At 44.2% G+C, this 72089-nt stretch overlaps 1 protein-coding gene across 1 annotated transcript; it reads left to right on the top strand.

Moving 5' to 3' along the window:
• The first annotated feature begins 18630 nt into the window (after nucleotides 1-18630).
• trmt44 (tRNA methyltransferase 44 homolog) lies at nucleotides 18631-49913 on the top strand. The gene is made up of 11 exons (XM_033018893.1): nucleotides 18631-19041; nucleotides 24592-24715; nucleotides 26772-26991; nucleotides 29211-29279; nucleotides 32585-32692; nucleotides 34373-34444; nucleotides 35771-35877; nucleotides 40273-40456; nucleotides 44376-44793; nucleotides 47944-48060; nucleotides 49624-49913. Exons 1-11 carry the CDS (start codon nucleotides 18663-18665, stop codon nucleotides 49830-49832), a joined length of 2007 nt encoding a protein of 668 aa, XP_032874784.1. The 5' UTR covers nucleotides 18631-18662; the 3' UTR covers nucleotides 49833-49913.
• The last annotated feature ends 22176 nt before the right edge of the window (nucleotides 49914-72089 follow it).

Genomic DNA, 72089 nt, shown 5'->3' on the forward strand with positions numbered 1-72089 from the left:
CCCTTCTCTTTCAAACTACCATATACAAATAACACTGTATAGATACTTGGAATGATAAAACAAAACTGGTCACAGGATTGACCTGATCTCCCGGTGGCTCAGCACTACCACTCCCCTCCCATTCCGAATCTGGCCTTTCTGTCCTGGGCTCCTCCATGGCCAGTGAGTCCCACCACAAATTGGAGGCGCAGCACCTCATATTTCGCTTGGGTAACTTACACCTCAGCGGTATGAACATTGACTTCTCCAATTTCAGATAGTCTTTGCTTTCTCCCTCCTTCCCCCCTCCCCAGCTCTCCCACAGCCTACTGTCTTCGCCTCTTCCTTTCTTCTTCCCGCCCCCCCACCCCCACATCAGTCTGAAGAAGGGTCTCAACCCAAAATGTCACCTATTCCTTCGCTCCATAGATGCTGCCTCACCCACTGAGTTTCTCCAGCATTTTTGTCTACCACAGAATTGGCAGCATATGTAATAAAAAATAAAATTGTTGCCTGTTTTCTCCCATATAAATGGGACGGGTATTGCAAATCATCACTCTCAATCACAACTCTCCATTTTTCTCCTAAACCTTTCAAGCCTCTTTCCTTCATTCTATCATTGAGCCTTAGCCTCGATCTTCACTCATCTTTTGTCTTTCTCAACATCCACTATTTGATGTATCCTTTGGCAATTTCCTTTCTCACCAACTCTGCCCGTCTCCTCAAAACAAATCCAGCCAGTGTTTCTTCTCCTACTTTCATGGAAGGGAAAATCAAATGGAAACCAATCAAGAACAAGTTAAGCCTACATCAACATTTCCTAATTATTCAGCATTTTACTGAGTATTTCTGAGGGGTTTTCTACCAAAAGAATGGTATCACATAATTTACATTGTAATCCATTTCCCAACGTTGCTCACTCAGTTTGCCTTGAAGTCTCACCACCAATACATGCATTCTTACTTAGTTTTGTGTCATCAGCAAACTTAGAAATGCTACATTTGGTCTCCTTAGGTAAATCATTGATTTTGATTGAGAATTATTGGGGCCTAGGCATCAATTCATATGATAATCTACCAGTCACTATCTGCTTGTTTGAAACAAAACTGCTTATTTATAAAGTATTCATTCATTCATTCATTCATTCATTCTTCTCCTTGTTCCATATCTGTTAAACATCTGTGTATGAACATAAATTGTTAATGTAAGGGAAATAATTTAACTGCTGTATTAAACCTGTAACTTATCAACAACACTAGCAATACTTCACAGATTACTGCAACACCTAATGGCTGAACATATGTTTTTATGCTCAAGTGGAGGACTTTACTGGAAGATACTTTATTAAAAGGTTTATTACAGGTATTTTATTCAAATTACCAAGAAAATAATTATGTTAAAATTGTATTTACCTGTATATGTTTTGTAACATAGAATGAATAAATCATCAGGAGAATGATTTGTCGGCTTGCATATCAACTTTTTTGTTGTTTATATATGCTGCACAATAAAGTCAACAGAGCTGAATATATACAGAGGGTGCAACCAGTTGGGGATTCTTACACATGTTTAACACCATTTACCAAAGCCATATTTATACCTTATGGACTCAACCACACATTAATTCTTCCAGTGTCAATGACTATATTAGCGCCTTGTGCAGTACTCTATCCAATTAAGAGGCAAAACTAAGCACAGCACGTTTTTTAGACAACAAATATATCCAGTTACTTCTCCTGACCAGGTTAAATATGATTTAAAAAAAGTAATGCATTTATACCAGAGACAACGATCTAGAAATTGCTCTGTATCATTGGTTGGCATTGAAATTGCATTGCAGGTCATCCAAATCCAGATTTTGGAAGTCTAGTTTAGCTTGGAGATACAACATGGAAACAGGGCCTTCGGCCCAACGTGTCCGCACTGACCTGCGATCCCCGCACATTAACACAAGCCCACACACACTAGGGGCAATTTACACTTATACCAAGTATACAAACCCAAGCTAATTAACCTACAAACTTGTCGGTCTTTGGATTGTGGGAGGAAACCGAAGACCTCGGAGAAAACCCACGCAGGTCACGGGGAGAACATATAAACTGCGTACAGACAGCACCCATAGTCGGAGTCGAACCCGGGTCTCCGGCACTGCAAGCGCTGTAAGGCAGCAATTCTACCGCTGCATAAAGACCAGAACTACAACAGATTTACATAACCATTCTGTTGGTCTCTTTGTGTTATGCTGCAGTGGCGTCAAGATAGATACATAATGTCATTGAACATTTGCCACATTACAACTCTGTTATGCTTTATCTCCTCAGCATGCAAAGGTATTCAATGGAATGTGAACATGGTTCAGTGACATTGCATCATGATAGGTATCAACTGAGAATAAATGACTGGAGACGTGTGTGTTTGATCGATTTGTTCTATGATCTGTGCCGTGATTTATGGAGGAAAGGTGCAGTGGTGTTGAGAAGAATTACTGGACAAATCCTGCCTATATAGAACATTGAACATAGAACAGTACAACACAGGGTCAGGCTCTTTTGCCTACAATGTCCACGAAGAGCATGATGCCAAGCTAAACTGAACTCTTTTGGCTGCACATTATCCATATCCCTCCATTCTCTGCATATCCATGTGACTATCTAAAAACCACTTAAACGTCACTATTTTGTCAGCCTTCACCACCAGCCCTGGCAGCACAGTTGAGACACTCATCACCCTCAGTGTAAAACACTTGCCCCACACATCTCCCTTAAACTTTCCCACTCTCACCTTAAAACTATGCTCTCTAGTCTTTGACATTTCAGCCCTGGCAAAAAGTTTCCGACAGTCTACCTTTTCTGCACATTCAGAGAGGGTTTCCCACCTATCTTCTTCATCTTCCTCATTTTCTTCCATCTCCATCTTCTCCTGCTCCTCTCACCGTTTTGGTTCCTAAACCAATATCCAAGCTCTGCTATCAGTTACAGTTATGTTATATAGAATGACAATGCATTAAGTCTTGCAACTGTAGTGAAGCCTGGATGTGGTGTATTTGGAGGACGCCAATGGCAGTCGCTGTAAGGGTTCTGATGCTCCCATCATGGGTATTAATGTTGAAAAAATCACCTCATATTCTCTCCTAAAGGTAAAATAGGCAAATCCATTCTTTCCCAGAATCCAGATAATTAGCTTACGGTGTTGAACAGTAAAACTCTTATGAAGAGTGAAAGCCTGGACTAATTCAGAAGCAAGAAGCTGGGAATGAGACTGTGAACAGTCCATGCACATGTCATATATCTTGATCGCAACTGATTTGGAAAACTGAAGCCTGTACAGCAACTGCTCCACAAAAATGGTGGGTTACATTCATAGGCCCCTGTAGGCCATGAGGAAATGGTATGTGAGTGGCTGACCTTCCAGGTTCCTTCGTTTGGGACTCCTGGAAAAATCTGAGGCTGCTTTCAATACCTGGCCTGAAGCCAATACTGAAAAATCCCGAAACAAGGACCAGCACTGAAGTACCCACAGACAGTAAGTTACAAGCAATCAAATGAGTGAAGTTTAATTTAGATGTTTGAAGACAATAGTAGCAGGTTTTTCAAGTAGTGAGCCTCTGGGGTGTTTTATATGAAATACTGAATGATGCAAATGTTTACAATCAAGTTCCATAAGAATATAAGGGAAAAAAACAAGAATATTCTACTTGGTCCTTTGTGCCTACTTTGACTTTCAAAATGATCTTTTACCACATCGTTATTTTTCTGCATCAACCTCACATTCTACGATTCCCTTAATATCTAAAAATATCAATCTCTGTCTTGAATAAATTCAATGACTGAGTCTCTTGGTTGGAAAATTCCAAGAATTCACGACGCTCAGGATGAAAATAATTATTATCATCCGAGCACAGAATGGTTAATTCCTTATTTTGACACTAAGACTTCTGAGGCCAGGGGAGAAATACACCCTGCCTATCTACCATGTCAAGTATGAGTTTGATATATTTCAAGGACATCACTACTCATTCTACTAAACGTAAAGGAAAGCATTGGCCCAACCTGCTCAATCACTCCTCGCACTTCAAACCTATAGTCTGAGGAATCAAACTCATGAACATTTGCTGCACTATTTCTGTTGCAAATATATCCTGAGGTTGGATATCAGTTCTACACACAATATGCTAGATGTGGTCTCATCAGGTTCCAATGACTGCTGCAGGACATCTCTGCCCTTGTACTCAAATTGTCTTGTTATAAAAGCCACACACTATTCCCTTTCTAACTGGTTGCTTTACCTGCATTCTAACCTACATTAAGTTGTGTACGAGGAAACTGAACTCGCTGAAGACCAACGCTTTCAATATCTCATAATTTACGAGGTTGTTGCCAGGACTCCAGGGACTGAGTTATTGACAAACATTAAGCAGGCTAGGACTTTATTCGTTGGAGTGTAGGAGATAGAGGGGTGATCTCATAGAAGTATATAAAATCATGAGGGGTGTAGATTAGGTGAAAGCACAGAATCTTACACCAAGGGTTGGGGAATCACGAATCACAGGCAATATGTTTAAGGTAAGAGGGAAAATATTTGATAGGAACCCGAGCAGCAACTTTTTCGCACAGAGGGTGGTCGTATATGGAACAAGCTGCCAGACAAAGTGGTTGAGGCAGGTACAATATCAACATTTAGGGGATATTTGGACAGTTACATGGATAAGAAAGATTTGGAGGAATATGGGTCAAACACAGGCAAATGGGACTTGCTTAGATGGGCATTTGGCCAGTATGGACTAGTTGGGCCGAAAGGGCCTGTTTCCATGCTGTTTGACCCTCTGGCTTTTAAAACTCAGTTTAAATTTAAAAAATGTTTTTCTAATTTCTAAGAAAAATGTTTCTAATTCTGAAAATAACTGATATTTTTGCACAAAGCACTGAAATGCAAAAGTGCCATGTAGCTGAATTTCTAGGCAACTGCATTAAGGTAAATGTTGCCATCTCATGGTGAAGACAAAAAACTTGTTCTCTGCTTCACTTGAGTAACGTTAGTAATCAAATTAATCAATTCTTCAATATTAATTTATTCATTAAATTTCTGACATCTTATACTGATGCCCAATATTGCTTGTACAGGAATTTAGGGATGCATCAGTATATTATTACAAATATAATTTATATTTGAGAAAGACAATTATGCTTATTTTTAGCAAGCAATGTTTAAGGAATACCAACATTTAAAAATTGAGTTATTAAAGAAAAGGTAGCAGGCATATTTGAAGGTATACCTCTTTGTAAGTCTATTATTAGAAAACAGTTTTGTATTTAATTTTGAGTAATATATATATATATATATATATACTAGACCAAGTGCAGACCCATTGGGTCTGTTCCCCCAATGCGCGGTTGTGGGGGGAGGAGGCGGCATGCAGCGTCACACACTAACTACCACCTCCCCCCCCCCAGCACTCACGCTAATGGAGGGGAGGAGGGGAGAGAGAGAGAGAGAGAGAGAGGGGAAAGGGCGAGAGAGAGGGAGTGCTGAGAGGGGGTGAGATGAGGGGCGGGGGAGAGATGGGGAGCAGGGAGGGTGGAGGGAAGGGGGTAGGGGGTGTGGAGGAGAGGGAGGGACGACTCCGGGGGGGAGAGGAGGGGAGGCACGCGGCGAGACGCCGGAGCCGGAGGGTGGAGGCGGGCCGAGGCGGAGAACGGCGAGTGGGACTGAGCAGGGGACCGCCGGGGGAGGGGGAGGAACCTAAGAACTGGTAGGAGGGGGGGAGTGCGAGCAGAAAGAGGGACGTGGGAGGTTCCACCAAGGGGGCGTAGAGGGTCGAGCAACGAAGTGGAGACCCGAGGCAGAGAGCGGGCGGACGAGGGAGAGGGGAAATACTAGCACGGCCGAGGCACCGAGGAGTGGGACGGAGAGGGAACCAGTGGGGGGAGTGGGACATGAGGAGGGGGAAAGGATGCACAGAGGGGCAGAGCGGTGGAGGATGCGGGAGGTGGGGTGGGATGAAGGGAGAGACGGGAGGCGGAGGGATGGAGAGGGAAATAGGGACGCGGGGGGGGAGTGAAGAGCTAGAGAGAGAGAGGGACGGGGGCGGGGACACCCGAGGAGGAGGGCGGGGGGGAGAGGAGAGGGAGGGGGGGGAGAGAGGAGGGAGGGGGGGAGAGACGAGAGGGAGGGGGGGGAGGAGGAGGGGGCCGCGACGGGGGAGGGGACGGCGTCGGGCAGGGAGGGAGGGGATGGGGCGGGGGACAGGGAGGGGGGGGAGGAGGGGGGGAGGAGGGACGGGGGGAGAGGAGGAGCCGTCGTGGCACGGCCGGAGGCACCTGGGGGGGCGGGAGGAGGGAGTGGGGGTGGAGGAGGGGGGGGGGAGAGGAGCGGGGGGGACGGAGGAGAGGCGGGGGAACCGGGGGGAGAGGAGAGGAGGGGGGCCGGGGAGGGAGCGGAGGGGCGCGGGAGAGCAATCGAGTCGAGACGGAGGAGGGGAGGACCGGGAGCGATAGAGGAGGGAGGGAAGGAGAGAGAGAGGGAAGGGCGGAGGAGGTGCGGGGGGCGGGGGAGGCGGGGAGGGACGGGGGAAGATCATAGGGGGGGGGGCCGGGGGGGGGGTGTGCGGGGAGGGGGGGGGGGGTGGGGGGGGAGGGGGGCGGGGGGAGGGGGGAGGGGGGGGGGGGGGGGGGTGGACCGGGGGGGGGGGGGGGGGGGGGGGGTGGTAGGGGGGGGGGGGGGGGGGGGGGGGGGGGGGGGGGGGGGGGGGGGGGGGGGGGGGGGGGTGGGGGGGGGGGGTGGGGGGGGGGGGGGGGGGGGGGGGGGGGGGGGGGGGGGGTGGGGGGGGGGGGGGGGGGGGGAGGGGGGGGGGAGGGGGGGGGGGCGGGGCGGGGGGGGGGGGGCGGGGGGGGGGGGGGGGGGGGGGGGCTGGGGGGGGGGGGGGGGGAGGGGGGGGGTGGGGGGGGGGGGGGGGGGGGGAGGGGGGGGGAGGGGGGGGGGGGGGGGCGGGGGGGGGGGGAGACAAGGGGGCGGAGAGAGGAGGGGGCGGAGAGGAGGAGGCGGGAGGGACGAGAGGAAGGGGGGGGGCGGATGGAGACAGGGAGCGAGGGGCGGAGAGGAGGGGGGAGAGAGGAGGCGAGGGGGAGAGAGGCGACTGCTTCACACACGGGGGGGGAGAGGAGGAGGGGGGGCAGAGAGGTGACGGGAGAGGGCGGGGCCGGGGAGGAGGAGAGGGGGGGAGAGGAGGAGGGGGGCGGAGAGATGGAGGGGGGGGAGAGAGGCACCTATGGGGGGGGGAGGAGGGAGGGGGGCGGACGGAGGGGGGGGGCACCTCGAGAGGAGGGGGGGGGGAGAGGAGAGGGGCCGAGGAGAGAGAGGAAGGGGGGGGAGAGGAGGAGGCGGGGGAGCAATGAGAGGAGGGGGGGGCCGAGACGGAGGGGTGGCGAGAGAGGATGGGGGGGGAAGAGGAGGGGGGGGGAGAGGAGGGGGGGGGGAGAGGGAGGGGGGGGGGAGGAGGAGGGGGGGGAGAGAGGAGGGGCGGGGAGAGAGGCGACGAGAGGACGGGGGTGAGAGAGGAGGGGGGAGAGAGGGGGGGGGAGAGAGGAGGGGGGGGAGAGAGGAGGGGGGGGGGAGAGGAGGGGGGGGGAGAGGAGGGGGGGGGGAAGAGGAGGGGGGGTTAGGAGAGGAGGGAGAGGAGGAAGGGGGGGGGAGAGGAGAGAGGAGGGCGGAGAGATCGGGGAGAGAGAGGAGGGGGGGGGAGGAGGAGGGGGGGGGAGAGAGGAGGGGGGGGAGAGGGAGGGGGAGGGGGGGGGAGAGAGGAGGGGGGGGGAGAGAGAGGGGGGGGGGGGAGAGAGGAGGGGGGGAGAGGAGGGGGGGAGGAGGGGGGGGAGAGGAGGGAGCGGGAGAGGAGGGGGGGGGGAAGGACGGGGGGGCGAGAGGAGGGGGGGAGAGGAGGGAGGGGGGAGAGAGAGGGGAGGGGGGGGGAGAGAGGAGGGGGGGAGAGGGGAGGGGGGGGGAGAGAGGAGGAGAGGGGGGGAGAGAGGAGGAGAGGGGGGGAGAGGAGGAGAGGGGAGAGAGGAGGAGAGGGGGAGAGAGGAGGAGAGGGGGAGAGAGGAGGAGAGGAGAGAGGAGGAGAGGGGGGAGAGAGAGGAGGAGAGGGGGGGGAGAGAGGAGGAGCGGGGGGGGAGAGAGGAGAGGGGGGAGAGAGGAGGAGAGAGGGGGAGAAGAGAGGGCGAAAGGGGGGGAGAGAAGGAAAGAGAGAGGGGGAGATGGGGGGAGAGAAGAGGGAGTGGGAGAGAGAGAGAGGAGGGAGAGAGGAGGCGAGGGGGGGGGGGAAAGAGGAGGCGAGGGGGGGGGGGGGGGGGGGGGAGGAGAGGGGGGGGGGGAGGAGAGGGGGGGAGAGAGAGTGCCTTTTAATTTCAACCCAAACCCAAACAACCATTTGCACGCAGTGCTTTTTTACCTCTAACCATATTTTCATTTTCAAACCAAATTAAGGGTACTCACAGTGCTGTAGACATTTGTCAGTGTCATTCAGAGCTCTGATTGAGGCACACCACTTGCAGAGACTGATTGAGGCACACCACTTGCAGAGACTGATTGAGGCACACCACTTCCTGGTTTTATAGTCCCTCCCCCTCCCTCCAGCAGGGGCAGCAGAGAGAATGGGGAATTTTGTAAAAACATTTATATCTCTGTCAATTTTCATCGACGGGAAAAATCCTCGGCACACATGCGGCAGAGGGGGGCTCTGAGCGAGGTGGCCAAAAATGACAGCCGTAGGTGGCGGCGTACTCTCGGAAATCGCAGCACAGGAAGCCAAAACCGGTCAAGAACAGACTTTTAGTAATATATAGATAGAAGATAGATAGATATGCTGATATACAATCAGCAACCTTAAGTTAAAAAAGGAAAATGCATGCACATTTTATCTTCCACTATATCTAAACTGTTTTTCCCCATAGAAGGTTAGGCTGATATATAGTTACAGGATATTAATACTATTTCCAACTCAAGTAATATTACTGCTGGTGATAATATTACTCCACAGACAGCAACAAAATTCATTAAAACCTAATTCAATGACAGTTCCAATCCTTTGTGCCTTATATGTTGCGCTGCACCTGATATAACATGTAACCTTATTTGATCTTGGTCTTGGCATTGCGTTTGACACAGATACTGAGGGCCAAAGAACCAGTTCTTATGCTGTGCTGTTCTATGTTCTATGTGCTATGTAAATTATAAAAATAATGCAGCCTCTCTCTAGATAATCATCATGCCCACTATCCTCAAATCAACGCATCCTTCTGCAGATCTCCTATGTCCAATTTCAATTTTCCACGATCCAATTTCAGAACTGGTGCGAATTGTTGGGAATAATTTGGTCATAAGCAGATAACATACAAGAAGCCAGCAAATTTGGCATTATGATTTTTCCAGCCTTATAGGAACACTGATTCTGAGAAATTGCAGTAGCTTGACATGTTTCTGGGATAAATATATTAACAGATTATGAACAGCACAGAAGTCAGTCATTTGTCCCATCTGGTCCATGCTCCAGAGCAATGCAATTGGTCCATCTCCACAACTTTACTTCTGTAGCTCTGCAAGTATATTTCCCTCAATTCTCTATACCATTTCTAATGATCATTTATCAGATCCACTTCCACCATCTTCAAAGCTAATAGCTTCCATGCTTAGACACAAACTTTCACTGCCTGACGAAGAGTATCCTCGGACACCATGGGAAGAAATATCAGGTGTTCAGCAGGTATATTTGTATTTCCCTTAGTCAAGGGTGAGGTATCAGAAGATTGCAGAAAGGCTAGTATTGTGCTTTTATTTAAGAAGGGATGCATGTTCAAGCCAGACAACTATAGTCAGTGAGCCTAATATCAGCGGTGGAAATGTTGCTGGAGGGGATTCTGATAGACAGCATCTATCTGTATTTGGAAAGGCCAAGATTGATTAGGTCTAATCAGCATGGCTTAGTGCATGGGAAATCATCTCACAAATTTGATTGATACGATTTCCCAGAGGATTAGAGGAAATCTAGAGGATTAATGAGGACAAGGTGGTAGATAATATCCAGATAGAATTTAGAAACATAGAAAATAGGTGCAGGAATAGGCCATTCAGCCATTTGAGCCATTCAATATTATCATGGCTGATTTTCCCCCATATTCCATTAGCCCTAAGAGCTATAATCGAACTCTCTCTTCAAAATAACCAGTGAATTGCCTCCACTGTCTTCAGTAGCAGATAATTCCACTGATTCACAACTCTCTGGGTGAAGAAGGGTTTTCCTCATCTTGGTCCTAAATGGTCTACCCCTTATTCTTAAACTGTGACCCCTATTTCTGGACTCCCCAACATGGGAAACATTTTTCCTGCATCTAGCCTGTCCAATCCCTTAAGAATTTTATATGTTTCTATAGGAACCCCTCTCATCCTTCTAAATTCCAGTGAATATAAGCCCAGTCGATCCATTCTTTCATCATATGTCAGTCCCGCCATCTCGGGAATTAACCTGATGAACCAGGCTGCACTCCCTCAATAGCAAAAATGTGCATCCTCAAATTATGAGACCAAAACTGCACACAATACTCCAGGTGTTGTCCCACCAGGGCCCTGTACAACTGCAGTGGGACCTCCTTGCTCCTATACTCAAATCCTTTTGCTATGAACGGCAACATGCCATTTGCTTTCTTCACTGCCTGCTTTACCTGAATGCGTACTTTCAATGACTGATGTACAAGGCCACCCAGGACTCGTTGCACCTCCCCTGTTCCTAATCTGACACCATTCAGATAATAATCTACTTTCTTGTTCTTGCCACCAAAGTGGACAAACTTACATATTTCACAAGGTTTTTGACAAGGTTCCACATGTAGGCTAGTCCAGAAGATTACTTCACATGGGATCCAGCTTGATATCGCCAATTGGATATAAAACTGGATTGGTGGTAGGAATCAGAGGATGGTATTGGTGTTGTTTTACAGATTGGTGGCCTGTGACTAATTGTATGCTGCAGATATCGGTGTTGGGCCCATAGTTGCTTGTCTTACAGTATATATTAATGATTTTGATGAGAATGTAGGTGGTATGATTAGTAAATTTGCTAATGACACCAGAATTATGGGCAAATTTGTGAGACATGTGGTGGACAATGTGGAAGGTTGTCTAAGTTACAAAAAAGATTTGGCTTAACTGTTAAAGTGGGGAAAGGAATGGAAGATGTAATTAAACATGGACCAATGTGATACAGTTGACTTTTTGAAGTTAGTTTAGTTTAATTTAGTTTAGAGATAGAGTGCGGAAACAGGTCCTTCGGCTCACCGAGTCCACACCGACCAGCGACCCCCGCACACAAACACTATCCTATACACACTAGGGACAATTTACAATTTTTCCAAGCCAATTAACCTACAAAACTTGTATGTCTGGAGTGTGGGAGTAAACTGAAGATCTCGGAGAAAACCTACGCAGATCGCAGGAAGAACATACAAACTCCGTACAGATAGCATCCGTGGTCAGGATCGAAACCGGGTCTCCGGCGCTGCAAGCACTGTTATGCAGCAACTCTACCGTTGCACCACCGTGCTGCCTACATACACGTTGGATGGCAGGGCTGTTGGTAGAACAGAGAGACATAGGGGTACCTGCACATAGTTCCCTGAAAGATGACGAGTTGAACAGGTTGGTGAAGACGTATAACAGGCTTGCCTTCAGTTGTCTACTATCACAATCGACTATTGGCAGTTAAATAAACATGCACCCCCCTTTAACAGCTGCAATGCTAGATGTTATTACTCGAGAGCCTTTCATTGGGCACTGACTCATGGTATGCAGTTTTGAACTGGCCAATGCCTTTTTCTCTATTCCAATCGCTGAAGAATCCCAAGACCAGTTTGCCTTCACTTGGGAAAGGAGACGGTACACCTTTTGTAGTTTACCACAGGTGTATATGCTCAGCCACACATTGTGTCATGGCATAGTGGCCAGAGATCTGGACAGATCTTCTCTGCCCCCTGACATTAAAGTGGTACGTTACATTGATGATATATTAATTTAGGGACCAGATTCTGGGCATTCAGTGGGTTAAAGGAGATCTCATAATACCAGACAAGATTAAAGACAAAATCCTCAATATAGCGACCCCCACGAGTAAGCAGGAGGCTCAGCCATTTGTCGAGCTACTCGGCTATTGGAAGCTTCACATACAACATTTAACAACCCTGTTCCAACCCTTGCATGCCGTTATTCAAAAGAAAACTTGTTTTGAATGGGGTCCCATATAGCAGCGGGCTTTTGAAACTGCCTAGGAAGCCGTTGCCCAGGCCCTGCCACTTGCTCCATATGTGGCACGTGCCCCATTTGAATGGCAAACCTCTGAAAATTCAGACATTGCTATCTGGAGTTTATGGCAGCAACAGAATAGTTGGACAATGCCCCTAGGATTCTGGTCATGCAAGCTGCCAAATGCAGCCACTCATTCCGCACCTTTTGAAAAACAGCTGCTGTGCTGTTACTGGGCACTGGTAGGAATGGAAACAGACAGGGGATGACAAGGTCCTCCTGCGACCGGACCTTCCTATCATGACGTGGATTCTTTCCGCGACCCCCACCAATCGAGTTGGCAGTGCACAACAAAGTTCAATTGTTAAATGGAAATGGTACATTGGTGAAGGAGCTGCCAAAGGGGTGGATGGTGTCAGCAAGTTAAATGAGCAAGTTGCTGAAAGCCCACAGTGCAGACCTGGCCACAGTCCCTAGCTTGCCTGACTCACCAATTAAATGGCTCAACAATGACATGCACGGTTGACCAACGGGTCTGCTGTATGGAAAAATGGAAAGCGATGCTGGAGGGCAGTAGCTTTTAACACTAATACACAGACTATTTTACAGCAACAAGCCAATATGCAGAATTGGTTGCAGTCTACCTGATACTGGAAGAAGAAGACAAAAAGCTCATATCTACACTGACTCCCTTGCTGTCGCTAATGGCATTACTGTTTGGTTACCAAAGTGAAAGGAGAATGACTGGAACATTGCAGGAAAGCCTCTTTGCGGCAAGACGATCTGGAAGAGATTTGGGAGAAAGCCCGCTGCATGCCCATTATTGTCTATCATGTGGATGCACACATGAAAAATGACTCCGACATGACTTTGCACAATAACACCATGGATCAGATTGTGCAAGTAAAATTGGTAGAAACCATTGAGGAAGAACAGCGTACTTTGTGTATGGGCACATGTGACCTGTACATTAGGCTTTCAAGGAACTGTAAAGTGAGCTAAACAGAGACGTGTGTCACTCTCCTTTGGCAAAGTTAGAGTATGGGTTTCAGTCGTACACACGGTTTGAGAGAGAACTGCATTGAAATGTGGACAATACCAAATATCTGATAATGCAAAGGAGGATGTAAAAGTATGTATCGATTTAGTAAAGGGGACAGTGAGAAAGTGGAAAAACGCAGGAAGAAGAATGGAAGTCAGGATACAAAATGGAGAGAGCACAGAGGCACAAAGGTGGAGAGTGTCAAGAAGCACTAAAGTAGGTACAGTGCAAGACTGAGATCTTTGTGGATTGAACATTTAGGAGACATTCACACTTCAGCTTGAGATTGTATAGAGAGAAGGAATGAAAGATTTATAGGCAGACTAAGGCACATCAGGCAGGTAATCCAGGAGTCTTCTCAGTCTCTCTCCCTCACAAAAGCTTCCCCCTTTTGGATAAAGCTGAGGGTGATAGTTCCTCAGTGACTACAGTCAGAACTGGAAACGTGCAATCGTCATAGGTTCAGCTGCACAGGAGAGGAGAAAGAAGAATGAGAGAACAATTGAATATGACATTCAATTATTGGGAGGAGAGATCAACAATTCGGTGGATGCCGCATCTGTGTCCAAGATGAGGTGTTTCATACCAGGACATCCGAGATATCCTCATTCTTTAGGGAACAGGGGTACCCCTCTCCCATCATAGATGAGGTCCTCGCACGTGTCTCCTCGGTACCCTGCAGCTCCGCTCTTGCTCCCCCTCCTCCTAGTCGCAAGAGACAGGCCCCCTCATCCTTACCTTTCTCCCCATCAGCCGTAGCATACAATACATAATCCTCCAACATTTTCGCCAGCTCCAACAGGATCCCACCCCAAGTCACATCTTCCTATCTCCACCTATTTCCGCCTTCTGCAGAGAACATTCCCTCCTCAACTCGCTGGTAAACTCATCCCTTCCCACCTAAACCACCCCTTCCCCAGTTACTTTCCACTGCAACCGCAGGAGATGCAAGACCTCTCCCTATACCTCGTCCCTCGATTCTGTCCAGGGACCCTGACAGTCCTTTCAGGTTAGGCAGAGGTTCACTTGTACCTCCTCCAACCTCATCTACTGTATCAGTTGAACAGGATGTGAACTCTAATAAGACCAAACGTAGACTGGGCGATCGTTTTGCTGAACACCGTCACTCAGTCTGCCTGAATCTACCTGATCTCCCGGGTACTAAACAGTTTAATTCTCCTTCCTATTCCCACACAGACTTTTCTGTCCTAGGCCTCCTCCATTGTCAGAGTGAGGCTAAATGCAAATTGGATGAACAGCATCTCATATTCCGCTTGGGCAGCTTACAGCCCAGCAGTATGAATATTGATTTCTCCAACTTCAAGTAACCCCGGCATTTCCTCTCTCCATCCCTCTCCCACCCAAGTCGCACCAGCTCATTTTCACCCAACAAACTTTTAACAATGGCCTGTTTACTTTATCATTGTTACTTTTTGCAAATCTTTCATTCATTGTTCTATATTTATCTTCATCATTGTCTATATAGCTCGTTTCCATATCCCGTGACTTTCAGTCTGAAGAAGGGTCTTGACCCGAAATGTCACCCATTCCCTCTCTCCAGAGATGTTGCCTGTCCCGCTGAGTTACTCCAGCATTTTGTGTCTATTTTTTGTGGGTGCGATATTTTGGGTGTACATTGCCTCCCTGTGTCAGGAGCAAGGATGTCACTGAATGGTTACAGAGCAACTCTGTGGGTGGGTGAAGAATGACGTTATAATTGAATTTGATACCATGGAATAGAATAGAATACTTCATTATCACATGTGACATGTCACAGTGAAATTCTTTGCTTGCACACCCAAGGTATACAAATAGTGGCCACTGACGGCGCTGACAAAGTATGCCGACTCCTCCTTTGTTCTCCTCCCCCTTCCCTCACAGCAGTACCCCCATGCCGGGTCCTCCATTGTTCTTCCCTTCCCCCCCTCATGACGGTTCCATCAACATAGTTCAGAGCAATGAAGGTCTGAAAACAATCCTGTTTGAAAACAGTGGAAACCAAAGCAAGGAGAATTTAAAAGTACTGGAAACAAACTCAGAGCTTAAAACATGGAACTAGCATTCAAAGAGTTTGGACACAGCGGGACAAAGTTGTAGCCATTTTAAAAAGAGTGGGGACAGAGATTCAAAGTGTTTAAACATAGCTGAAATAGTCACAGTGGAAAAGTGGGCTGGAGAGTTTAAAATGTCCAAAAATAGTATGGGGACTAGAGTAAAATAAGCACACTGTAAATAGTAGGCTTTCATTTAGTTTAATTTTCATAATTAAAGGGCAAATCATGGTAGGAGAGCTCACGCCCACTGTATGCTCCACCTGCCCTATCTCGGCAATCAGGGACACTTCTGCCACATGAGCAGAAAATGTACTGTATGCAGCAGTTACTGGTAAAATGCATGATAGAGGCAGGATAAAACTCAAACTGTGAATGAATTCATTATGGACTATCCATGATGCTGAAAAGTTCATGCATAGCACAAGTACAGATGTAGTTTCATCATGACTGCGTAGCCGGTCACAGTGCGAACTCCATCATCCAGTTCGCTGACGACACCACTGTTGTGGGACGTATCACTGATAGGGATGAGTCACAGTATAGAAGAGAGATCGAGCGACTGTGCATATGGTGCCAGCACAATAACCTGGCCCTCAACACCAGCAAAACCAAGGAACTGATTGTGGACTTTGGAAGGAGTAGGATGGGGACCCACAGCCCCGTTTATATCAATGGGTCGATGGTTGAAAGGGTCAAGAGCTTCAAATTCCTGGGCGTGCACATCTCTGAAGATCTTTCCTGGACCGAGAACACTAATGCAATCATCAAGAAAGCTCATCAGCGCCTCTACTTCCTGAGAAGACTACAGAGAGTCGGTTTGTCAAGGAGGGCTCTCTCTAACTTCTACAGGTGCACAGTAGAGAGCATGCTGACCGGTTGCATCGTGGCTTGGTACGGCAACTTGAGCGCCCTGGAGAGGAAAAGACTACAAAAAGTAGTAAACACTGCCCAGTCCATCATCGGCTTTCTTACAGTTTGGCTTTCTTCCCAACCAATTGTTCAAGCGCTTTTGATTGCAACATGCGCCTTAATTTAGTTCAACAAAGAAACTGACAAGTTACTAAACTCTGGACTTCCCAACCATTAAAAGCATCTATTCAGGTGTTGCCTCAAGATGGCAGCATGAAAGATGACCACCATCTGGGCTACGCCATTTTCTCACTGTTATTGAGCAGGAGGTTTAAAAGCCCGAAATCCCACACCATCAGATTCAGGGGCAGTTAGTTGTCTCCAACCATCGGATTCTTCAATCAATCTGCAAATCCTACGTCGGTTACACGACACAATGGTCCACCTCTTACACTACAATGGTTATATGTTTTATCGCAATTTATTTTTGGTTTTGCAGTCTTTTTAAACACTTTCAAATTTTAAATATATAATTTATGTTTCAATGTGTTGTCTGAGTCTACACACCTGTGATGCAACCAGTGTACACACCTGTGATGCCACCAGTGTACACACCTGTGATGCCACCAGTGTACACACCTGTGATGCGGCCAGTGTGCACACGTGATGCGGCCAGTGTACACACCTGTGGTGCTGCCACCAGTGTACACACCCGTGATGCCGCCAGTGTACGCACCTGTGATGCCGCCAGTGTACACACCTGTGATGCCCCCAGTGTGAAGCCCCCAGTGCACACACCTGTGATGCTGCCAGTGTACACACCTGTGATGAGGCCAGTGTACAGTGTGAAGCCCCCAGTGTACACACCAATGAAGCCCCCAGTGTACACACCTGTGTTGCCGCTATTGTAGGTATGTTGCAAAGCTTACCTGAAACGTCGCTGAAAATCTGTCCCAGCCTGTGTGCGCGATTTTGGCGCCGTTTAAAGGGGGGCGGGTTTAAAACCGCGATTTTCCCGAGGCGAAGATTCCCTCGCTTGAGCTATTATTAGTTTTAAGGGCTTTATTAAATTGTTATAGTAGGTTAAAAATTAACCTCTAAACCCCCGACCGCCGGCAACCGGCCGGATCTCATACAGGGGAAAACGGAAGGTAGGCTGTTTATTTTTACGTTAAAAAGGGCTTCTTAAGATATCTTTATACAAAGTTTAAGGTTGCGAGTAGCTAATTTTAGGCCCATTATATCCCGCAGTATTTTTCTGGGCATTTGAGGGCACAAATCTACCGCAATGTGAACGTTCTAAACCAGCGCGTTCACAGGATCCCACTAGAAAGCTGATTTAAATGGACTTTAATTTACAGCAATTAAACACTAAATTCCTTCCATTTGGCCTATAAATTGATGTAAATGAGATTTAAAAATCATGTTTTATTGTGAATTATTTGTGAATATTATTTACACACTTATGCTATTTAAAAATGTTAATCATTTATTAAGAAATGGATAGATGTTTAGATCTAGTAATTGAAGTTTGAAATTAGCTACAATTAGGTAACTAACTAACTATATGCTTTAATTTCAGGTCATCGATTATATTTGTTTCAGAATGCTTCAAACTATAATAACTGAAAATTTCATTCAGTTCTCTTAATTTTTAAGAAAGTAATGGGCTTTTGACTGTCCACGATCACAGCTTTTTTGTTATGTCCATAGAAAATCAATAGGGAACAAGGTGCTAATTTCCGAGTATGAAAATGGCCATAACTTTTTAAATACTTGAGATATGAAAGTGAATTAGGTGTCAAATTAAACTTATTTTTATGCTTTATCTGATGGGATAAATTGCAGACTTGATTTTTAAAATCTCAAAATGTTGTGACATTGCTAGCCAGTGTACACACCTGTGATGCCGTCAGTGTACAAAATGTGAAGCCCCCAGTGTACACACCTGTGATGCCTCCAGTGTACAGTGTGAAGCCTCCAGTGTACACACCTATGATGCCTCCAGTGTACACACCTGTGATGCCGTCAGTGCACACATGTGATGAGGCCAGTGTACACACCTGTGATGCCGCCAGTGTACAGTGTGAAGCCTCCAGTGTACACACCTGTGATGCCGCCAGTGCACACATGTGATGATGAGGCCAGTGTACACAGTGTGAAGCCTCCAGTGTACACACCTATGATGCAGCCAGTGTACACAGTGTGAAGCCTCCAGTGTACACAGGGTGAAGCCCCCAGTGTACACACCTATGATGCAGCCAGTGTACACACCTGTGATGCAGCCAGTGTACACAGTGTGAAGCCCCCAGTGTACACACCTGTGTTGCGGTCCAGGCGACTCTGAGCTGAGCAACCAACGTTCACACAGCGGAACTCCGCCGCCGCTCTAAGATTGTTGGAGCCAACTGTCGCCGCTGTCACGTGGCGGCGCGGGCGGAAGCGCGCGGTCCTTCCCCATGGCGGCCATGGAGCGCGAGCTGCCGTTGATCCTCGCCGCCGCTCCGTCCTGCGACACCGCCACCGCCACCGCCCCGCACTCGCCGCCCGCCGGCTTCTGGGCCGCAGTCGCCGTGTGGACGGCGAGGCCGCAGGTGGCGAACCGCCGGCTGAGCGGATGCCTGCTCCAGGCCGAGCGGGAGGTTGACTGCTCCGCCTGCGGCAGCGCTGCTGCGGGGCTGCGGGAGGTGTTGGCCGAGCTGCTGCCGGGGCTGGAGGCCGAGGCCGGCCCGGGGATGGAGCTGCTCCTTCCCCCGCGGGTCGAGCTGTTGAAGGTGTTGCTGCGGACCGTGATTCCCAAAGCCGGAGCGGCCACCTGCACTGAGATAGTCCTCCAAGGTAGAGTGCAATCGCCCCCTCTTGAGCCGGAGAGCGATTTTCATGTCATAATGTGATCAGAATTTAGGCCATTCGGCCCATCAAGTGTATGCTCCGCCATTCAATCATTGCTGATCTATCTCTCCCTCCTAACCCCATCCTTCTGCCTTCTCCCCATAACCCCTGACATCTAGCAATGTTATAACATTTTGAGATTTTAAAAATCAAGTCTGCAATTTATCCCATCATATAAAGCATAAAAAGACGTTTAATTTGACACCTAATTCACTTTCATATCTTCAGTATTAAAAAAGTTATGGCCATTTTCATACTCAGAAATTAGCATCTTGTTCCCTGTTGCTTTTCCATTGACTTAACTGTAAAGCTGTGATCGGGGACAGTCAAAAGCCCATAACTTTCTTAACAATTAAGAGAACTGAAAGAAATGTTCAGTTTTTATAGATTGAAGTATTCTGACACAAATATGAAACAATCTTACTTGGATGACCTGAAATTAAAGCATATAATTAGTTAGTTACCTAATTGTAGCTAATTACAAAATTCAATTACTAGATCTAAACATCTATCCATTTCTTAAGAAAAGGTTAACATTTTTAAATAGCCTAAATGTCCAAATAAAATTCACACAAGAATTCACAATATAACATGATTTTTAAATCTCATTGTCATGAATTTATAGGCCAAATGGAAGGAATTTAATGTTTAATTCCCGTAAATCAATGGGCATTTTTATCATCTTGCAAGTGGGTTTTTGTGGAACGCGATCAATTGGAACGTTGCGGTTGCAGTAAATTTAAACCCCATATCTGCAGGAAAAACACTGCCGTATGGTGCCAAAATCACATTTTTGCCAAGGAAATTTTGATTAAAGTCATTCCAAGAAGCAAGTTTATTGTAAAGTAAACGACTTGCCCCATGTTTTGTCCCCTACGTGAGATCCGTCCTGTTGTAGGCGTTGAGGGCGTTAGAAGTCGCTTTTTTATTTTACTCCAGCGATTAAATTGTCCCGCAAATTTTTTTTTAAACTTCCGATAACGGAAGTCGGAACGATTTTTCTGCATCAGCTGGCAGGCCGAGGAAATCCCTCGGACAGGCAGGAGAAAACGGCATTTTAATCCCGCCCCCCCTCAAAGGCGCCAAAGCCGCGACACACGGCCAATGGCAGAACTGCAGCGCCGCTGAAGGTAAGTTTTGTTACATCGCTATGACATCCCTACTAATCAAGAATCTATCTCTGCCTTAAAAATATTAATTGACAGCCTTCTGCGACAAATAATTCCACAGATTCACCACCCTCTGACTAAAGAAATTCCTCTCATCTCCTTCCAAAAGGAACATCTTTTAATTCTGAGGCTATGACCTCCAGTCCTGGGCTTTCCCGTGAGTGGAAACATCCTCTCCACATCCACTCGATCCAAGCCTTTCACTATTCTGTACGTTTCAATGAGGTTGAATGTCCCCCCCCCCCAACTCCAGCGAATGCAGGCCCAGTGCAGTCACCTTACCCAGTTGATCCGCAGCTTCCATCGTGGGAGCAACTCAGGTTGAGCTGGTTTATAGGGTCTGCTAGATTAATGCCGAGTGTTAAAATATCCATCAGATAGTAGTATCTCCCTTCTCTGAGACAAGGAGACTGCCTTTTAAAATCTGTTCCAAAGATTGACCACCAACTATCCCTTTCTGAATCACCAACACATATCTACGATCAATACTCAGGCTAGAAACATACAAACATAGAAAATAGGAGTAGGCCATTCGGCTCTTCGAGCCATTCAATATGATCATGGCTGATCATCCAAAATCAGTACCCTGTTCCTGCTTTTCCCCCTTATCCCTTGATTCCATTAGCTCAATGGGCTATATTCTAACTCTCTTGAAAACATCCAGTGAATTGGCTTCTACTGCCTTCTGTGGCAGAGAACTCCACAGATTCACAACTCTCTTGGATAAAAAGTTTTTCCTCATCTCAGTACTAAAGGCCTACCCCATATTCTTAAACGGTTCTGGACTCCCCTAACATTGGGAATTTTTTTCTGCATCTAGCCTGTCTAATCTCTTAAGAATTCATGATCCCAGAGTGAGCTAATACAGTTCATTCCTAATATCTTGTTCCAAAGATCTGTCTTGCTGTGAACATGAATTACATTCTGACCATCTGCTATTCCAATTCTCTATCTTCCTTGAATGTCTTTCTCTCCAGAATCCCTTACTCACTCTCATCTCCACCAAAAATGTCTGTTATCAAGCTGGTGGAATAATGCATTATCTGAAGACTATGTAATGTAATTTGTTATTCCTGCGTTTGACATATTGGACTCGTGAATGCACATACTTACTCATTCCACCAAACTTTATATTCACTGAAATATAAGCTAGGGGCAAAAAAAAAAAAACAGTATGCCAATCAGCTCTTGCCAGCTGTGCGTTTCACTATTTGTAGTTGATCTTCTACCTTGGTACCATTTCCTGTACATTCCCCACTTCCCTCAAGTCTTTTACTGTCAAAAATTATTTCACCATCTTTTGTGAAAAATTTACCCCTCATGTCCTTTTATATTTTTCCCCTCTCACCTTAATCTTGTGTACTCTGGTTCTTGACTGGTGAGGAACTGCCTTGAATGACCAACCCAGTATTTTAACACACATGATCCCTGGGTTCTAAATTCCTCATTCGTCTACCCTATAAAGATCTCTACAGTTCTTTGAGCTCATCTCCTAAGCACTTGGCCCAAATCTGCTTTTTGACAAAGTCACCATCCCAAAAATCAATCCGGCAAACCAACAATCTCAAGTCCTTCAATCTTAAGTTTGTCCTCCTCATGGTAAGGAAATTAGATCTGTATACAGTATCCCAGATGTGATCTTGCTAGTATTTTTAGTTTGCAGAAGCAGCATGGAAACAGCCACTGAATACATGCTGACCCGTTCACTAATTCCATCCTATGCACTAGGGACAATTTACAGAAGCCCACAAATCCGCACAACTTTGAAATCTGGGAGAATCAGAGCACGAGAGAAAACCCACATGGTCACAGGGGGAACGTATAAACCCCGTACACGCAGCCACACATAGTCAGGATCGAACCTAGGTCACTGTAAGGCAACAACTCTATTGCTGTGCCATTGTGCCGCCCAATAATTGAAGTAACACACAAATGCCAATGTATCATTTGCGTTAATTGCTTGCTGAACCTGCATGTTAACTCTCAGTAATTCATGTATAAGCCCTCCAAGGGTTTTTTTCTGAATCACAATTGATTTTGTTCTCTCATCTTTTACAAGTGTTCACTCATCTTTTACAGTGGTATTCTCTGCCACAGAAGTGAAATTCTTTGGCACAGAAGATAGTGGATGCCAATTCACTGGATGTTTTCAAGAGATAGTTAGATTTAGCTCTTAGGGCTAAAGCAATCAAGGGATATGGGGCAAAAGCAGGAACAGGGTACTGATTTTAGATGATCAGCCATGATCATATTGAATGGCAGTGCTGGCTCGAAGGGCCGAATGGCCTACTCCTGCACCTATTTTTCTATGTTTCTAAAATATGCATGTTTTCTGCCAAAATAGATTCCTTCACAAATGTTCCATCTATTTAGTTTTATATTCCAGCTGCCATAACTGTAGCCATTGATTGAGTCTGCTTAAGATTTACTACAGACTGCAGATGGTGAAATATGGAGCAACCAATCTGCTGGGGGGAGGAAGAAATTGTTGATGTTTTGAGGTGAAAACCTACATTGGGACTGAGAGTGTAAAGGGATGTATCTTGTCAGACATTTTGAAGAGGGTACTTGTACTCTCTCTACGAGTATAAGAAAAGTTGGAATACACTTAATGTAATCCGGAGGGCAAAAAGAGGACATGAAATTGAGCTGGCAAGCAAAGCAAAGGAAAATCCCAAGAGATTCTACAGGGGTATAGGGTATATTAAAAGTAAAAGAATGGCTAGGGAAAGAATAGTCCCCTTAAAGATTAGCAAGGTTCATCGTGTACAACCACAAGAGATGGAGCAATTAAATGAATACTAATCTATTTTTACTGAGGAGAAGTTGGGAATTGGGGTATAGGAGTTGTGATGTCTGTGATCATGTCTGAATTACTAAAGAGGAGATATTGCCAGTTTTAAAGCATATTAAGGTGAATAAATCCTCAGCATCTGACCGAGTAAATCCTCAGACCTTGTGGGAAGCTAGTGAGGAAATTGTGGAGGCCCTTGAAGACATAATTGCGCAGTGAATGGTAGGGCTCTGAGAAATGTAGAGCAGAGTGACCTAGGAGGAGTCCAAACACATAGCTCATTGAAAGTAGTGTCAGAGGTAGATCGGGTGGAAAAAAGGCTTTTGGCATTGACATGACCTTCATCAATCAGCGTAATAACTATGTAGGTTGGGAGGTCAGGTTGCATTATATAAGATGTTGGTAAGGCCGCATTTAAAGTATTATGTTCAGTTCTGGGAACCATGTTATAAGAAAGAAGTTGTCAAGTTCGAAAGGGTACAGAGATTTATGTGGATGTTGCCAGGAGGGTCTGAGCTGTAGGGAGAGGTTGAACCGGCTGGGACTCTATTCATTAGAGTGTGGGAGGATAAGGGGTGATCTTTTTAGAAGTGAGAAGAATAGATCAGGTAGATGCACAGATTATCTTGCCCAGAGTAGGGGAAACGAGAACCAAAGGATATAGGTTTTTATGATGAAGGAGGAAAGATTTAATAGGAATCTGAGGGGTAATTTTATCACATAAAGGGTGGTGGGTGTATGGAACGATCTGCAAGAGGAGGTAGTTGAGGCAGGGACAAACTGTCCAATTGTTTAACAAACAATTGGACAGGTACGTGGATAGGACAGGTTTCGAGGGATTTGGACCAACTGCAGGCAGATGGGACTAGTGTGGATGGGACATATTGGTCAGTGTGGGCAAGTTGGGCCAAAGGGCCGGTTTCCATGCTGTATGACTCTATCTTTAGTCACAGTTGAAGTTCCAAAAGACTAGAGGGTGGCTAAAGTTGCACTGTTTTTTAAGAAGGCCAACAAGAAAAGGCAAGTTAACCTGACATCAGTGGCGGAAAGTTGTTGCATGGGATTCTTAGGTTCAGTATCTACTGGCATTTGGATAGGCATGGACTGATTTAAGTATAGTCAGCATTATTTTATGCATGCAAAATCGTGTCTTGTAAATCTGATAAGATTGTATTGAAGAGATCGCCAAGAGGTTTGATGAGGGCAGAGCAGTGATCTGTATGCAAAAAAAAATCACTGTACCTTGGTACATGTGATAATAAAGAACCATTGAACTATATGGGCTTCAGCGAGTCCTTTGGCGCATTTTGTTTTATCAATAGCATCAGTTAATATGTTTTTATTTTTTAATTTGGTGTTCCTTTTCAATGGCTATAGGTCATTGAGAGGAAATGGCACAAACTATATTATTAAAAAAACTGAGCAGTTGATCGGAAGCGATTTGATTTAGGTCTCAGAAGCAAGCAAGTGGTTGTACATTACTGTTGCTGCACCTTTTCTTTTGAAGAAACAGTATGCTTTCGTGCGTTGCAGATTTTCTAAACAACACAGCAACATTTATACCAATAGACGGGCAGATTGCAGAAAGTTGTACATTCAGGAAGAACAATATGTACAGATTAAAACTTCGACACGATAAAGAAGATGAATCATCATGGTGAGTTCTCAATGAGACAACAGTATCAGTACTGCAGAAAAATAAGTTAAAGGCTAAAAGTACCCTTTTATTGAAAAGAACGGAAATCTTTCTTCAGTAGCAGAACCCTCATTTACATATACTAATTTTCCACAAAACCTAAATGGTGGCCTGATAGTGCAGACATTTTGTCTTGATAATAATCTGGAGAATTGCGTGTGTGCCTTTTTGTTAGAGCTGAGGCAAAAACATAAAGAACCACCTTTGGTAGATGTAACCAAACCTATTGAAATTTCTCAAAATATAAGGGTTGGCTTAATTTTATGAATTGCAGACTTGAGTTTTGCTTGCTGGTGTGATCTAGGGAGCGTTCAGCACTAGCGTTACATTTATTCATTTTGTATTTTTTGTCGGAAGATCACATTAATAACTAGACATATTTTATACATTGTACACTATACTATAAAAATGTATTAATCCCCGGAGGGAAATTGGTCTGCCGACAGTCATAACACAAGGTGCACAAAACCTTGAAATTAAAAGTGAAAACAAAATGAAAAAGGCAAGCAACTGTTGTCTGGCTGCTGTGTGCACAGCACCTTCACCAGCACAAATGAACAAACAAACGCTGACTTATCCCATGAGCAGAGAATTCTAAACGAGAGTGTCCCCCCACACCGTGTCCCCCTTTGTTCTCCCACCGTCTCACACAGCGGTCCCCCCCAAGCCGAGTCCTCCATTGTTCTTCATGGCGGTCCCCCCAAGCCGGGTGATAATTATTAAAAGAACCACAGACGAGACAGAGTGAGAGTCGGAGAATTAAAGTGGACAGCAACAGGACACTGATTCAGCTTCTGTGATTCATTAGATTCAGTGCATTCCATGTTCAGAGTGGTCCCCCTGAACATTGGTGAAACTAAATGCAAATTAGGTGACAATTTTGTTAAGCACCTGTGCTCAATCTCTCAGGACAATTCTGAGTGTTTTGTTGCTGTCTATTTCAATCATCCATCCCTCATCCACTCTGATCTATCTTATCGCCTATGACCTGTATTGTTATAAAGAGGCTTATTGCAGTCTTAAAGAAACTCATCTTCCATTTGGTCTTTTTTGTTATGGGATACAGGACGGAAACAGCCCCTACGACCCACCAAGTTCATGCGGACCATCGATCTGCCTTTCACACAAGTTCTGTTATCTCACTTTCGCCTCCACTCCCTACACACTAGGGGCAATTCACAGAGGCCAATGAACCTGTAAACACACATGTCTTTTGGATGTGAAAAAAAATGGAGCAAACCGATGTGGTCACGGGGAGAATGTGCAAACTCCACACAGACAGCGCCCGTGGTCAGGATCCAGCCTGGTTTTCCAGCAATGCGAGGCAGCAGCTCTACCAGCTGTGCCACATTATGTAGTTTTCCAGATTTGATATCGAATTATTTAAAAAAAAACATGCTTTGTAAATGCTTTCCAGCTATTTCTGCTGTAAATTATCCAAAAGTGATATTGGCTTAATTTCCCCTCTCTCCCTCTCTATTAACACTCTATTTGCAACACATACTAATTTGCAACACATACTTTGCCCCCTGCCAAAGTATCGCGCACCAACCACCAACCTGGACACACTACAGCAGAGCCACTGTCGTGCCGCTGCCGATCGGAACGCCTGTTGATGTTTAGTAGGGAGTAGAGTGTTTAATTTGTTCATGATATATGTATTTTTATTTCTATTTATTTTTTACTGCACACTGAATGGACACTGGTTGAGCAATGTTTTTTTGTTTCCTCTGGGTATGTGAGTGCTCAGGAAAATGACAATAAAGATATACTACATACTACATAATTCTCTGGCATCCTTGAATTGTCTCCATTAATAACTGATCATCACAGCGGCCCTGCCCTCAATCTATCACAAACATTTACTTTGTCTTATCTCTCACACCAATGCAACTTAAAACTTGTCTTTGTTTTTGAATACCAGCATCTATAGTATTGTTAGATTCTTGTTTGTATCTTAAAACTGCCATATTTTTCTTCAGTATTGTAACAGTTTTTTTTAACCCCTGTGTTAAAGGTTTATTTCCATTTCCATATTGTACCCTGAAGAATGGGATGCGGATGGGATTTTGTATCCCAAAACAGCATGGCTTACAGATGTTTTACTTACAAAGATTGTGAAATGGTCTGCAGAGAACAAGAAGAGTTATTTTAAGAGCACCCTTTCTCTCATTCCTGTGGAAAAATATAGTCAATATTATCATAATTTGAAAGCAAAATACAAAGAAATAGTCAAGGTACAACACTGAGAAAAATAAATCTGAATAACCTTGGTGTGTATGTGATACTTGAGTTAATTTAATGGAGCATTGTCATTGTCACTTCATCCACTATATGTATAAAATACTTTTTATAAAGCACTGATAAGATCTTCTACACATGATACCAAAACCAGAGCTGCCAAGTAGTACAGATTTTCCGTATTTTGTACGGAAATGCGATAAGAATACTGATGTACGATTTTGTGTTGTTAAATACGGATTTTAAATACGGAGTTCAGTTCAGTCTGAAGAAGGATCTCAACCAGAAACCTCACTCATTCCTTCTCTTCAGAGTCGCTGCCTGTCCCGCTCCAGGTTTAAGCAGAGCACTGTCAGTTTAACGAGTGGGAATTTTAACGAAGCGCTATGGGGTCACAGACTGTTCAGGAAAATTCTCGTATAACAATGAGTCTTTGGAATTCTCTTTCTCAGTGGATGTTGAGCCTTTGATTATTTTTCAGGCAGTGGTAGAATTCTGGATAAGCCTAGTGGTGAAAGGTTACTAGTGGGACTGCAGTTACATTGGGATTGGCCTTGATTTTAAAGAATGGTGGGTGGGCTCAAGGGGGAGAGAGGGAGGGGTGGAGATGAAGAGGGGAGGGAGAGAGGGAGGGAGGGAATAAGAGAGGGAGGGGGAAAAAAAGGAAGGGGAGAGGGAGGGAGAGAGAAGAAGAGAGGGAGGGCGAGAGGGTGAGCGAGGGAAGGAGAGGGAGGCTTCCAAAATGGCTTCTACATCATCTGGTTCTGAAAATTCTGAAAGCAAGAAGCAGCCATTCAAACAGCAGTATACAAAGAGATGACAATGAATACACTGTCAAGTAAGGTGCGTAGAAGACATGTCAATTGGTAGCAAAGTTATGTATTCTTGTACTCTTACATGGGTATGACCACATAAAAAATAACATTTTTCAGCAAAATGGCACCGTAAAAATACTGATTTCCTCAGCAAAATACTAATTTTCAGGTACTAGAATACTGAAATGCTCTGACAAAACTTGGCAGCTCTGCAAAACAAGGGCTATAAATTAAAGTAAGTTGGCACAAAAATCTTTCAAAATAACCTCTCAGTCTTTCATTAGCTTTTTGTGAAAGAGACAAATGTATATATATTTTTCTGCGATTCAAACAAAATCAGTTGTTAAGCCTTCGCTCACAGGATGTACAAACATGTTATCAAATTTATACACGAGCCTCAAGAAGACTTCCAATCTAGAAATCCCAATTCCTAATGAAGCAGTTAAAAATGTTTGGAACAGGTAGACTTTCATACTGAACACAGCTCAGTGAAAATGAGAGGGAAAGTTTCCCTGGGTAGATTTAAAATATTCAAACACTGTTCTTGTAATAAATATGATTTTAAACCACTATCCTCATGAATATCAACGTTGTTTTTCAAGAAAGGGAAAGCAAGGTATTGTATTAGCATAGTACCTATTATTTCAAAGCACATATTGTTAAAATATATCAAAACTGTGGTATAACATTAGAATTAAAGTACAGCAGGACAAATTGTGCTTTTAGTTGACTGCTTTTATGCGTCATTTTTTAATGGAGTGAATCAAAGTCATTTAAAAAAGTTAAAGTTGGAAAAAATCTTTTTTCTGGCAATTCCTTTCCTCAGGGATCCTAGAGAATGTCATTTCAATCAAGATTTTTTTAAGCGTCCTGATTATGCCAATTTGTGAGTAATGTTATGTACCTGCTTGTATTAATGAGGAGTCCAGAACCAGGGGGGTCACAGTTTAAGAATAAGGGGTAGGCCATTTAGGGCTCAGATGAGGAAAAACGTTTTCACCCAGAGAGTTGTGAATTTGTGGAATTCTTTGCCACAGCAGGCAGTAGATGCCAATTCACTGGATGTATTCAAGAGAGAGTTAGATATAGCTCTGAGAGCTAATGGAATCAAGGGATATAGGGAGAAAGCAGGAACGGGGTAATGATTCTGGATGATCAGCCATGATCATATTGAATGGTGGTGCTGGCTCGAAGGGCCGAATGGCCTACTCGAATGCACCTATTTTCTATGTTTCTAATAAGTTATTTGTAGCGCATAATTTCACATTGAAATATCAACAGAGCATCTAGTGCACCTTATACACCCCCTGGTGGAAATTCCTTGTTCTTGTCTGTTAAGTGTTTACGGCTGCTGGGTACTGGCATCTTCCTAATATCTTTTTCTTTTCAATTTTATTTAGATTTGGCCTGAAGTTACAAATCCTGAAAAATTTGTTTATGAGGATGTCGCCATTGCTACATACTTATTGGTAGGGTGATATTTCACATTTCACAAATTTGGATATCTTGGCCGAGGTCGGGAATGTGTTCCAATAATTTGTACATCTGTTTGTGCTAGTAAATAATGTTTGTTGTGATCATGAGTCAGGCAGAAAAGGATTGACCTACTTTCTACTGTTGCCCGATTTCATAAAAACCTCCAAACTGAACACAGTTTGTGAACACAGTGAATGGCAGGGCTCTGGGGGAGTGTTGTAGAGCAGAGTGCAAGTGCATGATTCCTTGAAGGTCGTCCAAGGTAGGTCAAAAAGGCTTTTGGCTCATTGGCCTTCATCAGTTTCAGTATTGAGTATAGGCTGGGAGGTTATGTTGCAGTTGTATAAGACGTTGATGAGAATGCATTTAGAGTATTGTGTTCAGTTCTGGGCACCATGTTATAGGAAAGATGAGGGTGCAGAGAAGATTTACAAGGATGTTGCCAGGACTCGAGGGCCTGAACTATAGGATAGGGAGAGATTAAGCAGGGTAGGACTCTATTCCTTGGAGTGCAGGAGGATGAGGGGTGATCTTAAGTGTATAAAATCATGAGAGGAATAGATCGGGTAGATGCATAGAGCCTCCTGCCCAGAGTAGGGGAATCAAGGACCAGAGGACATAGGTTTAAGGTAAAGGGGAGAAGATATAATAGGAATCTGAGGGGTAACGTTTCACGCAAAGGGTGGTGGGTGTATGGAACAAGCTGCCGGAGGAGGTAGTTGAGGTTGGGACTACACTAAAGTTTAAGACAGACTGTACATGGATAGGACAGGATTGGAGGGATATGGACCAAACACAGGCAGGTGGGACAAGCGCAGTTGGGACATGTTAGCCAGTGTGGTCAAGTTGGGCCGAAGGGCCAGTTTCCATGCTGGATCACTCTAGGACTATGAAAGACTTATAACTTTTGTAAGCCAGTGTAATTGCAGATGTTGTTGACCTGCTGTGGTAATTGGAAAAGTGAGTGCATCTAGGACATTTCTGAGGCAGAGTTCATTTGCGCCACAACCAACCTCATGAAGCACCTTATTACGCTGAATATGTGCTATTGGACAGCAGTCATTGAGCTAGGTCACCAAACTCTTGGTACGATCAATGTCTTTTTGAAACCATTTGGAACCTCAGACTACAGCAGTGAGAAGTTGAAGGTGTCCTCAAATACACCAGCCAGTTGGTCCATACTCCAGAATCTTTAATACTCTGCCAGGTTTATCATCAGGACCGGATGCTTTGCATGGATTCACTGTCTTGAACGGTGCTCTGATGCCAAGCTCAGAGACTTGGATCACAGGGTCGTCAGGGGCTATGGGGGCTTGTGTAATCATTCTCCCCCTCAAACCATGCATAAAAGACATTGAACTCATCCGGAAATGATGTATCATTGCCACTTATGCTATCCGGTTTGTCTTGCAGGAGGTGCAATCCCTGCCACAGCAGTTGAGCATCCATCTGTGACTTTGGCTTAGCCATCATTTTAAGCATTTCATTCCTGTCATCAATTCAGCATTTGATACTCTTTATACGAAGCAGTTAATACATTTATATATGCTGTGTGTTATGTTGAAAATGAATGAGACCACTTCCCAATTGATCCCAACTTTTCTAATTCATCAATTATTATTGCACGGGTGTTTCTCTTCAGGGCAGCTGCACTCGTCCTGCTAATTATGTGCTGTCTCTGAATGTCAGCGTAACATAATACATGTAGAAGGATCTTCGCTAAGAACACCAATGTTTATTGGATTTATGTTTTTTTTAAAATCCTTTCCCATTCATTCAGCTAAAGTGGTTAATATCATGCTTTAATCATGCTGAGGTGCAAACTGCCCAAGTGAAATTTGAGGTGCTGCTCCTCCAATTTATGGTGGTCCTCACTCTGGCCCCATATTTCAGCACCTCAGCACCTCATATTTCGCTTGGGCAGTTTGCACCCCAGCGGTATGAACAATTACCTGTAATTTCAGGTAGTCTCAGCTCTCCCTCAGCCCACTGGCTCCACCTCTTCCTTTCTTCCTCCCGCCCCCACCCTCACATCAGTCTGAAGAAGGGTTTAGACCCGAAACATTGCTTATTTCCTTCGCTCCATAGATGCTGCCTCACCCGCTGAGTTTCTCCAGCATTTTTGTCTACCTTCAATTTTCCAGCATCTGCAGTTCATTCTTAAACATCTTAACTATCACTGATATGATTGCCTCCACCAGCACTCTGGTTGCACTTTTCTGGCACCAACCGTAGTGTAAAATATAGCCTTCGGTATTTTTAGCTTACAGTAAGAAAAATAATCTTATAACTATTAAAATAACTTTTATTTTTGAAAATACTGCAGGAAAATTAACTTTGATATTGTGAGTCTGAAACTCTCTAGCGCCTAGTCCACATTCCCCATTGACACGTGTTTTTATAGTAGTTTATCTGACTGCACTAATTTCATATGGATCACCATAGATTTAAATTATTTCACATTCTAAATGCATTATATGCAGTTTAACACAATTTGAATGAGTATCATTAATGCACTGTCATGGCAAACAAAATTATGTCTTGATAAGTGACGATAAGTGTCATCAGGGACTGGACTGTTTTTACTGTTATGTGTGAAATGTTTTAAGTTTCATGTGCGATGCTCCGGTATTCCCTGGGAAACGTCTTCTCAGTTTGCACTGTACAACTGTTGCTTTGCAAGATGACAATAAAAGTTGATTGACTGATTGATTGATTGATATGATATTTCAGTGGTACTGTATGTAGCCTTGTTCAAATATCCACCTTACTTGGTGCATTAACGTTTGGGCACAGCAACATAAGAGGAAAAATATTTCTATAGTGGTAGTATACTGCACATTTCTCTCGATGGCTTAATTATGATCTAATGAAAGTTGAAAACATTTAATATAAAATAAACAAATTAAATCATGTGGCTGCAAAGGGTGTGCACATCCAGTGGGAATCATGCTTTTAGTTAGGTAACTGATTAAATGAATGAGGTACAAATGAACCATTATCTGATCACATGGAAAAATAGACTTGAAAGATGGTAACGTTGCTTTCGTTCCTGTTGTACAATATAACAATCCTGAAGTTTACTTCAATGTTTTTTTTCATGTGGCTATGGAAATATATTTTCACTTTATAAATAGAGTGAATTAGTACCATCTCCAATGATAAGATATTCTCTTCTTCCATATGTAATAGGGTTGCAATGTAAGATGTTACATCAATATTTTAATGTGTTTCTACTGAAATACAGTTTAATTTCCTGCAACAAATGAAACTGTTTTAATGCTGCTGGATATTTCAGATCCTTTGGGAAGATGAGCGAGCTGAAAAAGGCCTGACTGACAAACAATCCTTTATAGATTTGGGATGTGGAAATGGATTACTGGTTCATATCCTGACAAATGAGGGGGTAAGTGAATTTGAGCTAACTATACTTCGTATCGGTAATAGGAGGTTGTTTAAAAATATTGTCTGCTAAATGTAAGATTCATAATTGTTCTACACTTTATGTTTAAAATATTGAAAGTGGATAATTCCAGGATAAATTAATCATGATTTATTTTGTCAATTAAGAAGCTTGTGATGTCGGTGTTAAGCCACTAAGTGACGTCCATTCACATAGGTCCACTTGATATCTGTAAATTTAATAAAATACATCTCTACCTGATTTGTTAGATTGAGAAAGCAGTATAAAATTACAACAGCTGAAAATAAATGGGGTGCATTTTGCTATAAAATGATGGTGAGGAGGCTAACAATGTTAATTTTTATTTATGGGCATATATAAATGTAAAAATCTGGAAGTTTGAAAAATGTAAGCTACACTGCTTTTCTATAAGCTGCGTGAAAATAGCATCCTGTCGTCTCGTTTACTTTACAAATAATTTGAACAATGTAAATTTCCTATAGAGACTGCATGGCCTGAATTTCCCCCCAGCAGTGAGCTTTAAATGTTTTCTCGTACAAATTGCCATTGTCAGCCTGCATCCCTAAGCTGGACTGATTCTTGTGTGACAACTCATCCAATAAACAACTATAGGGGGAAAAAAAAGTCAAAGTGCTGGAGTAACTCAGCGGGTCAGCTAGCATCTCTGAAGAACATGGATAGGTGCCGATTTAGGTTTGGGACCCTTCTTCAGTCACGCACAACTATCTTTGGTTGTGTTATAGTATTACACAGCCAATGTTATTGGTTTTGTACAGTCGCATTGCCTTATACCTGTAAATGTCATTATGTGAGGGCAAGCGTAACAGGACTCTCCCATGAACAGCCAAAATAAAAGAACTGGCTAAGCCACATAATTTGTTTTGTGCCACATCTCTTGTTTTGGATCAAATAGTTACAAACACGTCCTTTTGATTCAGTAGCATTTGTCAAATCTTATACTGTTTTAGTTAAACATTTACAAGAAACTGCTCCAATTTCTTTGCACAGGCTCTCCTACTGAAAGAAAGTGTTGTATACAATAGGAAACTAGAGCCTTGACATTTACTCTATCGAACTAGAAAGTGACTGCCTGGCATTTCCAAAAACAGCACACGACAGCCAGAATATGTAGCAGTCTACTAGAACTATTGCATAGAGCTGCAAGAGAAATTAAAGCAAGAGCTCGGTCTCAATCATCCAGTGAACCTTGATACATTGGAAATGGTATGATGCCATTGACTGAGGAAACTAAATGAGAAGAAGAATAATGGGACTGAAATTCTTCCAGGGTAGTGTTTTTTACCGAATTTTGCAATCTACATATTTTTGAGAAGAAAAATAATGTGATTGAAATTATTTTAGGGTAGTGTATTTACTGAATTTTACAATCGACATATTTGTGAAACTATCCAGATATAAGAATGCCCTGAATCTGCCTTCAGGTCTGGAATCCAGACACTGACTGAAAAATGTTGGTGAATCTTAAGCTCTAAGCATTTTGATTAAGCCATGATGATCATCGTACATTTAAAACGTGTATGATCTAAAAGGCAAAAATGTAACTGGAATTTTAATATTGTTCGCAAAAATGAAAAACTAGTTGTGCAAAGAGGCTAGTGGCAATAATACTTGAATAACATTATTGCATGTTTTATCTCTTAGCACCCTGGTAGAGGTATAGATGTGCGAAAGCGGAAGATATGGGATATGTTTGGTCCACAAACACGTCTTGAGGTAAAAACAAACACTTTGCAATATCACTTACTCATATCGCCACATAAGTCAGTTTCAATATTGAATTCAATGCTGTAGTGGTTATTTTCTGCTGCAATAATAAGTGGAAACTTAAAGCTTAATTCAGTCAAATAAATGTCAAAGTGATTATAGTTATTTTGGGGTTTTGTTTTTATAATTAATCCTTTAAAATTATACTTCAAGTATTTCACCAATTATTTATAGTAGCAGGAATCCAGAAGACACCAAACACCACAGACCTTTTCCAATACATACTTACAAATCACAGATCCCTCCGTCATGGTAGTAAGGAATGTAGAAATTATGTGTAGTCTGGGAGTATACCATAAAATGTGTAGTGTGCATCCTCAACAGTAAAGTAACATTGAAAATTCTCAAGTGTAAAGAATAGGTTTGGATAGCAAAACCTCAACGCTGAAGCAGTTTGTGGAAGAACAAACACCCAATTTAGGGCTTTTTATAATCCTTGTATAACTATATATAAAACCCATACGACAGTGAATACTTAAATTTGACAGAATTATCCTATTTATCTTTATTATGCACATGATTCACCTGTCCTTTATCTATCCTCATGTTAATAGTTTCAAAGATATTTATAGATGGCCATTGAGCCAATGTCAACATAAAGAGAGCTTCAGATTCATCCTACTTCCCAACTTTCACCTACTTTCCAACTTTCAGTCCATAATCAAGTAGGTCACGGGGCATCTGACAATCATCCATGTATTTTTCAAATGCGTTGATTATTTCTTCCCGCTCCACCACTGTCTCATGCAATGAGTTTTAGAACCCCCACTGCTGATTTGAGATGTTTTGTCTTTTTCTCTATAATCACAAAATCAATATTTTAATAATTGTCTGCTTATCTAAGGAAATATGTTATTGCCATTCACCAGTCAAACTGCTCAAGTAAATTGCAGCATTGGCATTTAGCCCATCTTATAAAAAATCGCCCATCTATAGCTTTGGACTAATTATTGCCCAATTATTCTATTTTCAATTGTTAACACTGTGCTGGAAGGTCATGCAACGATGATATAATCAGTATTTAATCACTAATGCTGTCCTCGTTATCACCCAATTTAGATTTAACTAATTTCTACATATGCCACGTGACTTAATGTCAGTTTTCAAACTGACTACTAAGACTGAATATCCTGATGTTTGAAAACCAGCAGATGTTAGAATCACATATTGGTAGCTGACAGAATATCCTGTGACATATAACAGTGCAACATTCATGTAGACAATTGAGGTCGCTGATGAAATATTTAAGAAAAATAAATTGCTGCTTTTTAATAGGAATGTGCCATTACTCCAAGTGATGACTTCCTTTTTCCGGAAGTGGATTGGCTAATTGGCAACCATTCAGATGAGCTCACACCATGGATTCCCGTTGTTGCAGCAAGGTAATTAGCTTTTTTGATCCAAAAAAAATGAAATTTGTCCCTTTGCTTTTGTTATTCCTCTGCACATATTAGAAATATTCATTAAACTTGCTTTAGTTTTGAAATATCACGTATATTCCTTCAGCCCATCGAGTCTGAGCCAACCAGTGATCACCCGTACACTTGTTAGAAACATAGAAAATAGGTGCAGGAGTAGGCCATTCGGCCCTTCGAGCCTGCACCGCCTTACGATATGATCATGGCTGATCATCCAACTCAGTATCCCATCCCTGCCTTCTCTCCATACCCCCTGATCCCTTTAGCCACAAGGGCCACATCTAACTCCCTCTTAAATATAGCCAATGAACTGGCCTCAACTACCTTCTGTGGCAGAGAATTCCACAGATTCACCACTCTGTGTAAAAAATGATTTTCTCATCTCGGTCCTAAAAGACTTCCCTCTTATCCTTAAACTGTGACCCCTAGTTCTGGACTTCCCCAACATCGGGAATAATCTTCCTGCATCTAGCCTGTCCAACCCCTTAAGAATTTTGTAAGTTTCTGTAAGATCCCCCCTCAATCTTCTGAATTCCAGCGTGTACAAGCCGAGTCTATCCAGTCTTTCTTCATATGAAAGTCCCGCCATCCCAGGAATCAGTCTGGTGAACCTTCTCTATGGCAAGAATGTCTTTCCTCAGATTAGGAGACCAAAACTGTACGCAATACTCCAGGTGTGGTCTCACCAAGACCCTGTACAACTGCAGTAGAACCTCCCTGCTCTTATACTCAAATCCTTTTGCTATGAATGCTAACATACCATTTGCTTTCTTCACTGCCTGCTGCACCTGCATTCCTACTTTCAATGACTGGTGTTCCATGACACCCAGGTTTCGTTGCATCTCCCCTTTTCCTAATCGGCCACCATTCAGATAATAGTCTACTTTCCTGTTTTTGCCACCAAAGTGGATAACCTCACATTTATCCACATTATATTGCATCTGCCATGCATTTGCCCACTCACCCAGCCTATCCAAGTCACCTTGCAGCCTCCTAGCATCCTCCTCACAGCTAACACTGCCCCCCAGCTTCGTGTCATCCGCAAACTTGGAGATGTTGCATTCAATTCCCTCATCCAGATCATTAATATATATTGTAAATAGCTGAGGTCCCAGCACTGAGCCTTGCGGTACCCCACTAGTCACTGCCTGCCATTTTGAAAAGGGCCCGTTTACTCCCACTCTTTGCTTCCTGTCTGCCAGCCAGTTCTCTATCCACATCAATACTGAACCCCCAATACCATGTGCTTTAAGTTTGTATACTAATCTCTTATGTGGGACCTTGTCGAAAGCCTTCTGAAAGTCCAGATATAACACATCCACTGGTTCTCCCTTATCCACTCTACAAGTTACATCCTCGAAAAATTCTATAAGATTCGTCAGACATGATTTACCTTTCATAAATCCATGCTGACTTTGTCCAATGAATTCACCACTTTCCAAATGTGCTGCTATCCCATCTTTAATAACTGACTCCAGAATTTTCCCCACCACCGATGTTAGACTAACTGGTCCGTAATTCCCCGTTTTCTCTCTCCCTCCCTTTTTAAAAAGTGGGGTTACATTAGCTACCCTCCAGTCCTCAGGAACTTCTCCAGAATCTAAAGAGTTTTGAAAAATTATCACTAATGCATCCACTATTTCTGCGGCTACTTCCTTAAGTACTCTGGGATGCAACTTATCTGGCCCTGGGGATTTATCGGCCTTTAATCCATTCAATTTACCTAACACCACTTCCCGGCTAACCTGTATTTCACTCAGTTCCTCCATCTCATTTAACCCCCGGTCCCTTGCTATTTCCGGAAGATTGTTTATGTCTTCCTTAGTGAAGACAGAACCAAAGTAGTTATTCAATTGGTCTGCCATGTCCTTGTTCCCCATGATCAATTCGCCTGTTTCTGACTGCAAGGGACCTACATTTGTTTTAACTAATCTTTTCCTCTTCACATATCTATAAAAACGTTTGCAGTCAGTTTTTATGTTCCCTGCCAGTTTTCTTTCATAATCTATTTTCCCTTTCCTAATTAAGCCTTTTGTCCTCCTCTGCTGGACTCTGAATTTCTCCCAGTCCTCTCGTAGGCTGCTTGTTCTGGCTAATTTGTGCGCTTCATCTTTTGTTTTGATACTATCCCTGATTTCCCTTGTTATCCACGGATGCATTACCTTCCCTGATTTATTCTTTTGCCAAACTGGGATGAACACTTGTTGTAGTTCATCCATGCAGTTATTAAATGCCTTCCATTGCATATCCACCGTCAACCCTTTAAGAATCATTTGCCAGTCTATCTTGGCCAGTTCACGCCTCATACCCTCAAAGTCACCTTTCTTTAAGTTCAGGACCCTTGTTTCTGAATTAACAATGTCACTCTCCATCCTAATGAAGAACTCAACCATATTATGGTCACTCTTGCCCAAGGGGCCACGTACAACAAGACTGCTAACTAACCCTTCCTCATTACTCAATACCCAGTCTAGAATAGCCTGCTCTCTCGTTGGTTCTTCTACATGTTGGTTTAGAAAACTATCCCGTATACATTCCAAGAAATCCTCTTCCTCAGCACCCCTGCCAATTTGATTCACCCAATCTATATGTAGATTGAAGTCACCCATTATAATTGTTCTACCTTTGTTGCACGCGTTTCTAATTTCCTGTTTGATGCCATCCCCAACTCCACTACTACTGTTAGGTGGCCGGTACACCACTCCCACTAGCGTTTTCTGCCCCTTAGTGTTTCGCAGCTCTACCCATATCGATTCCACATCCTCCAAGCTAATGTCCTTCCTTTCTATTGCGTTAATCTCCTTTCTAACCAGCAACGCTACCCTGCCTCCTTTTCATTTCTGTCTATCCCTCCTGAATATTGAATATCCCTGGATGTTCAGCTCCAAGCCTTGGTCACCCTGGAGCCATGTCTCCGTGATCCCAACTATATCATATTCATTAATAACTATCTGCACATTCAACTCATCCACCTTATTACGAATGCTCCTTGCATTAAGATACAAAGCCTTCAGGCTTGTCTTTACAACACTCTTACCCCTTATACAATTATGTTGAAAAGTGGCCCTCTTTGATTTTTGCCCTGGATTTGTCTGCCTGCCACTTTTACTTTTCACCTTGCTACCTGTTGCTTCTAACCTCATTTTATACCCCTCTGCCTCTCTGCTCTTGCACTCATCCCCCTGCCACATTAGTTTAAATCCTCCCCGACAGCACTAGCAAACACTCCCCCAAGGACATTGGTTCCATTCCAGCCCAGGTGCAGACCGTCCTGTTTGTACTGGTCCCACCTCCCCCAGAACTGGTTCCAATGCCCTAAAAATTTGAATCCCTCCCCCTTGCACCATTTTTCAATCCACGTATTCATCTGCAATATCCTCCTATTTCTACTCTGACTAGCCCGTGGCACTGGTAGTAACCCAGAGATTATTACCTTTGAGGTCCTACTTTTAAGTTTATCTCCTAGCTCCCTAAATTCACCTTGTAGGACCTCATCCCTTTTTTTAACCTATATCGTTGGTGCCAATATGCACCACGACAACTGGCTGTTCACCCTCCCCCTCCAGAATGTTCTGCAGCCGTTCAGTGACATCCCTGACCCTTGCACCAAGGAGGCAACATACCATCCTGTAGTCTCGTTTGGGATGGTATGTTGCCTCCCTGGTGCAAGGGTCAGGGATGTCACTGAACGGCTGCAGAACAATCCTACACAATAGGGACAATCTACAGAAGCCAAACCTGTACGTTTTTGGAATGTGGGAGGAAACGAATACCTGGAGAAAACCCATGTGGTCACAGGTAGAACATGTAAACTGTACAGACAGGACTCGTAGAAAAGATCGAATCCAGGACCCTGACACTGTTGGGGAGCAACTCCACCACTGCGCTACTGTGTCATTTGGGGTACCTTATGTTGCAAGCACAAATAACTCTTTAAAAAGAGATATTAAATATACAGGTAGACAAAAGTGCTGGAGAAACTCAGCGGGTGAGGCAGCATCTATGGAGCGAAGGAAATAGGCAACGTTTCAGGCCGAAACCCTTCTTCAGTTTTAAACCTACAGTGCTATATTATGTTCTAATCAACTCTTTATTTTATTCATCTTAATTTGTCCAGTCTGAAGATTTTTTTTACAGAACCAAATTGCTAACATAGTATTGCTTCAACATGCATTTTTCAGCTCTGATGTTTTATGCTCTAATATTTGCTGTAATAAAATAAGTTAATGATAGAGGCTTAATAGCAAATGACTGCCAAACAATTTCAACTTTTGGTAGTTATTGGTTGTATACAAGTCACAAGTCCAAAATATTTGCAATGGTAAGAGACTCATGGATGTTTTTGACTTTGTGTCCCAGGTCATCCTATTCATGCCGCTACTTTGTCCTGCCTTGTTGCTTCTATGATTTTTATGGAAAATACTGTCGAAGGGAACCTAAAAATACACAGTACAGAGCATATCTGAATTTCATTACAGAAGTGGGATCTGTTTGTGGTTTTAAAGTTGAGGAAGATTGCCTCCGAATTCCATCTACAAAACGGGTATGAGAACAATTTTCTCTGTAAAATATTTTCTTTTGCAGCGGTGGGGGGGGGGGGGGAGGGTCAAATGTTTGTCGTGGGGGACCCTGATCCGCTGCCGAACTTCTGTCATTATCATAACAGATGTCCCCATCCCAGGTATCAACGTCCTCCCCCCGGTTCATTAGCAGACGGACTTTAATTGGGTCAATTTGCCAATCCGTGAAATTAGCCGCCTGCATTTGCTTGAGCCCGGCCAACTTACAAGCTGTGTCCACCGCCTGGTTTTCCATCTCCGTTGCCCGGTTTCTGGACGTTTCCACTGCCTCTGACAGAGTCAGTGAGCGCTCTTTTAACTTATCAATTTAGTCTTTTAGGTTTTTTACTTCTTGTTCTTTTTATTTAAGATTCTCAGCTTGGGATCTAACTTTCGACATCAACAGTTTGTGGCTTTTCTCGGGGAACCTGTCCGTGTTGTCCACCCACCTGGGGATCTGACAAGTTTCAGTCTCCACTTATTTCTTCAACTTACACATTATTACTAAGTGTCTGTTTGAATCCTGCTGACTACACCAAATGTTATGTTTGACAAATTATTTGATGATTCAGGCAACAGAGTTTGTACCACAAAATATTTTATTACACTACCAAATAAAGCACATAGACTCCCATATCCGCGTATGCATGCGCAAACCCCGAGTACACAGCAAAGCATGCTGTCGGGTAATGACCTGTTGTCAATTTCCTGGCACCGTTTGCGACACGGTCCAAGTGCGGGGTTCTCAACTGCTCTGGAAGGGCGCTCGACACATTATTTTATGGCGTTTCTCGTCCAATCAGACCGTGCCACACTTATCCTGTTGGTGCACACCGTTTCTGCACTACTTGCGGTAGGGGGGCATAGGTGGTCGGCTCAACTATTGCAGTGTTTTGTTCAGCAAACCCAGACATAACCAGACATTCCCAGAATTGTTTGAGAACATCTTCTACATGTTTGGAAACATCTACTTGTTTTTGAAGCGTTTGGAATGCTGTGCTGCTAATTTAGCTGACAACTCCATTTCAGCTAACATGGTCCTTACAATATAGCTCGTCTTGTATTGCAGTTTTGACATAGTTATAAAAGATAAGGAGGTGATCATTTAAAAAGTTGCAGAGGAATTTTTTCTTGCTGGGAGTCATGAATACCTGGAAATCTCTATACTGGAGATTTGTGAAGGCTAGATCCCTGGAACCATTTAAAAAGCAAATACATATTTTTTTAAATATCTTAAAATTGAAATGATGTGGAATTGACAGCAGAAGAGATGAAACCTGGAAAGATAAGGCAAGATCATACTGAATGGTGGGATAGGCTGCAGAGGACAGGCCTACTCCTGGTCTTATATCAATGGGACATTATTGTCACGTGTATCTAGGTACAGTGAAATTCCTTTTTCTGTATACAGCTCAGTAAATTTTTTACCATAAATAGGCACAATCATAATTGTAAGTGCGTAAGAATAGATGATTACTCTGAGGCAGTACTCAAGATTCCTAATGTATGAAGGAACTGCATAGAAACATCGAAAATAGGTGCAGGAGTAGGCCATTTGTCCCTTCGAGCCTGCACCGCCATTCAATATGATCATGGCTGATCATCCAACTCAGTATCCTGTACCTGCCTTCTCTCTATACCCCCTGATCCCTTTAGCCACAAGGGCCACATCTAACTCCCTCTTAAATATAGCCAATGAACTGGCCTCAACTACCTTCTGTGGCAGAGAGTTCCAGAGATTCACCACTCTCTGTATGAAAAATGTTTTTCTCATCTCGGTCCTAAAGGATTTCCCCTTTTTCCTTAAACTGTGACCCCTTGTCCTGGACTTCCTCAACATCGGGAACAATCTTCCTGCATCTAGCCTGTCCAACCCCTTAAGAATTTTGTAAGTTTCTATAAGATCCCCCCTCAATCTTCTAAATTCTAGTGAGTACAAACCGAGTCTATCCAGTCTTTCTTCATATGAAAGTCCTGACATCCCAGGAATCAGTCTGGTGAACCTTCTCTGTACTCCCTCTATGGCAAGAATGTCTTTCCTCAGATTTGGAGACCAAAACTGTATGCAATACTCCAGGTGTGGTCTCACCAAGACCCTGTACAACTGCAGTAGAACCTCCCTGCTCCTATACTCAAATCCTCTTGCTATGATGCAGAAGCTGGTTTAAACCAAAGATAGACACAAAATGCTGGAGTAACTCAACGGAACAGGCAGCATCTCTGGAAAGAAGGAATGGGTGACGTTTGGAGTTGAGACCCTTCTTCAGACACAAGATTACTACATGTTTCCGGCACCATCTTGCATCCTTTAAAGTTCAAAGTTGTTATAAAATATGGAGTCTTAAATTGGCCATAAAAGGCCTGTTGTCTCAGCACGGCACTGGGTTTGAGTTGCAGGGGTTGGCCTGCCCAGCCAATATTGTCAATATTCTCCTCCCACTGCTCAGTCGCACTGTACCACTGCAGGCCATGTACGGTCCCTGTGTCCCCCTCTTGGAGTGACACCTAATACAATCGAGCCTCTGGTTGCTGCAGGGCTTACAGCAGCCCACAATACCAGTACATCGGCCCATGACAAACATTGACCCACGACACACTGTCCCTCACCTGACACAGCCGCCGCTTAGTCTCCGTGCCCCAGGGCATCTGCCACAGCCGACCTCTGAACCCCCAAAGCGGCTCTGAGTGTGTGAGAGGCGAGCCCCCAACTCGCTTACTGGCACCATTCTTTTCCTCTGGCCATCAATGCCACAATCTTACTTGTGATCTCCCTTCAGTTCAACTTTCTTTCAATAATTAACTGTAAAGGTTCTGTGCAATGATTTTGTCATTTTATCTGTATAAATGTATTAGTCTGAAAGTATACCAAACACATGTATTGGGCAGACTTAATTATTTGTGAGAAATATTTTGGGTTTTTGTAAAATATGTGAGTGTAGTAAAACAGCAAACTATTGCACTGCATTTTTTTTTAATTGGAGTTATTCATAAAGGTCATGTATTTCAGACTTCAATCTTAGCTCTAATCATTAAAGTTTCTCATGTGACTTTGCAAAATCACATTACAACGCAACAACTATTTATATAATTTTGCTTTGTAGCAGGGGCATTTCGCAAAAAAAGTGATTTAGGCAAACTGTTTAAAGACGACCAGTGTTTGTTTTTAAGAGTGACGGGAGGAAGGAAAATTAGAGAAATTGAGAGGATTAAGAACAGAATGCTGGAGTTCAGGACTTCAGTTTAAGCGCAACTGTGAAGTTAAAAAATAGCACTGGCACATTGCAAATCACTTTGGCAAGATATTTGTGAGGACATTAACACACTTTGAATGTCTGCCAAAAGTGTGCAGATGGCAAAGCACACTGATCATAGTCACTCAGCGTGAAATGCTAATTTGATGACTTTTTGGACCTCAAAGCTCATCGTAACCTTGCAGAAAATGTACCTCAGAAGCCTGCGTTTTGTAAATGGACCATCAACCTCTTTCAAATTAAGTCCTTTCTTTTATTTGGGACGTGGTAAAATTCTATTTATTTAATTTTTATAGCCATTTCGGTTGAAAAGTCCACGGGGTAGTGGTATTTAATATTAATTTTTCTATTAAGCAATTGAATTAGAGGATGCTCAATACATTTATATAGTAGCCTCATCAGCCTTTCAAGCAGAAATAATTACATTAATTCAGAAATACTGAAGTAATTGATTTAAAAAAAAAATTGATGTACATTAGTAGTTACTACAAAATTATTCTCCCAAAACTGATAGCTATATATACTTCAGTTGTCAATTTGTTTTGGTCTTCATAGGTTCAAAAGCAACTTGCTTATTGTGCCTTTCAAGGTGGAAAAGCAATAATATTATGATAAATTTACTTGATTCGTATTTTCTTCCTTGTATTTGTAGGTTTGCTTGATTGGTAATCAAAGAACATATCCTCTGTCCAGTGAAGAAAGATTGGATGAAGAAAGAACACAATATATTAGCGAAAGATATTCTTGTACTCTGAGTACAAATAATCATTTTAGTGACGTGATTGCTTCCACTTCACTTCACTTAGCTCCTGATATGAAACATTGTTCCAATGCTTATGATTCTATGGTTCAAGATACCTCTGCTGAAATGAATTCACTTGCATCCAGCAAGTGGTTGGCTGGTTTCCAACCACGAGAAAAAATACAAAAAGTTAGGAACTGTGCTACGCTGCCGAGGGATTTCACAGATGATGTTGTGCTTCAAGTAGCCAAAGAACTTTTGAAAATAAATCAGGACTCCTTTCAGAACAGTAATGATGAAGACAATACAGGAAATTGGAACAAGGGAGGTAGGACTGATAAACCACTCTTTTCCACGTCATTCTGTTCTATATTATATCAATTATTTTAGATTTTCAAAATGAAGGGCTCAAATTCTGTTTGCCTGAATGACAGGGATTCCAATGTCTGATACACCAATAATTCCTCTTATTGCTTTAACTGATACATTTACCATTGTATTAACTGCCATAGAAACTGGTTATTTTGCCTTTCTTACTGGCTGGTATATTGTCTCCTAATAAAAATCATTAGATATATTGGAAGGATGTTGTGGAATTGAAAAATGTTTAATGGAAAGTAATATTTTTAATATCTATTTGCTCATATGAGTTATAAATGTAAAATATTGTTTTAAAAAGCAGCATTGGAGCAACTCTGGGTGAGGCAGCATGATAAATAGATTGTCATGTAATAAAGCATGGGTGGTGCAACGGTAGAGTTGTTACCTGCAGCACTTGTAGCGCCAGAGACCCGGGTTCGATCCCGACTATGGATGCTATCTGTACAGAGTTTGTATATTCTCCCCGTGACCGCGTTTTTCCTCCCACACTCCAAAGATGTACGTGTTTAAGTTAATTGGCTTGGTATAAGTGTAAAATTGTCCCAAGTGTGTGCAGGATTGTGTTAATGTGCGGGGATCGCTGGTTGGTGTGGATTTGGTAAGCCGAAGAGCCTGTTTCCACGATGTATCTCTAAACTAAAATGCATGATGATCAGCAGGATGAGGAAGACGCGTATATGTGACATTTCAGAACCCTTCTTCAGACTGGATAACCAGTTTTATTTTTAAAATAGCATGACATGCTGACTAGTTTTCTGACTCTAAACTTGTGAAGAGCAAAACCCTCCAATACATGAGTAATTTCACATATTGCATGATATTTGGTAAAATAAGCCACAAAAGATGAAGATGTCTGAAGATGCTGACTAATTTTCAGGCAAATGGTCCAAATTTGAGCTCAGTTATTTCAGACTGCTAATTTTGCAGGGCAATTATATAAATTTTCAGCATAATCAATCAAATAGTAGTGTAATTATAATCCTGACATCTATTTTACAAATATGAAGAGGTCATTTTAGAGTTGTATGTGAGATGACTTGTTTGGTTAAGCCTCTGATCATTTTTGCACAATTTCAGAAAATATTGATGTGGTTTAATGTACTTATAACCCACATCACAGAAACAGGTCATTCCTTCAACTCTCGCTCCTCAGTGGTGCTGTCATCCATTCATAACCATCATACCTCTCATTAAATGCATCCAGCCTATGATTTCAGGCAATGAGTTTCAAATTCTTACAAAATTAATTCTTGTTTATTTGATCTATAACTATTTTATACTTATGTTTCTACATTCAGGGCTAGACTGCAATTGATCTCTAAATCTACCGCTTTTAACTTCATAATTTTAAACGTTCTATTGAACCTCTCTAATCCCAGATATATAGAACACAGGAACAGGCCCTTTGGCCTCCAATGTCTGAGCCAAAATCTTATCTGCCTGCTTCCGACTGTCTACCCGATCTATGCTTCACATAATTTTGCATACTTCTGTCAAGTCTCCCCTCAACTGCCATTCCAGAGACAACAATCCAAGTATGTCCAACCTCTCCTTGCAGCTCATCTCCAATCCAGGCATCATTCTGGTAAACCTCCTTTACACACTTTGTAAAGCTCCACTTTCTTCCAGTATTGGGGCGACCAGAACTGTATTCAATACTCCAAATGTGGTCTGACCAAAGTCCTATGAAGCTTTAACACTTGGAGTCAATGCCTTGACCAATGAAGGCGAGCATACCATCTGCCGCCTTTACCACTCTACTTGTGTTGCAACTTTCAGGGATGTATTTGTCAGCTGTGCATCAATGCTGTTCAGGGTCCTGCCGTTAATTGTATATATTCCCCTTTCCACCTCACAAGTGCAACATCTCACACTGGCTCGAAGTGAACTCTATCTGGCATATCTCTGACAATTTCTGTAGCTGATCTATATACTGTTGTAGACTTTGATATCCTTCCTCAAAGAATGTGATCGATTGTGTTATCTGCAAATTTCCTAACCAACCTAGTCTGAAGAAGGGTCTCGACACAAAACGTCATCCATTCCTTCTCTCCAAAGATGTTGCCTGTCCCACTGAGTTACTCCAGCTTTTAGTGTCTATCTACCTACATTTACGTCCAAATCGTTTCTATATAGGGCCTTCACTGATTTTCCGACACCCTTGGTTCCAGACCCTGGCAATATTATCTGTTTTGCCAGACCAATAGAGGTCACGGCCATGGGGGGGGAGGATATTGGCCTGCAAAGGCGGCCGCGTTAATAGTCCGTGGGAACAGATTTGCTGGTTCCGGCCGGGCTGGAGTTACAGAACCCCAGCCGCAGGTGCCAAAATTTGACCTGCTGATCTGCCGCAAAATTCAGTTATGGGAAAAGATCTGCTGGCTCCGTCCAGACCAGAGTTCCAGAGCCCCGGCTGCAGGGGACAAATTCGACCCACTGTTCGGCGCAGAAGTCCCGATGAGGTTGAGATCAGCTACCTCACCTGGCCTAGGATCCACATTTTCGAGGGGGACTTCCGGGGGGGAGGGATTTCAAGTGCGCTCTTGCAATTTTGTCCGGATTAAAGGAGGTGCCAGATCACTAGTTGCCTGAAAATCGGTGGTTGACCTGTATATCACAGACCCATTGGCTGCCTTACCACTGACATGAGGTGCAGGTTTGTAGGTCAATTGGCTTGGTAAATGTAAAAATTGTCTCTAGTGGGTGTAGGATGGTGTTAGTATGCAGGGATCGCTGGTCGGTGCGGACCTGGTAGGCCGAAGAGTCTGTTTCCGTGCTGTATCTCCAAACTAAAAATGAGGCCCACCAACCTACACTCTCCAGTCCTTTGGCCCTTCGCCTGTGGCTAGAGTAGATGCAAAGATCTTTGTCAAGGCTCCTGCAATCACCTTTCTTATCTCTCTTAATAACCTGGGATAGATCCCATCAGGACCTTGGGATATATCTTGTCCTGTCCCCTTACATCACCTATCCAGAGATGCTGCCTGACCTGCTGAGTTACTCCAGTACTTTGTTTCCTTTACAGATGCAAAGTACTCATTTAGATGTGAATATCTTGGCTTTCTCACCATTTCTATTCCAATATGTTTTCCCACAGGAAGCCTGCCCCTGAAGAATGTAGCGGATCTTCTAGACAGCAGTGCATTACAGAGATTAAAAAATGAGTGTGGAGGGTTGAAGACACTCTTAAGAAACTATTGTCAGGTATTTGAAGGTATGATTTGCAACCTTTATTAATTCTATTTAGAGTCTCAGATTGTACTATTTCCTTGTGGTATTAAACAATGTCATTTAATCTTTGTTGGCTGTCATCACATCCCATTTCCTCCTATTGACACTCACAGCAGTTTTGTAGAGGGGATCCTTCAATTACATTATGGGTTCCATTCTCAAGAACTGTTAAACCTTTTGCTAAAATCAGTAGTGAATACTTTCCCCCTAAATAGTAATGTTCTCCAAACTCATTGGACTTGGAGTCAGCAATTCCCTCTGCAACTGGATCCTCAACTTCTTGATCAGTAAAGCACAATCAGTGAGGACGTGTGATAAATCATCCTCCACAATAATCCACGACACTGGTGTCCTGCAAGGATGCTTTCTCAGCCCCCTACTGCACTCCTTATACACTCATGACAGTGCAGCCAAATACCAATCCAACTCAATTTACAAGTTTGCAGGCGACACCACCCTAGTGGGCCGGACACGGGACAGAGTACAGGAAAGTGATTGAGAACCTCGTAATCTGGTGCCAAGACACCAACCATTGATTCCATCTACACTTCTCAGCAAGGCTATCAGCATAATCAAGGATTATGGAACTGCAGCACTCCCTCTTCTCCCCTCTCATCAGGCAAGAGTTTGAAGCTTGAAAATACATACTTCCAGATTCAGAGAACATTTCTTCCCGGCTGTTATCAGGCAACTGAGCTGCCCTCTCATTAGCTAGAGTGCAGTCCTGAAACTCATTTACCTCATCGGAGACCTTTGAACTATCTTTAATGGGACTTTATCTTGCACTAAATGTTGTACCCTTTATCCTTTATCTGTAAAGTGTGGAAGGCTTAATTGTAATTGTGTATAGTCTTCTTTGACTGGATAGCATGCAATAAAAAAGCTTTTCATTGTGTGTCAGAATAATAAACTAAACTAATCTAATGTAGAATCTTTAGCCTTGACAAATGTTAGGGTTGCAAAGAGTACACTAGGAAGGTCAGCGTAGTTGATTGAAGTTGTTGGCAGCAAGTGAATGGTAATATATGGTTGTAGTAATGCAGCCCGGGTGGACTGATGAGAGGTGTTTATCTGCCGATCACCAAGAGAAATATTGGTAACTTTAACAAAAGAAAGTGTGCGCTAATGAATGGTCAATCAGGGTGCACAATGTTCGCTCTTAACTGAACAAAAGTTTGGAGAAGGCATTGGCTTTATGGGTGGTCACTGCATTGTGTTGTGGTGAAAAGATTCGAGTACTATACCTGAGAGTAGAAACTGGGCAAATTTGCATAAAGCCAGATTTCCGTAAATCAGGTCTTCTGCAACATCCCCTGTATTTATTGCTTTTTTATTTCCATACATGTTTCTTTATCTAAGAAATCAGTGACTGAACTTGGATTGAATGATTAGCCTATTTAAATGGTTTTGAATTCACCATACATTTATCTGGAAGAACTTTTGATGTATAGCTGTAGGAATGTATTCACCAGGGTAACTGGATCACAAATGTATAGGCAAATGCTTTAAAATATTTGAAAACACTTTTTATTTCTCCAACATGCAGTTGCTCGTGGCCAGGTTCAGATTCGAGATTGGACAAAAGAAAAGCAAACTAAAAAACAATCACCTGGTGCAAGGAAAATGCCATTAGACACATCCAAATCACGTCTTTGCTGGTTCTTTTTAAACCATCCTGATGGTTGTCCTCGAAATGCTGAAAAATGTCCATTCGCACATGGAACAGAAGAGCTGCGGCCTCGAACTGTAAAGTAAATTATTGGCCATATTTTGTTCTTCTGGGCAATTAGAATGAAATATAGCAAACGAGAATAAAGATTTTCATTTATATCCAAATACTTGTTCCTTTGTGTTAAGTATGGAGTTTTTACGTTCTCCCCGTGACCTGCATGGGTTTTCTCCGAGATCTTCGGTTTCCTCCCACACTCCAAAGACGTACAGGTATGTAGGTGAATTGGCTTGGTAAATGTAAAAAATGGCTCTAGTGGATTTAGGATAGTGTTAATGTGCGGGGATCGCTGGTTGGCGTGGTCCCGTTGGGCTGAAAGGGCCTGTTTCCGCGCTGTATCTCTAAACTAAACTAAACTAAGGAGCCTTCTAACAGGGCTGTGGCGGAACTTCCCCTCAGATGTTTAGCTTTTAAGTTTCTTGTGTTGCAGGTTACTGAACCTGTAAGCTGAATATGATTCAGTGAATTAAACCTGTCATCTGAAACTGAGTGAACAGGCCAAGCAACCTAGCAGATTGAAATAAGAGACAAAGTGCTAGAGTAACTCAGTGGGTCAGATAACATCTCTGGAAAACATGGGTAGCTGACGTTTTTAGGTTGGGAACCATCTTCAGTCTGATTGTGTGGGGTGGGGGAGAAAGAAAGCTAGAAGAGAGGGGAGGGGGCAAGGTAAAATCTGGCAGATAATAGATACAGATGGAGGGGTGAGGGTGAGCTTGATAGGCAGATGTTTGGATAAAGGGTGGAGATGAAAAGCCAAGTGAGACAAAAGGATTGAAGAGTTGGAAATTGTGAAGGTAGAGGAAAGAGTGTAGGGGGAGGGGAAAAATAGGTGTGATTCCAGGTGGGATACTGGGGAGAGGGGGAAAAAAGGAGTGGAATTACCTAAAATTGGAGAATTCAATGTTCATACCGTTAGGTTGTGAGCTACCCAAGTGGAATATGAAGTGCTGTTCCTCTAGTTTGCATGTGAACTCACTGAGGCAATTAAAGAGGCCCAAGACAGAAAGGTCAGAATGGGAAGAGGAGTTAAAATGGTTAGCAACCGGGAGATCCAGTAGGCCTTGATAGACCAAGCGCAAATGTTTGATGAAATGGCCACTACACTACGTCTCGACGATGTACAGGAGCCCACATCGGGAACACCAGATGTTGTTGAGGTTAGATGAGAGTCACATGAACTTCTGTCCCAACTGGAAGGACTGCTGGGTCCCTGAATGGAGGTGAGGGACAAGATACAGGGATAGATGTTACAACTCCTGAGGTTGCAGAGGAAAGTACCTGGGGAGGGGGCAGTTTGGGTGTGAAGGAATGAGTGAATCAAAGATTTGTGGATAATGTGGTTTCTGCGGAAGCCGGAAAAAATGTGACTGGTGGTGGGATCACATTGGAGGTAACGGAACTGTCGGACGATGATGCACTAGATGTGGATGCTGGTGGGGTGAAAGATGAGGATGAGGGAACTCTAACCATGTTCCATTTGGGGCCGGATTGAGAGCAGAATTACGGGATAGAGATATGGGTGAGATTAGCAGGGGGGATGCTATATTTACTAAAGAAAGAGGACGAATGAAAATCTTCATCTTGTGACCAGATGTGGCGGAGATGAAGAAATTGAGAGCAGGGGTAGTATCTTTGCAATAGGCAAATGGAAGTGTAGTCCAGATAACTGGAAGTCGGTCAGTCAATAGGGGTGGAGACAGAGATCAAGAAAGAGGAGAGAGTGTCACAGATAGTCCAAGTGAATTTGAGGGTAGGATAGTAGTTAGTGGTTAATAAATCAATGAGTTCTGTACTGATGCAGGATGCAGCCTCGGTGCAGTCATCGATTTAGAGGAGAACGTTGGGGGATGGTGCCAGAGTACGTTTGAAACAAGGACTGTTCGACATAACTGACAAAAAAGCAGGCATAGCTGGGACTTATGCAAGTGCCCAAGGCTACACTTTAACTTGAAGAAAGTGAGAGGAGTCAAAAGAGTTGTTGAGGGTGGGGCCAAGTTCTGCCAGTCAGACAAGGGTGTTAGGAGAGGGAACGTGATTGGGTCTCTGTTCAAGGAAGAACTGGAGGGCATTGAGAACTTCTTGGTGGCGGATGGAGGTGTAAAGGGACTGGACGTACATGGTAACGATATGGCAATAGGGGCCTAGAAATGGACAGTTGTTGAAGGGCGTGTGAGGTATCTCGTATGTAGGTTGGAAGAACTGGACGAGAGGGGATAGGATGGAATCAAGGTTTCTAGAGATGGGATCTGTTGGGAGGGGCAGGCAGAAGCAATGGGTCTGCCAGGGCAGTCCTGTATTCAGAACATCCTCGAGAGAGAAGGTGAACTGCCGGCAGTAGTTGTGCACGTGGGCACAAACGACATCGGGAAGAAGAAGGAGGTTCTCCAACATGACCAGAGAGTTGGGAAGTAGACTGAAATGCCGGACTTCTAGGGTGGTTATCTCTGGATTGCTTCCAGTACCTCGTGCTAATGAGGACAGGAACAGGGAGATAGGGTATCTGAATGTGTGGCTGAGGGACTGGAGCAGGAAGCAAGGATTTCGATTTGTAGACCACTGGGATCTCTTCTGGGGTAGTGGGTGACCTGTACAAAAGGGACGGGTTGCACCTTAACTGGAGGGGGACTGACATTCTGGCAGGCAGGTTTGCTAGGGCTGCATGTGGGTTTAAACTAAATAGTGGGGGGGAGGGATTGGCAAATTGGGAGTATAAAGATGGAGTTGAAGGGGAAGCGACTACAGGAAAAATTGCAAAAGATTCTCAAATTAATGGGAAGGAATGGGAATGGACAACAGAGTAAGATCAGGGTCAATTGCGAGCAGTGCAAGGGGGGATGTGAATACGGAGATTAAAGTGCTGTATATAAATGCGCGAAGTATAAGGAATAAAGTGGACGAGCTTGAGGCTCAGTTCGAAACTGGCAAGTATGATGTTGTGGGAATTACTGAGACATGGCTGCAAGAGGGCCAGGGCTGGGAACTGATTATACAAGGGTATTCCTCCTATCGAAAAGACAGACAGATGGGCAGAGGGGGTGGGGTTGTCCTGTTGGTGAGGAATGAAATTCAGTCCCTTGCAAGGGGTGGCATTGAAACAGGAGATGTGGAGTCAGTATGGATAGAACTAAGGAATTGTAAGGGTAAACATACCCAAATGGGACTATTCTACAGCCCCCCAACCGTTAGCCTGGACATAGGGCGCGTTGAATCAGGAGTTAAAATTGGCATGTAGCAAAAGTAATGCTGTGGTTGTTATGGGAGATTTCAACATGCAGGTAGACTGGGAAAATCAGGTTGGTACTGGACCCCAAGAAATGGACTTTGTAGAGTGTCTTTGTGATGGATTCTTAGAACAGCTTGTATTGGAGCCTACCAGGGAGAAGGCAATTCTGGATTTAGTGTTATGTAATGAACCGGATTTGATAAAGGACCTCGAGGTTAATGAGCCATTAGGAGGCAGTGACCATAACATGGTCAGGTTTAATCTACAATTGGAGAGGGAGAAGGGTAGATTGGAGGTGTGAGTGTTGCAGTTGAATAAAGGGGACTATGGGGCCATGAGGGAGGACCTGGCCAAAGTTGACTGGAAAGATACACTAGCAGGGATGACAGTGGAACAAAAATGGCAGGTGTTTCTAGGAATAATACAGAAGGTGCAGGATCAGTTCATTCCTAGGAGGAAGAAAGATTCCAAGGGGAGAAAGGGACGACCATGGCTGACAAGGGACGTCAGGGACAGTATAAAAATTAAAGCGAAGAAGTACAACGTAGCAAAGATGACCAGGAAGCAAGAGGATTGGGTATTGTTTAAAGAACAACCGAAGATAACCAAAAAGACAATACGGGAAGAAAAGATGAGGTACGAAGGTAAGCTAGCCAAGAATATAAAGCAGGACAGTAAAAGCTTCTATAGGTATGTGAAGAGGAAAAAATTAGTTAAGACCAAAGTTGGACCATTGAAGACCGAAAAAGATGAATTTATTATGGGGAACAAGGAAATGGCAGATGAGTTGAACAGGTGCTTTGGATCGGTCTTCACTAAGGAGGACAACAACAATCTTCCTGATATAGTAGTGGCCAGAGGATCTGGGGTGACGGAGGAACTGGAGGAAATCCACATTAGGCATGAAATGGTGTTGGACAGACTGATGGGACTGAAGGCTGATAAATCCCCAGGGCCTGATGGTCTGCATCCCAGGGTACTTAAGGAAGTGACTAGAAATCGTGGATGCATTGGTGATAATTTTCGAATGTTCTACGGACTCAGGATCAGTTCCTGTGGATTGGAGGGTAGCTTATGTTATCCCACTTTTTATGAAAGGCGGGAGAGAGAAAAAAGGGAATTATAGACCAGTTAGCCTGACATCGGTGGTGGGGAAGATGCTGCAGTCAATTATAAAAGATGAAATAGCCGAACATTTGGATAGCAGTAACAGGATCTGTCTGAGTCAGCATGGATTTACGAAGGGGAAATCATGCTTGACTAATCTTCTGAAATTTTTTGAAGATGTGACTAGGAAAATGGACAAGGGAGAGCCAGTGGATGTAGTGTACCTGGACTTTCAGAAAGCAAGGTCCCACATAGGAGATTAGTGGGCAAAATTAGGGCACATGGTATTGGGGGTAGAGTGCTGGCATGGATAGAAAATTGGTTGGCAGGCAGGAAACAAAGAGTAGGGATTAACGGGTCTCAGAATGGCAGGCAGTGACAATGAAAATTGGTTGGCAGGCAGGGGTACCGCAAGGCTCGGTGCTGGGACGCCAGCTATTTACAATATACATCAATGATTTGGATGAAGGGATTCAAAGTAACATTAGCAAATTTGCAGATGACACAAAGCTGGGTGGCAGTGTGAACTGTGAGGAGGATGCTATGAGAATGCAGGGTGACTTGGACAGGTTGGGGGAGTGTGCAGATGGATGGCAGATGAAGTTTAATGCAGATAAATGTAAGGTTATCCACTTTGGTAGCAAAAACAGGAAGGCAGATTATTATCTAAATGGCGTCAAGTTGGGAAAAGGGGAAGTACAACGGGATCTGGGGGTCCTTGTACATCAGTCTGTGAGACCACACCTGGAGTATTGTGTGCAGTTTTGGTCCCCTAATTTGAGGAAGGACATTCTTGCTATTGAGGGACTGCAGCGTAGGTTTACAAGGTTAATTCCCGGGATGGCGGGACAGTCATGCTGAGAGAATGGAGCAGCTGGGCTTGTACACTCTGGAGTTTAGAAGGATGAGAGGGAATTTCATTGAAACATATAAGATTGTTAAGGGTTTGGACATGCTAGAGGCAGGAAACATGTTCCCGATGTTGGGGAACTCCAGAACCAGGGGCCATAGTTTAAGAATACGGAGTAAGCCATTTAGAACGGATACGAGGAACCAGAGTGTGGAATTCTCTGCCTCAGAGGGCGGTGGAGGCAGGTTCTCTGGATGCTTTCAAGAGAGAGCTAGATAGGGCTCTTAAAAATAGCGGTCAGGGGATATGGGGAGAAGGCAGGAACGGGGCACTGATTGGGGATGATCAGCCATGATCACATTGAATGGCGGTGCTGCCTCGAAGGGCCGAATGGCCTACTCCTGCACCTATTGTCTATTGTTTGTAGCTTTTGGGGAGGAGATATGACATGCAATTGCATTTGATTGGGATAAAATTTACAAAAACAATTTCAAATGGAAAAAAATATATAGATACTGGAAATCTGAAATAACAGAAAATGCTGGAAACACAACAGGGCAGGCACTCACTGTGGGAGGAGATACCAAACCTTCTCCGTCCAGGGCTATTCTGATAAAAGGTCGCAGACTCGAAAGGTAGACTAGAAATCCGGATTCATCCAATTTGCACTCCAAATAACCTCTGAATACTTATAACTTGTTCTCTAACTACAACATGTGGAAGCACTTAGTGATTATTTCAAATAAATCATAAAATGCTGTATAATAGTAACTATTGAATATTCTATAAGTTAATACAGTTAGTTGCACAATTGTTTTTAGTTTATGAAGTTAGAAAAAACATTTTTTAAAGAGTGAGTCATGAAAGAAGGAAGGTATAAATGAGATTTCACATTTGTAATATCGGCTCTTTTATTTATTCAATATCCTGGACCACTTACAAGGTGTCACTGAAATATTGGTGTTCTATTGTTGGGTTTGTACATGGGAGGACGTGTCTCATTTAGTTTTTTGAAGTTGTGACCAAAAATGTTGATGAGGACAGGGCTGGGGGTGTATATATGGACAACAGCAAAGCATTTGACAAGGTTCCACATGATAGACTGCTCTGGAAGGTCAGATCACATGGGATCAAGGAGAGATTGCTGCATGGTTAGAAAATTGGCTTCATGGAAGGAAGACTGCAGGCCTGTGACTAGTGGTATGCCTTAGGATTCAGTGCTGGGCTCATTACTGTTTGTCATCCATATCAATGTTTTGGATGAGAATGTACCTGGCAAGATCAGCAAGTTTGCAGATGATACAAAAGTAGGTGGTTTTGCAGATAGTGAAGACGGGTGTGAAAAATTGCAGCAGGATCGTGAACAGTTTGGCAGGTAGGCTGAGGAATGGTTGATGGAATTTACTACAGAGAAATGAGAGGTGTTGCATTTTTGAAAAGTCTAACATGGGCAGGACCTAAACAGTGAATGAAGGGCTCTGAGGAGTGTTGTCGAGCAGAGGGATCTAGTTGTGCAAGTACATAGTTCCTTGAAGGTGGCATCACAGATAGATGGGGTGGTCAAAAAGGCTTTTTGCACATTAACCTTCATCAGTCAGTATTTAGTATAGAAGTTGGGAGGCCATGTTGCAGTTATATAAGACGTTGGGGAGGCCGCATTTAGAGTATTGTGTTCATTTCCGGGCACCATGTTATAGGAAAGATGTAAAGTTGGAATGGGTACAGGGAAAATTTACAAGGATGTTGCCAGGATTAGAGAGTCTGAGCTATAGAGAGAGGTTGAGCAGGCTGGGACTCGTCTTCCCTAGAGCGCAGGAGGACAAGGGGTAATCTTAGAGAGGTGTATAAAATCATGAGGGGAATAGATTGGGTAGACACACATAGTCTCTTGCCCAGAGTGGGGGAATAAAGAACCCAAGGGCATAGGTTTATGATGGGGGAAAGATTTTATAGGAATCTGAGGGGTGACCTTTTCACTCAAAGGGTGGTGTGGGGTATGGAACTAGATGCAGGAGGAGGTAGTTGAGGTAGGGATTATCGTGACATTTAAGAGGCAATTAGACAGGTACATGGATAGGACAGGTTTAGAGGGATATATGGGCCAAACGCATGCAAAAATGGGACTAGTGTAGTTGGGACAATTGGGCAAGTTGGGCAAAGGGCCTGTTTCCACACTGACTATTGTGATGTTTCAGGTGACTGAAGAATAGTTAAATATTTTTGCCTCCAAACAAGGGAACAAAACATTTTGTGTGCAATTGTTCTCCTGATACATACAGTGAAAGAGATGAGAGTTTTCTGGTGCCTTTGTCATCCAGTCAACCTGCACAGCCTCCATTCTGTGCAGTGTGTGACAAGTTTCAAACTGAATGCTGTCTCCTACCTTTCCTCACTGCACACGTCTTTTCCAATTAAATTACTTCCCCGTTGATAAGTAGCGGATTAAGAGAAGGTTCTTTCTTTTTTATTCCCTTTGAGTGAAATGTTATAGTCATAAATAATTCTGAGCAACAGGAATTGGGTATCCTGCCAAAGAGCCGCACTGTGTTCCTATTAATACCAGTCAAAGCCAGTCTGAAAATGTCACTTAGAAAACTGAAGCTACACAAACAATATTAACCAGGCACAACAACTTGCAATTTACAGACCCAACAAAATAATTAATAACTTTTGATAAGCATAGTCGTTAACTAATTTTGATTTTTAGATTATGGTATTTGGAATAGTGACCTTTGATAGAAGTCAAATTGATCACGAGTGAAACATTTCTCAATTCAAGCTGAAGATGGAGGGAAAAAAGTTGATTTTGTTATGGTTATAGTTCAATTAAATATCCACATTTCCTACATATCCGATGAAAAGAGAATGCATGCAGTTAAATCGCAGCACAAGTAGGTCACCTGAAGTTGCAAAGAGTTTGTGTCAATAGTTATGAAATAAATCATTCATCATCAAAATAACTAAATCAAATTGAAAATAATCCATGTCATTTGGCATCTTGCCCGTGTAAGGTGGCTTACCTCGAGTACATGGATTTTGAAACCTGTGCAAATAAATTATTGTTTAAGAGTGAATGCAGGGAATGCAGTTTATGCTTGAAATACTTTAATCATTTGTGCTACTATGCCAAGAAACTTTGGGGAAAATTATACTGAAAAGAAAACATTGCAACCTACTAAAAGCCCCAGTACCAAAGTTTTACAGTACATTTAAAATGACCCTACATCCATCAACCCTGTTGTGACCTGGTTTGATCAATGTGGAGTAATTTACAACTTCAAAATTATGAATACATTTTATAGCACATAGATTTTTCATCACTCTTGGTTCAGGCTAGTACTAAGGTAGCTATAAGCAACAGACATCTCAAATCAGCAATTTTGTATAACTTCATACTGGATATGCAGCATCTGTAGGTAAAGTCTTAGCATTCTCAACCTCTCCCTATAACTCTGGCCCTCAGTCCTGGCAACATCCTTGTAAATCTCTGCCCCCTTTCCAGCTTGACAACATCTTTCAAATAACATGGAGACCAAAACTGAACACAATATTCTAAATGTGGCCTCACCAATGTCTTATATAACTGCAACATGACCTCCCAACTTCTATACGCAATACTCTGAAGGCCAATGTGCTGAAAGCATTTTAACTACTCTATCTACCTGTGATGCCACTTTCAGGGAAGTCTACCTGCACTCCTAGATCCCTCTGCTCTGCAACACTCCCCAGAACCCTATCGTTCACGGTGTAGGTCATGCCCATGTTAGACTTCCCAAAATACAACTCACATTTCTTCCATCAACCATTCCTTAGCCCACCTGGCCAACCGATCATGAACCTGCTGCAATATTTGGAAACCATCTTCACTATAATACCACCGACTTTAGTATCATCTGCAAACTTGTTAATCATACCATGTACATTCTCATCCAAATCATTGATATAAATGACAAACAGCAATGGGCCCAGCACTGCATCCTGAGATGCACCATTAACTTACGTGTCCTTTAAATTACGCGACCTCGTGGTGCACGGGCATCGTATGGCCGCGTGGGGCCGGTCCCACTGAGAAGCGCGGAGGGATATGTAGTTGTGCGCGACATTGTGCGGGGCTCCGAAATTTTTGTTGCGAACGAAATCTTCGCGCGACAACGGCCTGTCGCGGAACTGAAGGCCAAAGTGGGACAGGCCCAAGACCCTGGAACAACACAACGTCTCACTTTCAACAGCAGCAGAAGCAGGCAAACGATCGCCGAGCTCGGCCTGGGACTCGTGGCCGTTGCGGTCCGGATCCGCCCCCACTTCTATACCCAGAGCGGGGCCAAGAAAATTGATGATAGACACATAATGCTGGAGGAACTCAGCGGGACCGGCAGCATCTCTGGAGAGAAGCAATGGGTGATGTTTCGGGTCAAGACCCTTCTTTCAGACTGAAGAAGAGTCTCGACACGAAACGTCACCCATTGCTTTTCTCCAGAGATGCTGCCGGTCCCGCTGAGTTACTCCAGCATTATGTGTCCATCTTCAAATGACGTCACACGCTCCAGACGGCTGTGCGGTCGAATGAAGTCGCACGCGACCTTCGCGGGACCGTCGCGGCTCAACGCGACCACAAAGTCGCGTAATTAGCGTGCTAAGGACACGTAAGTGGGACATGCACTTTAGTCACGGGACTCCAGTCCGAAAAGCAACCTCCCACCATCACCGTCTACTTCCTTCCATTCAGCTATCTTTGGATCCCATGGGATCTAACCGTTCAGAGCTGAAATCCATATGTACGTCTACAGCTCTGCCCTCATCAACCGTTTTGGTCACATCTTCAAAAAACTCTACCAGATTTATGAGACATCCCACGTACAAAACCAATGCTGACGATCCCTAATCAGCCCTTATCCATCTAAATGCATGTAAAACATCGCTCAGAATACCCTCTAGTAATTTTCCGACCACAGATGTTGAGATGACTGGCCGGTAGTTTCCAGGCTTTTCCCTGCAGCCCTTCTTCAGTAAAGGCACAACATTTGTCACCCTTCAGTCTTCTGGCACCTCAGCCGTATTTAATGATGACTCGTAAATCTCAGCCAAGGCATCTGCAATTTCTTCTCTAGCTTCCCAGTTTCCTCGGATATATCTCATCACGCCTGGGAGATTTGTTTCCCTTCATACACATCAGGATCATCAACACCTCCTCGACCGTAATGCTGACAGCTCTCAAGATACATCCATTGACTGTCCCGTTCTCGGTCTCATGTTTTTCTTCGCAGTAAAAAAAGAGAAATACTGGTTAAGAATCTTGCCTATCTTTATATTTGTAATCTCTTTTCTTTCTTGCTTTCTTTCTTTCTATTAGTTTATAGTTTATTTTATCTCTTTCTTTATTTATTTTCTTTAAAAAAAACTTTAAAAATTGAAGCTATGTAAGAACTTTGTGACCAACTATTTGTACATATGCTTTTAATTTAAAAAATTTAAAAAAAATAATATTGCCTATCTCCTGTGGCTCCGCACAGAGTTGACGGCTTTGATTCCTGAGAGTCCCATTCTCTTTCTGGTTACTCTTTTTTCCTTTATGTACTTATAAAATCCCTTGGGGGTATCCTTAATGTTACCTGCCAGAGCTATCTCCTTTTTGCCCTTCTGATTTTCTTTTCTAGCTTGCTCTTTAGTTCCCGAAACTCCTCCAGGGATACACTTGATCCCAGCTGCCTATAGCTGCCCAGTGCCTCCTCCTTACTCTTGACCAGAGCCTCAATTTCCCTTCACTCTAACAGGAACATGCATATCCTTGATTCTTGTCAGCACACTTTTAAAAACATCCCATTTTCCTGATGTTCCTTTTCCTTCAAAGTATTTTTTTGCTTTCTCCCAGTCCAAGAAAATGTTGAGGAACTACTATCTACCTCATTGGTGACCCTTGGACTATCTTTGATCGAACTTGACTGGCTTTACCTTGCACTAAAAGTTATTCCCTAATCATGTATCTATACACTGTGAATGGCTCGAAATGGCTGACGGTGGTGCAGAGATGGAGTTGCTGCCTTACAGCGAGTGCAGCACCGGAGATCAGGGTTCAATCCCGACTACGGGTGCTGTCTGTACGCAGTTTAACGTTCTCCCCGTGATCTGCATGGGCTTTCTCCGAGATCTTCGGTTTCCTCCCACACTCCAAAGACGTACAGGTATGTAGGTTAGTTAATTGGCTAATTAGTTAGGTAAATGTAAAAATTGTCCCCAGTGTGTGGATGATAGTGTTAATATGCGGGGAGCGCTGGTCGGCGCCGTCTCGGTGTTTCCACGCAGTATCTCTTAAAAAAATGACAAAAGCTTTTCACTGTACCTCAGTAAACGTGACAATAAACAAAACTGAACTTACACCTGGGATTCTTTATGGATGGATGTACACTTGATTTTTTTGGTGCACACATCACATTGTTTGGCCCAAAGAACAGCTCTCACGCTCCTTTATGTGTCAGATGACTTGACTGACAGTGGCTGAGGGGCCTTTGAGCCAATGGTAATACGTTCATTGCTTCATACACAGTTATAACTGGGTCTTGGATCATGCATCGTGTTAAGAGCACACTGAAAATTTAGACTGCAAGACAGTGTGCTGCACAGTTTTAAAAACTTACAAGAATTCAAGCTGAAATGGCATTGTCATAACAAAGGCTTTTTTTTAAAATTGGATCTGCAGGATGTGTCTTCACAAGGAAGAATATAATAAAGAATGGTGGTTTCATCTATAGTAAATCTGTAGCTGTAATTAATGCCAGATGCACAAAAAGTACTGCCTGGGGAATCATTCCTCACACATTTAGGATAGCAGACACTTAAGCAGAGCATCAGGATATATTCTCTTGAGCAATCTCTTTTTTCAAATGTAGCAATCCAACATATGGCAGTAAAGCAAAGTATTGGAAATTTGAAATAAAAGCTGAAAATACTTTCAATACTTGAAAATACTTAGCCGTGTCTCCGCGATCTTGAATTATTCAAATACAATATCTGCTGGAAATCTTAATACAATTTGTACAAAAGGTCATATGAGACAATTTATAACGACACAAATAGTGAATTGCAAGATTGCCTGGATCTGTCAGATCACAAGTAGAATAAGATAGTAAGATTAAACGAGAACTTACCAGTTTGAAGTTTGATCTGTATTTTATGAGGAGTTACAATGAGGGATTACGTGAAGACCCCGTCCAGCACGCATGCGCGACATACTTCAAAGCAGCGGTGTGGAATCACAGAAACAACACAATAATTGAAATAAACATAATAAAGATAAGGAGAACTAAGATACCAGTTGATCTCTATAATTGAGGGTGGAAGCGGAGGGCACGTAATCCCTCATCGTAACCTCATAAAATACAGATCAAACTTCAAACTGGTAAGTTCTCGTTTAATCTTACTATTTTACTTCGGAGTCACGTGAGTGACTACGTGAAGATTTTAAAGCTCTGTGATTTCAAACCGTGTAACAGTCCATACTTCACTCGCTGCCGAAGTCATCCAAGGGAGGAAGTATGTTATCGTAATCAAACATGAATCTGTTTGTAAAACAATAATGGTATTATTTGAAAATAGTAACAAAGAAATTAATGCTGCCCCGGGCTTAAATTATATATTTTTTGCAGCGTCTAAAATTCTCTCTGCAAGTGAAACAGGTTTTATTAATGGCTGTTGTAGAATGTTTGAAAAGTTCTTTCCATGGACCACCCTGCTGTTACCAGGGTAGGTCCAATGGCACGTCCATTCTGTTAGCCGCCGACGTGGATGCTGCCCTGATGGAGTGAGATGTGTAAATATCGGTATCCACTCCAGCAGCTCCCAATACCCGTTTGAGCCATCTAGAGATGGTTTGACTCGGTACCCGACCATGTGACTTTTTTGTGGCTGACCCATCGTGCTTTTTGTCTCCCTCGGGAATTTTAGGTTGTGCTGATATAGATAGATAGATATGCCTTTATTGTCATTCAGACCGAAGTCTGAATGAAATTGCAGCAGTCATACATATAATACAATAAAAACAACAATAAACACATATTAACATCCACCACAGTGAGTCCACCCAGCATCTTCTCACTTTGATGGAGGCAAAAGTCTTAGGTCTGCAGTCTCTTCCCTCCTCTTCTCCCTCTGCGCTGAGGCGATACCCCCCGGGCGATGTTATAAATCAGTCCCGCGGCTCAAACACCGCGGCCCGGGGTGGTCGAAGCTGCCGCCCACCAGTCCTGCAGACGCAGCCGCTGGCCCGTGGCTGAACCCCGGACTCAGGCCACCACCGCCAGAACACCGTCCCAGCCACGCTCACGTGAGTATCGTGCCGTCTTCAGCCTCGGGCTGGGCCGCCCCCGACATGGGCGCCGAACCTCCCCCGGGCCGGGCCGCCCCGACATGGGCGTCGCTTCTTCCCCGGGCCGTGCCGCCCCGACTTGGGAGTCGCTTCTCCCCCCTGGCCGGGCCGCCCCGACTTGGGCGTCGCTTCTCCCTCTGGCCGGGCTGCCCCGACTTGGGCGTCGCTTCTCCCTCCGGCCGGGCCGCCCCGACTTGGGCGTCGCTTCTCCCTCGGGCCGGGCCGCCCCGACATGGGCGCCGAACCTCCCTCGAGCTGCGACCGCCGCACCTCCCCGAGCTCGGCCGCTCCGACGGGAGCCTCGTTCCACCCTTGGGCTGGCCGCCTTCACGAGAGCGCCACAGCCTCTCACGGGAGGCTGGACCACCCTCACGGGAGCGAGCACAGGGCGAGTCCTGACGCGCTCTGCCTCCGGAGCCTCGAGGTCATCAGCTTCATTAGGCCTCAGCGCAGACGGAGACAGAGAAGGGGAATACGACAAAAAAAGTCGCATTCCCCCGCAGGGTGAGACTGCAAAGCCCGTTTCAACCCCAACCCCCCCCCCCCCCCCCCCCCCCCAAACACATATATTGTAGAAGGTGAGTCATGACACATAACGGGGGTCAGGTGGGTACGCCTGGAATTCCATAATGAGTCCTGAAGTTCCTGGTCTACTCTGTTTTACCAGCTCCTGAATGGTGAATGTTATTTGGTCTGATGTTACGACCATATTGTCCAGTCTGATTAGGTAAAAGGACTGGACCCTTATGCAGAGACTAAGCCATCAGCATGGCCGTATACAGGGTAGCTGTTTCCAGAGTGAGGGATCTGGCTGGTGGTCATCCCTTAGGTATGTCAGGACATCGCTGACATCCCAGATCTTGGTATATCTAGGTCTAGGGGGTTTTGAATTGAAGGTACCTCTCATTAATTTGGCCACCAGTGGATGAGACCCTATGGCCTGTTTCCCTGGTGCCTGTCTTAGATAGGCTGACAGTGCACTTCTAGCACATTTGATAGTGCTATAGCTCAGACCTTCATCGTGGTGAAGGCTGGCCAGGAACTCCGGTACATAGATATGGTGGTTGATTAGTAGGTTGTCTCTGTTCTCGAGCAGTATGTTTCCCATTTTCTTATACCGGAGAGATATTGTTTCTTGGTGGAAAGTCGGTGAGATGCTGTCAACGTGCCCATGGTCCTATTTGACAATCCCAGGTCCATCAAAAGGTCTTTTTGGAATCTGCAACCCAGTAGGCTTGCTTATTCTGTCATGGCATGGGTGACTTTCGCCTGATACAGGGTGGATCAGTAGATCTGGTCCGCTGGGAATGGTCATGGGTTTCAATGACCCTGTCAAGGACCACTGGGAACCATGGCTGTGTAGGCCAGTCGGGTACTACCAAAAAGCCCAAAGCAAAGTTCATCTGTATTTTGCGTAGTACCTGACTGATGTGGCAGAAAAGGGGGGGAAAACATAGAGATTAGTTCCCCCCAGTTCAGCGAGAATGTATCCATCGCCGCTGACTCAAGGTCTGGTTCCCAAGCGACATACATCGGTACGTGGTGATTCAGTCGGGATGCAAAGAAATCGATATCTGGTGTTCCATATTGCTTTGTAATTTCAGCAAATACTTTGGGGTTTAACATGTCTGCCACAGTATTTAGCTTACCTGGTAGGTAAGTTGCTGATAGCCAAATATGTTTGTCGACATACCATTACCAAATTGTGTTGATCAAATTATCACATGATATCGATTTTATCCCGCCCATGTGGCTAATATAGGCCACCAGTGTGGTATGGTGAATTTGTAAACGAACATGCAAATGGTGCACTTTTGAACAATATGCTTTTAACCCATAGAACGCACCCAACATTTCCAAATAGTTTTTATGTCCAGTGTCTGTAGTAGTGATGATTCTAAATTAGTCCATCTACCACCTGTTCGGGATATGGGTTATTGATAAATGATGGGACTGGAACTATGCCAAATGTTCTCTTTCCATCATTATAAGTGAAAATAGGCAATTTCATGGTTCAGTCAAAGTGACCTGCATGTTGTTTAAAACGGTATCACCTTTGCTCTAATGCAAAGGTCCAAGCTAGGTAGCTGGTAATGCTGCTACTAATTTCCCAATTACTCTTGCCACTTGTCGAATGGTTGGTCGATTGTTAACCATTAATTTGTTACAGGTTTGTGCCAATTCTGCTGACTTTTCTTTTGGCAACGTTATAGACATGTGGACTGAGTTAATTGTGAATACCAGATAGTCCATAGTTGTGGATGGTGTCAACGTAGATTTATCTGGATGTATGACAAGCCCAAGGTGAAATGTTTTTAGTAGCTAATGCTGCTGAATTAGCTAATTCCATGGTTTTGTCTTATTATTAAAATATCATCGAGATATGCCATGACAATATGTTTCCTTAATAGTGTCAGGGCTGGTTTTAATATCTTGGTAAACAGTTTGGCTCATGTTAGTCCATTTGTCGATAATTTGTACTGCCATAGTTACCCCATCCAGGTAAATTTTTTTAGGTATCTACGATGATCTTCATGAATGGGTACTGAATAGTATGCATCTTTTAAGTCGATGCCTGCCATAAAGTATCCTTAGGAAATCCATTGTTTGGTAGTTACAAATGTTTTCCATTAAAGTGTGTATACCTGACAAAAGTATTCAATGTGGTTAAGTCAATGATGATGCGACATTCACCATCTTTTTTGGTTTTAGTAAATTTAATACGAATTCCAAAGGTTCATGTTTAGATCTCTCTATGATCCCTTTGTATGTAACTTCTCCAGTTCAGCTTGTCCCTCATGTTTTCTTTTTAGTGAGAGGGTAAAACCCCTTTGGGGTGCATGCTGAACTGGTGGCAAGTTTTTCTTGAATTTAATTTTATCCTTGAACACTTTTTGGTATATAACTACCAAGTGTGATAGTTCTTCATGCTTCCAAAAACAGATGTAGTCTCCTCCCTGTTAGCACAATCCCCCCCACCTTTTATGTGATGGTAGGAACCAGACCCACCTACCTGCACTGTTGTTTGGTGGTGTGTTCATTTCTTCGGTTTCTGGTTCCTTGTCTGTCGGGGTGGTGCTGTTGGGGGGTGACACATTTTCCATGGGGCCCGCTCTGGGCCCTGTCCCGAAAGACTTCCGGGGATGGTATGCGGGCCCCGAGCTTTCACCAGTACCATGAAGTAGACGCCTACTGGTGGATGCGTAGAGGTACTGCCGTCTGGGATTGCGTGGTTTGCTCGTTCGAGGTCCTGCCTTAATGAGGCCAAATGCCTTGGATTCTTCATCCAGATTTTTTGGCTTGTTTTGGTAATTCTTTGCCAAATAGCAGGATCTGTGGTTCTGAGGCCGGCGTTCTACACAGTCCTGCGAATTTTTGGGGTTGAGGGCAGGTCTTATGACCTCCTTCCGGAGGTTGTTAATCACATACTGTGTTGCACAGTAGAGCCAGGGTGTTTTGTCATGTCAACCCTGTCCATGGAATGAGCATATGAAGTGATAGCTGACGTCAGGGATATCAACATTTTTTGCAATTTAAGTTTTTGGGTTTTGATACCCTGCTCAATGTACCCCCAGTAACACAGACACATTGAGCAAATGCAATTTTGGGGAGGCGTGATAAGGTCCAACGCCTCATTGACTACCTGTCTTGGAGAGGTTTAAAGGACAGGTAGTAAGCTGGCCGCCAGTTTAGGCTGTGACGGCCGTCCCGCTCGTGGTGTTGCCACGTAGCGGTTCACCACACCCAGCAGCTCTTCCTGGCCCTGTACCTCAAGCATACTCCCGGTTTCTTCTGCCAGTGACCCCTGTTCTTGACCAGCCCTGTCCTGGTCGCCAACGCTCCCCTCTGTTGAGGGAGATGCGATGGCCAGTGCTTGTTAGTGCACTGGAGCAGGAGTGTTTGTACTCCCTTGGCGAGCTTGCCCCATCTCCCGGAGCAAGTCTCGCTAGAGCTTTTACTCCATGAACCTTTCCATAAGGCTTGAAACGGTCACCTTTTGCCGCTCTCGGGCAGTGAGTCTACCGTGCCGGGCTCTTCTGAGTGAACCGGCCGGTCCGACTTCCGTTGTGCCTTACATCCAGCCCGCTGCGGTTGTTTGAGCTGTGCTAGCGGCGCTGGGCTCGGCTCGGAATGCTGTCGGTGACTGTGGACCGCAGCGTGTGCGGTCCAGGTGCCGCCGGTCGCCCCCCACTGCTGGAACCCTCCTGGTCCATTGCAGCCCGACGGGAACGACCTTCCTTGGTGTTTTCCCTGTTCATGTTCCTATTTAAAAATAAAACAGAACAGGGTTTCGAAAACACCATGTCCTCAGAGTAAGATTTGCTTACCTGAAGGTCCGTTTTCAAATTGTTGCGGGAGAGCTCGTACTCCCGTCCGTCGCTGTGCACTGCGTGAGACGCTATGTCGCGCATGTGTGCTGGACGGGGTCTTCACGTAGTCACTCACGTGACTCCGAAGTAAAATTTAACTGTAGTGCAGTGACGTGCGGTGAGGTCAATGGCTGGGGAGGCACCGGCCCTCCCTGTTTTGATCACCGTGTCTCCCCGAGGAGAGAGAGGGGTGGAGCCGTGGCTGGGAGGGAGGGAGAGAGAAGAAAAGGGAGGGAGAGTGAGAGAAGGGAGAGAGAGAGAGAATGGAGGGAGAGAGAGAGAAGGGAGGGAGAGAGGAGGGAGAGGGAGAGAGAGAAGGGAGAGAGAGTGAAAGGAGAGAGAGTGAGAGAAGGGACAGAGAGGAGGGAGAAAGAGAGAGCATGGAGAGAGAGAGAGAAGGGAGAGAGAGAGAGAGAATAGGGAGAGAGAAGGGGGAGAGAGAAGGGGGAGAGAGAGAGAGAGAGAGAAGGGAGAGAGGAACGATGGCACGCTATAACCCGCAGCCGCCCCATTCTGAACGCCGCTGAACCCTTCACAGCGGCCCAGTGATGTCTCGGCTCTGACAATTCGAGGGACCAGTAACCAGTAACCAGTAACAACACTAAGAGCAGCCGCCATGCTCCCCGACTGCTGAAGCTAGCTAACATGGAGGGAGAGTGAGGCAATGTCAATTACGTGGGCTGAGCCTGCGTAATTGACGCTCTCTCTTCCTCCACTGGGCTGAAGACACGCCCTCTTCTGAGGCAGACGTGATCGCTGGAGCTTTTTCATTGCAGTTTTATGATAAGACCAGCGAGCACAAATTTAATATATTTATATGTGAAATAAGCTACCTGGACTATGGAAGGTAAGGACATGTAATGAAGGGTTTACAAACATTACATTGGTGACATACATAGATACAGTAACAGGCACACGCTTATTGCCCGCACTCCATGCAGTTTCTGAGGGGTTGCTCAATCAGAGGTGAGGCTCAGCTCGTTGCTGCCTCACCTCTCATTTCTCCCTGTATTTGCAGCAGAGCTGCGAAAATTTACCGATTTTGACTATAAAAAAATGATTAGATTCATGTAGAAATTACATTTATTACACAGATCAGTGGAAATTTTTTTTATTTTATTTTATTAATAGTTTTATTTACTTTTCTTAACAGCTATTTTCATTGGGAGTATGACAGGTGAGGCTCTGCCTCCCCTGCCTCCCCTGACCGCACGTCCCTGCTGTAGTGTGATATCAAAAGTGTAGGATTCAGTGAGTAGGATATAAAAATTGAAAAAAAGGATTCAGGCCATGATATAATTGGATTGCAAATTTCATGAATACATCGGGTATAAATGAAGGACTGGGGGTTTGACAAATGAACAGGCATCTGAAGAGTGATGCTTTCTATGGAGCATCAATAACAGCACAGCAGTTTGTTGAGACTGTTTCTGTTCTGCAGACAACAACAAAAACACATTTTTCTGCTTTTGAAATTGTTGTCCACTGTTTTTATGAACAAAACTTTGGAGACAGATTAGAACATTACAGCACTTTTTCATGCTATTGAACAAGGGTCAATTTCTTGGCATGTTAATCTATGTAATCACAATCACTGTCAACATATCTGTTCCTCCAAAACAAATCCATATATTGACACCATGTTTGCTTGCTTATTTGAGAATATATGCGAACAATTCTGGAAGATATTATATTTGAAGAGTAAGTTCAAAAATGTGTGAGTTGCATGATTCACAAAAGGCTATTTTGAAGGCTCTGCAAGTCCTGTTTTACTTCCCTCAAGGGACAATAATTCTCTTCCTCAAGGAGCAGTGGAAACAGTCTTTGTATATTTATAAGGCTGGAGTCGATAGACACACGCTGTGACCGGATAACCATATAATAACCATATAACAATTACAGCACGGAAACAGGCCATCTCGACCCTTCTAGTCCGTGCCGAACACGTATTCTCCCCTAGTCCCATATACCTGCGCTCAGATCATAACCCTCCATTCCTTTCCCGTCCATATAACTATCCAATTTATTTTTAAATGATAAAAACGAACCTGCCTCCACCACCTTCACTGGAAGCTCATTCCACACAGCCACCACTCTCTGAGTAAAGAAGTTCCCCCTCATGTTACCCCTAAACTTCTGTCCCTTAATTCTCAAGTCATGTCCCCTTGTTTGAATCTTCCCTACTCTCAGTGGGAAAAGCTTATCCACGTCAACTCTGTCTATCCCTCTCATAATTTTAAAGACCTCTATCAAGTCCCCCCTTAACCTTCTGCGCTCCAAAGAATAAAGCCCTAACTTGTTCAACCTTTCTCTGTAACTTAGTTGCTGAAACCCAGGCAACATTCTAGTAAAATTCTGGAAGATATTATAGTTGATGAAAAGTTACTGTGGGTATTGCAGAGTTTAGATTGCAGTCATACCAGCCGTCTGTCTGTCTGTCTGTCCTGAAGCCGTCCCCCTCCTCTGGCTGCAGGACGCTCTGCGCCAGCCCCCGCCAAAAGCCGTCCCTGTCCCCAGCTGCCGGACGCTCTCCCCCCTCCGCCGGCCCCCACCTGAAGCCATCTCCATCCTCGGCTGCAGGATTCTCCCCACCGGTCCCCGCCTGACGCTGGTGTGGAGCGGCAGCGGTAGGCCACGACAGCTTTAGGCCGCGGCAGCGGCAGGCCACGGCTGTTGCAGCGTCAGGCAGCGGTAGGCCATGAGAGCGATAGGCCATGGTAGTGGCAGTGGTAGGCAGTGGCAGCAGTAGGCCAAGTCAGCAGCAGCAGGCCACGGCAATGGTAAGCCACGGCTGCAAGACCCTCTGCCCCCCCCCCCCTTGAAGCTGTCCCGCTCGCCAGCTGAAAAACCCTCCCCCCCCCCCCCCCCAGCCCTAGACAGACCCCACCTGCAGCCGCCCCCTCCTCCGGCTGCAGGACGCTCCTCACCCCCCCCATCTGCCCCCGCCTGAAGCCGTCCCCCTCCTCCGGCTGCAGAACGCATCAAGAGATGCAACTAGAAAGAGTGGACTGAATAAATCTCATCTTTAACGTTTAAATTGTTGTTATTTTCAGGAGGGGGTTAAAATGGCACATTTTAAGGTTTAATAAATCCCTTTTCCACTTGCCGTGCCTGTCAGCTGCACTTGCGCAGTAATACCTGCGTTTTCTACGTCACAATGGGAACCCAATGGGCGAGAATGGCTGCGCTGCCGGAGAGCCGCTAAGAGTGGGGGGGGGGGGATGGAGTGAGTGCAAGACACTCCCCCACCCCCACCGTCCCCCACCTGAAACCGACCGGCTGCATGATGCTCTTCCCATCCCACCATCCCCCGACAGCCCATACCTGAAGCCGTCCCCTTCCCCCGGCTGTAGGACCCATCCTCCCCCTCCCCAGCCCCCTACAGCCCTCTCCTGAAGCCGTCCGCCTCCCCCGCTGCAGGATGCTACACCTCCCCCACCGGTCCCCGATAGCCCCGCCTGAAGCCATGCCCCTCCCCATGCTGCAGGACTCTGCCCCCACCGGTCCCCGATAGCCCCGCCTAAAGCCAACTCCCCTCCCCGGCTGCAGAACGCAACAAGAGACGCAACAAGAAAGAATGGACTGAATAAATCTCATCTTTAATGTATAAATTGTTGTTATATTTTAAGAGTTATTCACATTTTAAGCTTTAATAAATCCCTTTTCCACTTGCCGTACCCGTCAGCTGCGCCTGCACAGTAATACCTGCGTGATCTACGTCACAATGGGAACCCAATGGGCGGGAATGGGTGCACCACCAGAGAGCTGTAAGAGTGGGTGGTGGGGGGTTGAGGAGGGATGGAGTGAATTCGTGGGGGAAGGGCAAGGGGCAGAGTGGGGGGTGTGGGGGGGGGGGGGGGGCTGTGAGGGGAGGAAGGGGGGAATCGGGCGTCACAGCGGGAACCCGTCAGCCATGCCTGTGCAGTTGGGGGTTATGCGTGAGTGGTGGAATATTGCGTTGGGTGACTTGGCCTCCTGTGTGACAATGGGACCCAACGGGTCCCATTTAGTCTAGTTAACTTATTAAATACTGGCTTGAGGGCACTTGTTAACATAGAGATTGTAAGCAAATTTATTTTTCTCTACTTTTAGCAGGGAGTATACACTAATACCTTAACTTTAGACCAGTGTGATGGAGGTCCAATATTAGCAATAACATATCAAGTACAAGAAATTCTTCAGTCTTTTTTTCACCAATGGAAATGCTATACATGAGCACTAGAGGGTGCAAGAGCACAATATAGTCTCTTCTGTTTTTGAAACATTTAAAAGTGACTCTTGTGGCTGCAATGAGACCAACAAGTTTATTTTGAAATGTTATGAATAATATTTCAGAAAAAACTTCTAAGCAATCAGTCTTACTCGAAAATA

Source organism: Amblyraja radiata, chromosome 1 (assembly GCF_010909765.2).
Source record: "Amblyraja radiata isolate CabotCenter1 chromosome 1, sAmbRad1.1.pri, whole genome shotgun sequence".
NCBI lineage: Eukaryota > Metazoa > Chordata > Chondrichthyes > Rajiformes > Rajidae > Amblyraja > Amblyraja radiata.

Excerpts from the sequence above, each read along its gene's own strand:
- trmt44 (XM_033018893.1), top strand. The coding sequence starts at position 18,663 with ATGGCGGCCATGGAGCGCGAGCTGCCGTTGATCCTCGCCGCCGCTCCG. Across the intron at positions 35,878-40,272 it reads ATTCCCGTTGTTGCAGCAAG|GTCATCCTATTCATGCCGCT; the intron begins GTAATTAGCTTT and ends TTTGTGTCCCAG. Across the intron at positions 44,794-47,943 it reads AGGAAATTGGAACAAGGGAG|GAAGCCTGCCCCTGAAGAAT; the intron begins GTAGGACTGATA and ends GTTTTCCCACAG.